Source organism: Salvia hispanica, chromosome 5 (genome assembly GCF_023119035.1).
Source record: "Salvia hispanica cultivar TCC Black 2014 chromosome 5, UniMelb_Shisp_WGS_1.0, whole genome shotgun sequence".
Taxonomy (NCBI): Eukaryota; Viridiplantae; Streptophyta; class Magnoliopsida; order Lamiales; family Lamiaceae; genus Salvia; species Salvia hispanica.
Genome location: NC_062969.1, coordinates 12,137,878 through 12,208,638, shown reverse-complemented (window position 1 = coordinate 12,208,638; position 70,761 = coordinate 12,137,878). Strand labels below are relative to the sequence as shown.

Below are 70,761 nucleotides of genomic sequence, written 5' to 3'. Positions count from 1 at the left end.
CAAAATTCGAAGAATTGCGATCAACTAAAAAAAAAACAAAGGCAGCATAACAAGAAGAAACTTAACAATAATGACTTCCAATCACCAAAAAAACAAAAAAATTTAAATTCGAACTTTCTGCATTGATCAAAACCCCAAATACATGCTTCTTGAATCAGAACTCCAATTTTTTTTTACATAACTCTTAAACCGGAAAGGCAACATAACAAGATGGAACCCTAAGGTTATGGCTTCCAATTTACAAAAAAAAAAAAAACTGAGTTTCTAAATTTTAAGGTTCTCACTATAATTGCACACAATAGAACAAGACAAATAGCTCAAAAAACCCAAAATGAGTACTAAATTTGGGACGATACACACAATTTAATATTGGATCCATTTCCTTTCCAAATTCTAGCCAATTCAAATTCAAATAGCATAAAACAAACAAACAAACTAAAACAAGACAATCTCAAAGAGCTCCCATCAAAGAAAACAGAAAGAGTACAGAAAATACTCAAATTTTCCAAAAAAAAAAGATCAAATTTTTACCTGAAACAGTACAAGAAAATCAAAGCCCTCGATCTCAATCACAATCAAGAAACGAATCCCAGCACAATTCCCTTTCCCTTTAGAAATGCGTGGCGAGACCTTCTCTATCTCATTCTTTCTTGAATGTTAAAGCCAAATTGGTGTCGATGTTGTTTATGTGTGTGCAGTAGGATTCAGGACAATCATTCTTAGGCGGATTTTGCCACAATGCCAAATTTGGAATCTGAAGCATAGGTATATAAATAAGGAGAGAGGCGACAAACATTCTTGGATCAAAAAATAGTCCGTCACTCCTAATTTTATGTCTTTTTTGTTTAATGAGAAAAAATAGTAGTCTTTCTTTTTTTCATATATTTACTCTTTTATTTCCAAATATTGGCACATTAATTTTGTAGTCGAGTTTGAAACATTTTAGTCTTATCTATATTTATTATATTTAATAGAGAGCAGTTATAGGTATGGATTTAGGGTTTTCAAAAATCAAAACAGTGACCAAGAGAGTATCTATACAGTTATATAGATTTAGGGTCTTCGAAAATCTAAATAGTGATAAGAGAGTACTTATATACAGAGAATTGCTAGAAGGAGATGGCGAGAAGATATCTTGAGCTGCATCAAGGAAAATGCAGCTCATATAGCTGAGACGTGCGTACGACTAACAAACTCAAGCAACAATCTAACTAACTCTCAATTCCATGCTTCGCGCTCACAAATCCTCTTTTATCCACGTGTACATCCATGCACGCTTATTTAGCTTGCCTCTTTCACGTGCTTATTGAATACTATTTCACGTGCCAATAGTCTTCAAGATCAAATTTAGGTAATATTTTCGATGTGTTTATAATCTTTATGGTCAAATTTGGGTAATATTTTGGATGATTTCTCACATTATTGATAGTTATAACTTAATTTAATGATTTCTCACATTATTGATAGTTATAACTTAATTTCTTCATGCGGATTAAATGTGAAATAAGAAACTTTACCCTATGTAATCCAGCACAAGGATATCACAATATAAATAGTACTCCTACTACAAAATAAGAGTGAACTACAATACAAATTTATTATAGTAGGAGTACCAATTTGATGATAAAGTGCAACTTAGTTGATAAGACACTTCTTGTCTACCTCCAATAAGTTGGAGGTTCGAATCTTCTTTAAGGGCATTTGGTTTCTTGAAAAATTTCAAGAATGCCTTTCTTCTACTTCTACTTTTTCTTTTTACGTTGTTTTCGTGGTGGTTTGTACATCTCCTGCATCTGCGTGTATGTGCTGCTTATAAAAACTCTGAATATAGTTGGGTGCAGGAAATGTACAGCCCTACAAGTTCATCCTGCCACCAACATGGAAGCAGATGAGGATAGCAAACATACTGTCTGGGAACTATTGCCAGCCCAAGTGTGCAGAGCCGTGGATCGAGGTCAAATTCGAAGATGAGAAGCAGGGGAAAATCCAGGTGGTGGCATCTCCCCTCATAAGGCTCACAAACAAGCCTAATGCAACAATTGAAGATATTGGGACCCCAGATAAGGTCATTGCCTCTCTTGGCCCTTTTGTCACCGGGAACACTCTAGACCCAGATGAGCTCGTCGAAACCTCCATTGAGAAACGAGGCGATCAGACGGTACCTTCATCTTCTTCTTCTCCAAATGCTTATTTTGCTTAGTGGAGAGTGTAGTATGATGATGAAGCTTTGATGATCAGTTTTTTTCTCCTGTGAAGTTGAAAGATTTCAAGTGTTTTTGCTTCTTGTTTTGTTGCAGTACTACAAGTATGTTCTTGATACTCCATATGCTCTCACGGGATCGCACAATCTTGCCAAGGCGACGGCAAAGGGGAACACCGTCATCCTCTTTGTTGCCAGTGCCAACGACAAGCAGTGGCCGTCATCAGAGAAAACCCTGCAAGCAATTCTTGATTCCTTTGAAGTGTAAAGCCTTTTGATGTTGGAGAAAAGAATATTTGAAACCTTTCTTCTTTTGAGGTGTTTTGTTAAACTGTCACTCAAATATATATTTTGAGACAATATACATGACAAATTTTCATCAAAATACTCCAATAGATAATGATTTGTGAGATAGTACATGGGAAATAAGTTATTTGTACAATCTAAGAACTAACTCACTGGAAGCAAATTATTTGTAAAACACTGGCCCTATTTTCACTATCAAGTAGCTACTAGATATGGAGCAGAACTCTTAAACGGAAGGATGCATGAATAAGTGACATACTTGACGCTGTCAATCAAGACAACGACAGAAATTCTCTGGTGGGACTTCTTCCCCATCACACCATCCATGTCCGCCTCACCCGCCTCTCTAGGATCAACGAGCACAGAAACCACCATCGAAGATGAAGAACTGATACCTTTCAAGTTCTCTTTCTGTGAATTTCTTCCTTTGTGTGGTCTGGAAATGTTACGAGAGGATTCAGGAAGAGGTACTGGAAGACTACGAAGGATTCTACGACTCGTTGCCTTGTTGATGTGTGTGAGGTTGTGGTTTCGCTGTTCAGATATGTTTCTGGCAGTGGTGGCAGAAACTATGGCTCCTGATGTAGCAGCCGGTGATACATCAAACTGGAAAACTTCAGTACACATACCTGAGCTTAACATTGGCCCTGAAAATGGAGAATAAGAGAGCTTGTATTAATCGAGGAATAAGGTAACCAAACAAGTTTTCCAAGCATAAGAAGAAAAACCCCAAAGGAATAAAGAAATATGGTTCAAGATTCATTCTGACATAGTGAAAATGACTGAGGTATCACAGGTTGAGGAAAGACGATAGTTACCAGAAAGGCCTTCACGAAACCATTGCTGAATCTTGACATCTGGTTTCCTGATATCCTTGTCAGCTGAGCCAGAAGCAAGAGCTGGTAGTTGGGGAAGCCTAGCACCATTTGTTCGGACACTGGGAACCGCGCTAGAAGGAACTAGAGCTCCGGGAACTGCACTACCAGTCTCATCACCACCAATCTTATGAGAGGACAAGGCTTTCTCACTCGCCAAAACTGAATGTATAATCAAGTTACCATCTATCTTAACAAGCTTATCATTTCTGGGAACATATAACGACGCAACAAGAGGCTCACTCTCATTACAGAATTGAATACAACCATCGACAACAGGTTTATCATGATCACATCGCAGGCTTCTACTGTATCTTCCATCAGCCTCACTCGCATTCACCATCAAAACCCTCCCATGATGTTTCTCATAGAACCCACCTCCAGCATAGCTTTCCCCACCTTTTAATGTCTCCCTGACTCCTCCATACCTCACGTTGACCATTGGTGCCAATACTCCAAATAACATGATGAAAAACAACAAACCAAGAAAACTGATGCCAGCAACCTTTTTCGTCTTTAGCCCCGATTGTTTCTTGCCCTCGGCCTTCTTATTTGACTTGGGAATTTGTGATGCTGGCTTAGGTTTCAACTTAGGGATAGGCACCAAAGGCACTTGAGAACCTTGTGGTTTCACCATATAAGGTGGAGTATACATCATCCATGGATACATCATCGCTGGATACATCCCAGGAGGAGGAGGCGCCATTGGCGAAGGCGGGACTGCACCTCCACTCATTTGCTGCCGGAGAGTCGTATTTTCCGCCATAAAATACGAAATCTTCGAGTTTAAGTCTAGAATCGTCGAATTCATCATCTTCACCTTCTCCTCTAACTCCTCAACATAATTCTTCTTCCTCTGTCTGGATAATTGGGCACTCTCTCTATTTCTTATCAACCTCAACTTCCTTTTCTCGTCGTCATCGCTCGCCTCGACATTTGGGTTAATTTCTGAGTTACAGTTAGATTTTCTAAGCTTATTCCCGGAATCCACATTATTATTAGGCAACTCTTCACAACCCTTTTTCCTTTTCAACAAAGAGCTACTAACATTGATTTTAGGCGGCTCTATTTTCTGATCAACAACACCAATTCTAGTCGACCTCTTATTCATATGTGGAGAAGAACTCACCGAATTTGCAGCACGATCATTGGAGTCCTCAGAGACATTAGAGCCGCAATTCCCCGAAGCACTAGTTTCCGGCGAAGGACAATCCGACACGTTCACTCCACTGCCGCAATTTTCAGAAGTTCCTCCATTCGATCCGTCCGATTCTGATGGAATATTGAGATAGCCGGAAATCTGATGAGACTCCAATTGCGACGACCCGGAATCTAGAACCCCGGAGCCATCGGAGCTGTGATCGCCGGAACCGCGACGCACTTCTGGACAATTTGTTTTGAAAACAGCGTCCAATTGGTTGGAATTCGGTTGAAATTGCCGGAGATTAGCTCCGTCTCCGAACTCCTGAAACTGGAAAGGGAGGAGGTCGTCGAGCTCTTCGGCGGATGGAATGTAGAGATCTTCGAATGAGAAATCCAAATCCAAATCGTCGACAACATGATTTTCACCCCCAATGGCGCCACCATCATCGATCAACTGCTGGGAAAAGAAGGCGGAGTCAAACGGCGGAACTGAAAGGCCGTAATCCAAATCAGTGGTATGTTCGGGCGGAAGATCGTCGGAAATCAGTGTGGCGTCGGCCATGATTTTGAGAATTTGGAGAAAGATTGGATTTTTAGGGTTGAATTGGGGATTTTAAGTGATTTGGAAGGATTATCTTGTTGACTCGGTTTTTACGTGTCTCACGCTCTTAAAAAATTAGTAAAATACGGAGTTTGTTTTGAACCTAAGTGTGCGGTGATTACTTGTATATGTATTTGAGTATCCATAATTAAATAATGGGATATTTAGAAATTTGTTTATTTACAGATTCTCGATAATATCACAAATATAAATAATTCTTGAATTTTTCTACCAGCAACAAAATTCGATTGCTTTTCGTTTGTTACTATACACATAAAGAGCATTAACAATAGCAATACTCTTCCCACTACTCAGCTACAAATTCCTCAATCTGTTCTCTACGCCTTTCCAAGAGCCCTACCAACAGCCTTCCTAAAAGCCCTCTAATTTGATTCATTTTAATTATTAATGTTTATCAATAGTATTAAAAAATTGAAATGTAATGATTTGTATATATAAATTAGATATAAAAAAATAAATTAAAATTATGGTTGGACAGTCACTCGGCGTGCAATAGGCGCCAAGCCGGCGTCTGATTTCCATTTTAATTATGGTTGGCATTCAACCTAAAGGTGTGCGCTGATTTGTTTGTACATGGAGTATTAGAGTATCCATAATTAAATAATGGGATATTGGTCTTTAGATTTAATATATTTCCTCCGTCCATACATATCATTATGGGAGATGATATGAGATTTTAAAAGATGTTATTTTGTATGTTAAGTGGTGAGATAAAATATAATTTCATAAATAATGTGAGAGATAACTTTTTCTAAAAATGGAAATGTGATATCTTATGTGGGACAAACTAAAAAGGAAAATGTGTCAATTTATTATGGGATGGATGGAAAAAAATTGTTTATTTACATATTCTAAATTTGACAATAATATCATAAATTTAAATAGTTATTAAATTTTTTCTATCAGAAACAAAATTTGATTGCATTTCGTTTGTTATTATACACATAAGAGCATTAGCGATAGCAATGCCCTTCTCACAACTCAGCTACAAATTTCTCATGCCATAGCATCAAAGTCATTCCCATAGTCCAGCTGTTCTCTACGTCATCACACGGCCCTCTCAACAACCTTCCTAAAGTCCTCCAATTTAATTCATTATAATTGTTGGTGTTTATCAAATAGTATTAAAAATTTGAAGTGTAATGAGTTGCATATATAGATTAGAAATAAAAAAAACAAAAAAAAAATTATGGCTCGGCGGCCGCTCGGCGCGCAATAGGCACTGAGCTAGCGCCCAACGACCGGCAAGCTCCTCTTGGTCGCCCCTCCCCATTGGCTCGGCTGTTGCAATAGGGCCCTTCTCGATTGCCATCATGCTAGGTGGTGGCTAGGGTCCTATTGCTAATGCTTTTAAGATCCGGTCAAAAAAATTCAATGAATATTTAAGTTCGTGATATTATATGTCAAATTCAAAGTTTGTGAGAAAACATAATTAAAAAAAAAAATTATATTGGCGTAATATCCCTTAAAATAATCGAATATTTGGATATCCTAATTGTTTTTTAAAAAAAAAACGGTGCGAATCAGTAAATTATTAAAAAATCTAAAATATGATGTCATTTGATAATTCTTATCAATGGCTTCATTACATCTACAAGTCAAAAATTAGAATCAATTATTCTGCATAGTATAAATTCACAGGATCCCAATATCATTGTCCTCTTATTCTTATCATTGTCAATCAGTGCTCATATCATATAAATTTACACCTTATATTACTATATCATTCTTGCAATTAAGCAATACTTCCCCTCTCAACTTTTATAATATAATTCTCTAATCATTTTTTTTTCTGTATTACCAATTATATATTAAAACTTACATAGTTTAAAAAATTATCTATTTTTAAGGAATAAGAAAATATCATAATTCCTAGTATTATTTTATGGCTTTCAAACCTAATTATTATTATGTACACAAATATTGTTATCAATACATACCAATATCAGTGTTCTTGTTACCATAACCGTTTTCTATTAAAAAATATCTGTCATCAGTACTAAATATTTAGTTACTAATATGATCACATGTATCGCACAATTGATTGCCTGCAAAACTGGAAAAAGAAGAAATCATTTGTAATATCATCAATCATTTACTCTTTCTCTTTTGACATTTTGGTTTATCCTAAATTATTTGAGTCATTTTTCTTTTTGACTAAAAATAAAGTATTTAATTATATTTATTTTATTTTTTATTTTATTTTATTTAATTCATTAAAAGAAACGCTGCAAGTAAGTGGAACGGAGGGAGTATAGTAAATTTAGATCTTAAATTAAGAATATTAGCTTCGTCGTGAGATACCCAAATTCACTGTATTTTTCAGCATTCAAAATATTCCAATTAAACAAAATCTCCAAAATCCAGTTATTATAAAAGTAAGCGCTGCCCACAAAGGCAAAGCCCAACGCTACAAGTCAAAAATTGTGGATTTATAAATAAAACCTAAAAGCGAAATCCAAACCCCAAAACACGCAGCTGAAAAATTCCATATAAATCCGCCCCATTATTCTCCATTTCCACTCTCTTCCATTGGTGGGAAGGAAATTACCCAAAGGGAAAATTCGAGAAAAGGGTTTCCCTTTTCTCAATTTTTTCTTCCTTCTCTCTCTCCCATCGCTGCGCGCCGGAGGAGTCACCGTATGTTCTTTTATTACTAAATTCTCGTCTATCGCTACCGTAATCTAGGTAGTTTTCAACAATTTTTCTGTAGATTTTTGGGATTATGGATTTGACTTCGCAATCGGCGGCTGAATTGGAGCGGAAGGCGGTTGATGACGACCACCAGGCGCCGCCGCCGCCCTACGTTTCGATGGTGGATCCGTTCCTCGTCGAGGCTCTCCAGAACCCTCGTCATCGGCTAACTAGTTAGGGCCTGCCTCCCTTTTTCTCTCAATTGAATCAATTATGCGTTTGTTTTTGTTTTAATTATTCAGTTTTTGGTTGTGCTTTAGGGATGTTTGCATATTTGTATATGTAGTTGCGACTAAGATCTGTTTATGATAGATGAGCTATGTATATTAGGTAACTTTGTTGAATCCTTTGTAATAGGAGAATTTAGTGCTAAATTGATGCAGATCTGTGTTTAGAAATCTGAGTTTTGAGTTAAATTGAGCTGAAATAGTAAATTAGGGATTATCCCATTCTGAATCTTGTATGGTATAAGTGTGGAATCTGAACGAATTGCTAGAACTAATTAGCTTTTCTGTTTGCCGTGAAATTTCTTTCTTAGTTGGATTTGTGAAGAAACTTGAACTTATTGACAGCTAAAACATACTACTTACATATCATTTTTTAAAGAGCTTGATACAAAATTTATGAATTTGAGGATCTTCTGAAACAATTCAATTTTGAAACTTAAAAAGATAGATATAGGGCTTAAATTGATGAATTGAATTTCTGTGGTTGATGTCTGATGCCAATGGCCTCAGGTTCAAGTCCATCGTGGTGCGGAACTGCGGCCTTTAAATTTCTAAAGACAAATTAAAAGTGAATAAAAGCATTAAGAAAAGAGATATTAAAACTGAATAAAATAAAAGTTAAACAAAATAAAGGAAAAAGGATATTAAAAGGGAAAACTCACGCTGATAGTGGCGTATAGAGAATCTTGAACCTTGGTTTTGTAACAGTAGGTATATGTTTATGTGGAGGTATGATACAAGCCAATTTGTTTTCCAAATTCAGAGCGAGAAGTTCTGTTCTAGGATCTCCATGGATACACTTGAACAGTTGAACTAAATGGCCAAGACTTGAAGCTATTTTACATTCTTAGAAGACTTTTTAATAATTATGTCACAAAAGAGGAACTATAGGAATAAAATTGCTAAATTGTCATCAATATAAGGTCCCGTTTCTACTAGATAGAAGTGGATGGAAATCATGTAGCAGGTAATCTGGGCGACTGCAGGCCCATTGTAGGCTTGTAGCAGATAAACTCTTTGTATTGGCTTATTTTCAATCGCATGTAGCTTTTCTATTCTATACCCTCCATTGATAGATAATCTCCTTCCTTCTACTGCAACAGAAAGTGTATATATGCAGTCGTTACTATGATATTATGGCTTTTCCTTTTGCTTGAACTTTTGATCAATACCAGTATACGATGATAATTTTGTGAACATGAATTTCAGTTCTACGAATGGAGCTTGATATACAGAAGTTCCTGCAGAGTCCTGATATTCAGCAGTTTGAGTTTCCGCACTTCCCAACTTCATACCTTCGTCTTGCTGCTCACCGGGTTGCCCAACACTATGGTTTGCAGACTATGGTTCTGGATAGTTCTGTGGATGGCCAAGGAATCCGGATTCTGGTTATAAAGAAAGCAGAGAGTAAGTCTCCGGCTGTTTGCTTATCTGATGTACCAGCTAAAAAGTCAGAAAATGACAAGCTTGATCAACTTAAGATTGTCATACGACCAAGACCTAAAGGCTCCTCAAATAACTCCAATGAACTGGGGCTTAAACGCAGTCCGGTGAGATCCGTGGAAGAGAGGAAGGAGGAGTACGACAGAGCAAGGGCTCGTATATTTAGCAGTCCAAGTAGTTCCGAGTCAGAAGATACATCTTTCCAGGTTGCTTCTGATGGAAGGAATTCGATTATAAATGAGAATGAAGTTTCTAGAAACCTTGCTATTGATATGGATAGAAGCCCCTTCTTCAGGGAAGTAGGTAATTCTTCTAGAGTAGCCATTCTTAGGGACAGGGAAAAGGACCGAACAGACCCTGATTATGATCGCAGTTATGACAGGTAATTTGTTATTGGTAGTTATTGACCAAAAGATATTATGGTTGATTTTCTCTCTAGAAGTTTCCTGTTTCACTGCACAGATTGTCAATGCAAACCTTGACTGTTACGTTTTAACTTTGTCATACATGATACAGATATGTTAGGAGCCTCCCGAATAACCAGAGCTTCAACCCAACACCTTTCAATATGCAGAAATTCCAGCCTCCGTTCGTCCATTATGAGTCTGTATTTCCCCATCATGGTCAGATGGCAGCAGCACCTCAAGGTTCTATAAACTATGGAAACCATGTGATGGGCCCTTACTGTGCCATGGGGTTAAATCCCGCTTCTACTGACGCCTTGTATGTGCAATGGCCAACTCAGTCCATGATGCATGCACAGTCATATGATCAACTAAGACATGGCTTTTTTCAGGTAGGCTTCCGCTCCTCTTGTCTATTATTTTTGAAACATATATGACTAATTCGTTGTATATACCAGGCTCCCTTCTGCCAGCAGCCTCTGAGTTTCGATTACTCACAGAACCATCGATGACAGTTGGAATTTGGCTGGGAACCATAGGGAGAAAGGTCATTTAGGTTATAGTGTTGAACCACAATTGAACTTTGTCCTGTGATTTAGTTTCCTTGTGTTGATTCTTCTCCATTTGTTGTAAGGTTGTAGCAGAAAACTTAAGTATTGTACCAAGTTAATTTGCTTATCGGGAGAGACCAAATCTCTATTCATGTTGCAGATATTTCTTATTTGGATAAATTCATCAGTATTGTATTGTGCTTTGTAGAGACGTCGAGTATCTTCATCAAAGTCTTTTGCGTTCCAACTTCCTTCCTTTACAATGAGACTGCTTCTAGTATGAATAGTTAGTAATTGTACCTTGGTAAATACAATTATAGTACCTCCTCCACTAGTTATGTTTCAACGAAAGTAGCATACCTCTGCATGAATAATATATCAGAGTTACTTTTAAATTATAGTCCAAATGTTGATATTATGGACCTTTTATCATGAATTTTGAATATTATGGAGTAAATACATAATTAGCCACCTGCATTGACTGGTGTGTTTTGAAAAAGATAAGCTTCCAATCTAAGGATATGCAGCCGAGAAATAGGCTGCAAAAAATCTAAAATGTTTCTTTAAATGGTGAGAAATCAACAAAAACTCTTCTAATCTGTCTAAAAATTGCAACTCAAGACTGTAAGAAACAATAAAACTGCATACTAATTAAATTTGTACTAATAATTTTCACGTGAACAAATGAACATGGGATTATATTTCAGGCTATAATTTAGGTAGTACTACTAGTTTATTATATATACATGCATGAAGCACAAGTTACGAAACCAGATCCTTATGTTCATTGTCAGAAACGAAGTGTGACAATATGTTAATTAGAAAATGCGACTGAAATCCAGATTTTCAACACATAGGTGGTTGTAAAATTGTGTAATTATTTGCATACAATTAAAAAGATTTGCAAAACGTGTGGTCGGAGTGGCGAACCAGGTTTGAAATTGCAATTTTAATTGGTGGATTAAATAAAATAAAAATAAGTGCGCAGCAGATGGGATGTGTTTGGTGAAGTAACTTGAGCCAATAATCATGCCGGTCGTATAAGCCGGCGCCACGCCTTTATAGTTTTTATTTAAACAAACATCTACTTACCTTTTCCACTGGATTTTACTTTGATATATCTGGATATTCAATCAATAAATTACTCACATTCCACGCTTTGTTACTTTATTTATTTACATTGGTAATTTTATAAGCAACGAGTCTCAATTTCATCACAATCTATGTGCTGCTTCATTAACTCAATCAACACATTCTCGTGCAACGTAAGTAGCCAACAAATCGGGATTTTGGATCTTGTACAATGTAGTACTTATTTCCTTATCACCAATACACATTATACCATACAATATGGCAATTTGAAGCTGGTGCTAGTTTATGCTAATACCACTACTCCAAATACTAGTACTTGAAAAGAGACGACGTAGCGTTGGAGACATTCCACGCTCGCCCTCCCTGTAGAAGAGCAGAGTTTACTCAAAGGAATGGATCGATTAGATCCATTGTATAGTTATCTATTTATCAAAACTATCACACATCTCATATTTCATTATCACCAAAGCGCTTATGTGATGGATCCCACATACCATCCACTTTATAAGAGGCAACATAGCATTGGAGACATTCCATGCTCGTCTCGTCGAGTTTACTCAAAGGCATGGATCGATTGGATCCATCACTGTCCTTGATAAAGTTATAGTTTTCGAAATACTATCATCTCTGTCAAAACTCCACATATTGTATTTCATTATCACCAATGCACTTATAGGTGAATGGATACCCAGATACACGAGCAGAGTTTGTTCAGAAGCATAGTGAAGAGAGTAATTAATATATGAAGTCTATCTTGAAGCAACTTACAAGCTGGATAATGAACAAAATAGTCATATCACATAATTCATCTTTTCTTTTAAATAGAAGAGGATTCATCTAAGAATCTTGCACAACAGCAAGCAAAATTTTACAGTCAAATAAGTTAGGGGATGCATTCTAACAAAAGCAGACTTATAAGCAAACTCATCATAAGCTAGAAGCGAAGCAACAAAGATTGGAGCAGAGGATTATCAACAATCAATGGCAGGATACATGTGGATGATGCAGTCCATGCTTTTCTACTACACATTATACGTGTTCAAAATCAGATACGAACCGTGATAAGACGAGAAAGATGAAGGCGAATCAGCACACAGATGAAGTGAAATAAACTAGCATGCCCTGTAAGAGTTATTGAGTTATACTGATTAATTAATCAAACTACACTAAACTAGTGTCTAATCAAGCATCACTAATCTTGCAAGATTTCATCAGAAAAAATCTTCCAACACCAAATGTAAGCAAGAAGCACCTTTTTATGATTTAGGGATTCAACTTTAGTAGTTCATCAAACTGAATTATTGACAAAATGGAACCTACATTATGCAATAAGTAATTAAGCAGACTAAATCAAGTGGGAAATCATTTTAAACAAAGCATGAAAGGCCTAAAAATGAACACCAAATAAATTAAAAATCAAAAGAGTGTAATTTAAAGCATTCAATCATCACAAGATTTTCACAAAGGGGAAAAAGAGAAGAAGAAGAATCCCAATCTCCTCAATCATCTCCAGTGGGAAACAAGGTGAGCACTTTCCGGGCGCTGGCCGGAGTAGACGACTCCAAATCCTCCACATAGGGCGGCGCCCCCACCCTCTGCATCTGCCTCATGTAAGGATCGAATTGGGCATTGGGAGGAGAGTTCCCAAAATGCCTAAACTGCTGGGGGTGCGGCGCCACGACGGCCATCTGGTGGTGGAAGGGGAGGTAGTGGTCTGCGGCGCGGGCGACGGGGTGGAGGAAGTGAGGGGGGACGGGGGAGCTGGCGAAGAGGTGGTCGGTGGCGGGGTCGCCGGCGCCGGCGGCGGAGGCGGAGCCGCCGGCGGAGATGGTCTGCATCCGCTTGAGGTAGAGGCGGTACTTCTGGAGGTGGCTGGCGACATTCTCGCGGGTGAGGCCGTCGACGCTCATGAGCTGCATAATCGTCTTGGGGACGGCGTTCTTGATGCCGAGGTGGGCGACGGCGTCCACGAAGCGCTTGTGGAGCTGAGGGGTCCAGACGAGGCGGGGGCGCTTGAGGGTGCGCGCGGGCTCGTCGGAGGCGGCGGGGGCGGCGGCGCTGACCTCCGGGGAGTCGAATTCGGCGGAGGAGTTGCGAGGGGGCGGAGGGGAGGGGGCGTGGTGGTGGTGGCGGGTCGGGATGTTGAAGGCCAGGGCGAGATCGGGGGTGATTAGGGATTGGGAGAGGGGCATCAGATCCTCCGGGGATGGGAGCTCCTCCTCCCATTTTGAGAACCAGTTTGAATCTTCTTCCCTCATTGCTTTTAATTACTATTCAATTGAAGCTAAAGCTTGAATCTTGGAGCTGGGAAATCTGCAGAATTGGGGGAAGAAGATCTTGGAAGTAGATAGAGAGAGAAAGAGAGAAATGTGTTCGTGGGTGAGGGAGGGGGGTGGGGAGGGGAGGGGTGATCGAGGTGGATCTTGTTTTCTTCTTTTCAGCTTTTATTAAGGTTACTGTTGTTGATGCTTTTTCTCTTCTGATTTTTTGTGCGTGTGTATGTATTTTTATTTTCCTACACTTGATTGCTTTTACTTAATCCATGTATTTTCGCTTTCTTTCTTTCTTTTTTATTTACTGGATTTATTCTACAACGAGTTACGAGTGACACATTTTTTGCGTATTGTAAGAAAATAATGTTAATAATTAAAATAAGAACTTTTCTCTTGAACTTATTTTATATTAATAGAAACTAGATAGTAAAGTTAAACAGATAATAATGTACATGAAGCATTTCTCAATATTATTTTATCTAAAAGTATTTCATTATTATCTTTCTATTTTAATTATTTATTACTCTATTTGTTTATAATAAGAATTTTATTTATCATTTCCGTCCGTACAATAAGAATTTTATTTCATTTTTACCGTTAAGTAAATTTCATAAGAGCATCTCCAATAGCGGCTAGCCCACCGGCTAGCCGAACCATTGGAATCGGCCAGCGCAATTTCCTGATTGCCGCCGTGCACTTTTGAATAGAGGTGTGGTCGGGTCTGCCAGCCGCATCGTGCCTGAAGCGGAAATACAGATATCGACGCTCCAAAGCGTCAACGATACGCATAAACAACTCCATGCGCATTCTAAAACGCCACCTGAACATGTTTGCGGGAAACCGCGGGTTCGGAGCGAAGTAGTCGTCATATAGCCGCTGATGTGTAGCTACGTGATCCCGATCAATCATTGCTCGGCGGTGGACAACGGGTGGAGGGCGAGGTACCGCCTGCTGTTCGACCCTTCGCATGTACCGCTCTATCTCGCGGTTCATGTAGGCCTCCGTAGCCTCGTTCATCCTGCCGTTTGTACTCCTCAAGCATCCCCACCACTACCACCACTACCACCACAACCACCACTGCTACCACCCGCGTTACTCATCGCTCGATGTTGCTCTTGTACAGAAATTTAGAGAGAGAGAAAACTCGTTAAAACAAGTGATGCAAATGAAAATGAAACTAAAATCGCGTATATATAGTTTTTCAAATTTTTTTAAAAAAATAAAAATAAAAATAGCGTTGCCTGATTGCTCGCCGATCGGCACGCCACAATGGCGGCCAACGTTCGTAAATCGGCGTGCGCTCGCCTATTCTCTCGCCGAAATTGCGCTGGCCGATTCCAATGGTTCGGCTGGCGACGCGAATCGACTAGCCGGTGGACTAGCCGCTATTGGAGATGCTCTAAATATCAACTTATTCCACTTATATTTTTTAAAATTTGTGCTCAATACGGGGAAAGATGGGGGAGTATCTATTTTTTTAAGAGTGAATTACATATTTAGGACCTATACTTATCACGACGAACGTTTGCGGTCCCTATACTTACAAAATATCATTTGCGGTCCTTATACTTGTACTTATGCACGTTTTAAGGTTCTTTTCACTTTCTAATATTTTTTTGGACAAAAATACCCCCAAAGAAAAAATTTATACACTATTTTCTCTCTTTCATCCTCCTTCTTTCTTTTTCCTTTGTCTATAATAAAATTAGAACTAAAATTATGGGTTTGTTAATCTTATTTCCTTGTATTCTGTTAAATTTTTTGAGAAATTTAATCATATGATGATAAATTTTATATTTCCACGTCATTTTTCTTCATCACACTAGAGTATTTGTGATTATGCTTCAAATGTGGAGTATTATAGTTAATGATCCCGTAAATAAAAGATTAAAAATTTGAACGACGAATTTCAACAAGTGAATATTTGAATCTAATCAATCGTAAAGTGAGGAATAATAAGCGATAAATGGAATGTATGAAATTATGGTAATTTTGGTTGTGTGTATTTAGCAAGTGCGCAGCGCCCGCGACTTATGTGGGTTCTCACATCAGAAATTTATCTTCGCAATTCTAACAAAATAATGTAAAATAAACTTCTTAGCTGAACATTTGATTTGTCTAATTTCCTTCTTCAAATATGTCTCATCTCAATTTTTGTACTAATTATACAAGTCATTTACAAAAAGAAGAAAGAGAAAATATGAAGAAGAAAGAAAAAGGAGAGAAAATAGTAATATATAAATTTGCCCTTCATCTATTTGGGGGTATTTGTGTCCTAAAAAATGTCAAAAAAAGAAAAGAACCTTAAAACGTGCATAAATATAAGTATAGAGACCGCAAATGATATTTTGTAAGTATAGAGACCGCAAACGTGCGTCGTAATAAGTATAAGTCCTAAATATGTAATTCACTCTTTTTTTAAAAGCTGAAAGGGGGTACTTGGTAGTACTTCTACTTAAATCAATTATAACCAATTTCATTTTTAGTTTTGTATATCAAAATTAATCACTTTATATTTATGATAAATTTCTCAATTCAATGAAATGAAACTCTCATAGTGCGTGCATACTCAGTACACACACATAATACATACATTCACAATATCAATTCATTATGTAGTAGCAAAATAATATAGAGATATAAACAAAAAATAAAATAAATATACAATTAAAAGTCAATGTCAAAAGTTAATTTTTGATTCACAGAACAAAGATTTTGAAATTGAATTAGTATAATATTATACTAATTTATAATTTAATTTAATTTAATTTAATAAATTTCAACTATTACGATACAAATTCAGTTTCACTGTGTACCATAACCCCCCTTCCCTAACATTTTTGTATTTGGTGAGGGTATCATTTATTTTCCCAACCAAAATCACTAACAACGGATCTATCTCAAGGTAAATATAATTACTGAAAAATATCTATTTTCAAAAAATTATGTCTATATCCCACAAAATATATATGCGCACAAATGACGCGGTGAGCTAAAATTCACACGAAATATGTCCTTGATATATGACAAAATCACCAACGAATGTATCTCAACATAAGTATAATCATTAACAACGAATATATCTCAGTGTAAATATATACTATAACTTTTTTACATCATGTTATAATAAATTGAAATGAATAAATAGATTATGTTTTTTCGAGCCCAATCTCTTTTTCAAGTCTTTACTATCGTTACATACATCATAAATCCCTACATCGCAAGTTCTCCCAATGATCTACACAACTCAATTTCTATGAAATAAAATTGCAATTCAAATGTAAAATAGTGTGAAAGCAATCAAAATTAGAAGCAAAAAAGGGAGTTTTGGGTGCAGACATAGTGATGAAATATACGAAATCAATAGATGAGGTGAGAAAAAGCAAAGAGTTGTGAAACAACGTTATTGGAAAATAAAGAAAGTGTTTGTGTAGAGCAGTTACAACTCTTTTTTCCATGTGCGAGAAAGCGAAAAATTGTTACGATCAATTGCTAACTTTCTTAAGTTGTTAATTCCTCAGCGCAGTGTATTAAAAATGTCAACGCGATGACATTAAAATGTCAACACATAATTTTGTTGAATTTCAATATAATGTATTGATATTATGTGTTGACATTTTGATGTCACCGTGTTGACATTTTTAATACACTGTATTGATGAATTAGCAGAGTTATCAACTTAAATAGTTAGCAATATAACGCACCCCTATATTTTAATTTGTAAGAGCAACTCCAAGGGAAGAAGGTAAATGAAAATGGTATATCATGTTTATACTTTCTCAAAAAGTGCAATATACCTTTCTAAAAATCAATCAACTCCAAGGATACAAGGTATATCATTTTAAAAAAAATAAAATAATAGTACAAAAGTATTAAAAAAACATAAAGTGTAATACCTTCTCAAATACCTTCTCCCTTGGAGAATGATTTTTTATGAAAAGAAGTAAATATGGTGGTTATATGATTTTACCTCTTCATTGATGGAGAGGTAAAGATACCTCTTCAAAATGGGAAAAGATATAATACCTTCTCAAATACCTCTCCCATTGGATAAGGATTTTTCATGAAGAAAAGGTAAATATGATAGTTATATTAGTTTACCTCTTCATTTACCTCTCCCCTTGGAGATGCTCTAAGTAAATGTAAAATTACTAAAATACCGAGTTGAAACATCATTCTTTTCTCCGATTGTAATTTATGTACTAGTAGTATATATTTTTCATAGAAAGTTACACATTATCGACACATAAGCATGACACGACATGGTCCGGTCACTTTGAATTCTTTTAGAATACTAGTAGTAATATTATTGTTCGTAATATTTTTTGTAATTACGGTTAAGTTAGAACAGAATCGATGGCATAGGTTGAAACACTATTTAAAGCTCCAAGTCTCTAACTATTTAATGCTCATAAGTTTTTTTACCTATTTTCAATTCAAAGAGATATTGACTTAGAGTAGTTGTAAATACCCATCAATTCGTGTGTACTTCAAAATTGTATCACACTGATTCAATGAACAAGATTTAAAAAGGAGTACTAAAGTTACTAAAGTGTCGTCTTCGTATGAGGTGTACTAAGAAATATTTCTTCCTAGAGTATAATTCAGCATATGTATATTTTGTTTCATGTAACTTGCATCAATTACATGTGATGGAATATGCGACATTACTGGGCGGAAAAAAGATTAATGTCTCTACTATGATAATTTCAAAAATGGAAGGTTCTCTACTTGCTTTTGTTACACTAGCAAACTGCATTGTGGAAAACTTGGAGTATAGTAGCTGAGTTACTTATATTATTATGGTTTACTATGTTCAACTAAAAACCTAAAGAGAGACGCAACCAGTGATGTTAGTATAATTTTGGTATGACTTAAATATAACGTACATAAGGTTATCGACATTCACAGCTCTTAAATCATTCATTTTCTTCCTTATTTATGGATCCACAATTTTTTACCGCTTTCTTTATTTAAAAAATTAACACCCAAAACCACTATTCATTTCCTTAACGATTTATAGCTTCCACCTTTTTATTTTTCATTATTTCTTTTATGTTGTACTCTCCGTTCCATTTTAGGAGGTCTAATTGAATCTGGTAGGAATTTTAAAAAATATAAGTAAAAGTTTGTTAAAAAGATAGTGAAAATTTGAGTTACATTTATTAGTTTTATAGTAATAAAATATGAGCGGAGTGAAGTTAGTGGAACGTGTGACCTATTACTATTTATCAAATATTCCAACTGAGACCCCTAGGGGAGTGATCAATTGCTAACTCATCATTTAATTGCTAACTACAACTAATTTAAGGCCACATGATTTTAAAAAACGTGTGGTCTACAATTTGACACGTGTAATTTTCGTTTTTATTAATTAAATCGAAAAAAATTAAAAAAAAACGCCAAATTAGGGTTTTGGATGAAAATGTCAATATAGTGTTTCGAAAATATCAACACAATGCTTTGAGAATGTCAACACAAATTTAGGATTGACATTATATATGCTTTATATTGACATATTATCTTAGCTGTATTGACATTAGCCTGCATGTACGAAAAATACGAAAATTCTAGATTTTTTTTTAAAATTTTGACGTCAATAACATATGCATGTAGTATATCGTTGGAATCTTTATAAAATTATCTTTAATTTGATATATGTTATATGAATTTAAAGTTTTGGGATTTCTTTTAAAAGTTAGTTATAACTAACTTGACATTAAAACCCCTATTGATTGTTATTGGAATTAATCCATATAGCCTTATTGACGTTTTTTGTTGATCGTATTGACATTTTGTGGTTAATGATCTAGGCCTTTAATTTGAATATCTAATGGCTATTATTGAGTTGTAGTTAGCAATTAAGCATTGAGTTAGCAATATAACACTCCCCGAGACCCCTAATATGAGACGGACTAAACAGAACTCCTAAAGTGGAACAGATAAGGTAATTTAGTCATCTCAATTTATTTAAAATAGTATTATACTACTTCAGTCTTTGAAAAAGAAGTATAAACTTATGAAACGACACGATATTTAATGACAATTGGTAAAATAAGATAAAAGAAATGGTAAAGTAAGAGAGAGAAAGAAAAATTGAGTAAAGTAAGAGAGAGAAGTCTTTGTAAAATAGAAACTTTTGAAACGACACAAGTTTTATTAATGCACAATTGGTAAAATAAGATAGAAGGATTGGTAAAGTAAGAGATAGAAAGGAAGGAGGGGGGAAACGAGTAAAGTAAGAGAGAGGAAGAGAAAAAGTAATGGAGATAGAGTTAGTGAATTGTGTAGTTCACTCCCTAAAATAGAAAGTTTCTCTCTGAGCATCACAAGGGGCAATTGCCCAAGCTAAAAAAATTTATTTATATTATTTTGATCATTAATTTTTAAATTTTTTTAAATTTTCTCTATATATGCCCCTTCTCCAATTCTTAAAATATCTTTATATGTATTTTTGTCCTACCTATATAGAATTTCTGGATCCATCCCTGCTTCTATTCATTTCAATTTTCCAAAATTTAGTTTCTGCGTTTTAAATTCGATGCGTGGACTTCAGACTCGTTGAATGATTTTGATAGTAGTAGGAGTATATAATTGTAACAAAAATAAGGCCGTAAATTGTACTTGCAGGATAAAGTGATCAAGATAAGATGACCTAATAAAAATATAATTATATGGGCAAAAGATACATAATATATTAGTCATTGGTGCGTGGGGTCGCCTTAGAGTAGGTTGAATATCTTCTATTTCAACAGATCTAAATATATAAAATTATGGTTTTTAACTGATTCAAAATAATTACTAGTATTCTGTATATATATGAAGAGGGTTGTTTATTAGGTTAGATTATTGTCACAAATAAAGGTAGAATTTACATACAGTAGTGTTATAAATAAAACGAGAAAGTAATAAATATTTTATTAAAAATGGATTAAATTTGGTTGAATTCAATGCAAGTTGAAGTTGACAAATGTAAATATGAGTAACTCAAATTCAAGGAAAAATGGCAAGTATCGGAATCCAATTATTGATCCTTCGATTTTAATTTATTTACAAGGAGAGTAATTTAATTTTTATCTATATATATTGGTCCTTATTATTCTACCACTATGGGAATTTTCACTTATATTTTTGTCTAATAGCTATGAAATTGAAAAAAATCACTTTAATAAAGGAGCTTAGACAATGTGCGAGGAGTGAGGTCGTGTTGTCTATTCAACACACGATTCTACTCTAAATAGATAATAATATATACACAAAAATGAAATAGAGCTAAAAATAAGTGTGATTTTGTTACACTAGCTAAGCTATGAAGATTGTACAATGATAAATAGAGGGAGACTGCGACATCGATAAATTTTTCTACAAAAATCTTGTTGGTCACATGGTGTGACACAAGACTTATCTAACCCATATGCAATAACATAGGTGTGATGTTGTTATTATTCGGTTGTGTTTTGATATAAAAAAAATGGTATGGTGGGGTTGGAGAGAGAAATTGGTAGCTTTGTGGGGAATCATTTTCATTTGTAAGTTTGTTTTGGATGTGGGAATCATATGTGGTTTAGATGCGATTATTGCTTAGATGTTGACACTCTCACAAAGTGAAGTTGTCATTTTCTTCTAAAAACGTGATTCTTGTGAACTCTAGCTAGTATTCATCGTTACGCTAAAATCCCCCTTTTTCTTCTTTTGTTTTCGATCTTATCTGTATTTCGAATATCTTAAAAAAATTGTCTTGGTATTTTGAGTATCTAAAAAAAGGAAATTTTGTCTTAGTATTTTGAGTATATGAAAAAAAGAAAAAAATTGTCTGGGTTATGATTTTCATTTCTATTTGTATCTTGATAATCTTAGAATAAGATATTTTTACTAATTTTTTTAAAAAGTGTGATAAAATCAAATATAAAGTCAAAGGAAAAATATTACGCGAATGCAAGTATAGGGTTAAAAAGCTATAACAAATATAGAAACAAATTTACACTTTGAGGAATGGTCCCAAATTCCCAATTAATTTTATAAAATGCAAGTATAGGGTGAGAAAACTTACAAATATAGAAACAAACTTACATTTTGAGAAATGGACCCAATTAATATTATAAAACTTAAAATAATATTAGTATAGGGATGTGATCAAATGAAAACTCTAAATATTGTACAAACTAAAAACTAAAAACTATGATCTGGACCATTGAAAAATGTCAACAGATCACAAAAAGCATCAACATGAAAATATCAACAGAATTTCAACGGTAGTCAATGATTGATGCAATGTTGATATTGTGTTGACATTAAAATCTTAAAATTTTATACTGTGTTGATATTGTATTGAAACTGTGTTGAAGCTATATTTGAAAAGTTTTGAGTTTATACAATATATAAATTTTCATTTTATCACTACACAGTATAAAGGTAAAATCAATGACACGACGCAGTAAAACCATCAAAACATTAATACTTTTGAGAATTGAGAAACAATTTGAGTTAACTGCACACACTATTAGATTAATGCATTTGCTGTGCTAGACACATGCATGTTCTACCTAATTTTAGGGGTTTAACAATGCCAAAAAAATGTACTGCAAAAAAAGACAAAATTAGAAGCAAGTTGTCGACTGAATGAATTAAGATAAGAATACGCAAAATTTGGAATGCATTTGAAACACTGCTTCATAAAGCAGATCAACATTCAATACGACACTCGAAATTCGCTACTAAATCCTAGTATATGATAGTGTAATTGAATAATTCAATTCTCAATTTCTGGTTAGATTTCACACTCGTGATTACAATTTACAATCTATACTACAACAAATATTATCCTTTTTCTCAAGCATGATTTTACGTTACAATGTTGTCGATTTCCCGTCTCCGACCGGATCATACTCCATATGAGGTAAATTATCCCTCCATCCACCGTTTGAAGAGTTATTTTGACTCGATACGGATTTTAAGAAATTATTTAACTTTATGAAGAAAAGTAAAGGGAGAAAGTAAGTGCATGTGAGAACAATTTTTTATATTAGTTTTATATTGGATTGTGAGTGTAAGAAGTTAATTGAATGTGAGGTCTGTACACCAAAAGTGAAAAAAAGTAAATGGTTCTTTAAATCTTAGACAATCCAAAATGACAAAATGATTGTTTAAATGGTGGACAGATGAAGTACTATTTTGTCTAGTCCAATTTAAGGACGGTATTATGTTTTACGGCTTGTATTGAATTATGGTGACGAGGTAGATGCAATGCTGCACCAGAATGGTGGTAAATCCTTAGCCAATTGGAATAAGAGTTTGCAAGAGCTCATACATATTATTCTCTTCGTCTCTCACTCAAAACGTGACATTTACATTTTCTAGGATGTTTCATTATTCTTATAGACACATTTTTTAAAATCAAATCATTATTATCTCTATTTTATTATTCTTCAGTTCTCTCTCTACACAACTTACAAAATATAATTGCATACACATTTTTTTGAAATAAAATCATTATTATCTCTATTTTATTATTCTTCAGTTCTCTCCCTACATAACTTACGAAATATAATTGCATACAAATTTGTGACGAACAGGAAAATCCATAGAACTACATAGTCTAAAATAGTATAGAATTCATGTGATATTTAATCCAAGTTAACATTTACTAAATACATGTATATATATACAAATTTCAATTAATAAGCTCGATGCATTTCAATGAATACGTTGTAGGATTGGGATATGGTCGTGGAGCAATTAATAATAACATCAATTTATATAAATTTATAACGTACTTTTTGTGGTAGTAGTTAGATGATCTTATCCTGTCTTAGAAGGGAATTATTTTGGGTGCATTGATGTGATGTGTGGTAGTTTAGATGTAATGATATGTATGCCCTATAATTGACTTTTGTGGTTCCCTAAATCAATGAAATAATGAAAATAAAATGCACAATCAATACCATCCTTTTTCTAGCATGATTTTACATTAAATTCAACCAAGTACAAACTTTATAGATTGTTAGGCACACCAATTAATAGATCCTTATTACATTTCTAATCGTGTTCAACTACAATAAATACGCTAAAATGAATCAGTTTGGCTTATAGTAGTAACAAGTAAAAACACATTTGTAGCAAAAAATATTGAGAATTCGTTTATCTACAATAACCAAGTTTTGATAATCTTGAAGATAGAAGACATGAAAAGATTGATTATCTCTGCAACTACAAGAATGTAGTTTTGATAACAAGATTGCTTATCTCTTCAACAACACAAAAAAAAATCCAAAATGAAGCATCCATCTTAATCAATTAGCCAAGAGAAATTTGGCTGGTTGAAAGAGTGCAACTCCCCCTCTCTCTGAGCTGCTGTATTTCTTGTATATCCCCTTCAGTTTCTGAAGTCCAGCCAACGCATGCAGCGCCACGAGCTTCTTAACACAATCCCTACAAGCAGTCATCATCACCACAACATCAACACAAAAAAACATCAAATTCATTAAGTTAAGGTTGCTTAATGTCAATGACGTGGTTGGTAGTTTCAAGATTCTCACATGAGCTGTTGTTCTGAGAAACCAGTGTGCATTTTGAGTGTCTCATTCCACGCTGGAGACTTCTGCAATGTGCATCTTGCTGCGTAGACTGCTGAGGCAGCAACCATAGAGGGAGAGTACGCAAGAATCTCGTAGTCCATCATCCCTAGCTCAGCGAGAAAATAGACCATATTCTCCACCTACAAACATGATCTAATCATCATTCATCACACTAGGTGATTAAGATACTTGGAAATGTGTCGTGGAGGGGATGCGTTTTCTTACATCAGAACCGGTCATTGATGCTTTGATGAAGCGAGCAAGGAACACATATGGCGTTGGGACAGTCAAGTTCCACTCGAGCTCCCCCAGGATCCTCTTCTCCATCACCAAGACTTGCTCGTTGGTGTAGCTTCTATCCGAGATGCACACCAAGTCATTCACCTACAAAAGATCACATGAGACCTAGATAACCAAGCTGTGTAACTTTTGTTAGATCAAAATGAACTCTTCTGGCAACCTGAGGCGCCCATATCTCTTCGTATTTGGAGGCTATGAGCATTGCCCCCATTCCCACCAACTGCAGCTCCCTTCTTAAAATAGTCTTGGATGCTAGAAACCTATCAATGATGTTGATAGTGAGGTATAGTGTCTCAAGAGAGAGCTCGAATTTGTAGTGGACTTGAATCAGCCAATCAATTAGAATTGCTCTCATTCTCTCATTTATCTCAGGCTGTGAATCCATATAGTCTTTAGCCCTTCCCTCATTCTGCAAAATGTATAAAAACATCACCAACAGCAACATATATAGTACAATCTAATTAATCTCTCTTTACCCCTGAAACATTGATGTATTATCATGTATATATACCTCAACTGACTTGTAGAACTTATAAATCTCCTCAACATACTCAACAACAGCCAAATCATTGCCCAAATCCTGAGCATCGATATCAACAATCGTTGCAGCCTGCAAAATAGCCGGGGAAACCACACATGAGAATTGGGGGAAACTGCAATAGCCCTCCAATTGAAAAAACTAGGGAGCAACATATGTGACCTTGCTTCTTGCTGTGAGGGCTGAGGTGAGAGTTGGAAGCTTCTTTTTCGGCTCAATTTCCTTGCTAAGAAGCTTCCTCTCCCTCACTGGAACTTCATTTGAATCCGGGCTAATCTCAATGATCTCCTCCGGCTTAGGTTTTGTGCTCACAGCTTTCTTCTGCACCGGCCTACGCGCCACCGCCCTCTTCTCTGGCAGAGCTGCATTAGCCTCCAGTGAATTCTGCAAGATTCAGACAACACAGATAAGATAAACCAATTGAATTAAATGAATAGCAGAGAAGAAATAAATAGGGTTCAAGAAGAACCTTGTTGGTTTGAGCTTGTGCATTAGCGAGTGCTCTAGCACCAAAACTCCTAAAAAAACACACACTCAACACGATCAAGGGGTATCCAAAGTTTTCATCTTTTCTTTTCCAATATTCGTGAGAGCATGAAAAATGGTATTATTTGAGAATTGATGATACCTCGTAACAGGTCGAGAAATCCGAGGAATCGGTTTGCCTTCAACAGCCCCATCAGCAGGGATGAGATTCCCAATGTCTCCCAGTGCGCGGCGGCTCTTCCTCTCCGCCGCCACTTTGTTCTGTTTATTCGCTGTAAAATTCACAGAAGCAAGGTTAGATTTCATTTGAAGGAAAAGGAAATAATCCAAGAAAATGAGAGAAGGAGAATAAGTCATCTTGATTATCAATACATTGGTCACCTCTCCCAACGGAAAATTAGGATCAAAAGGGTGAAATTAAGAGATTATGAATCCATCTTCAATCAATCAAAAACAGTGATCACGCCCCAAAACAAATGATTTCTTTTTTAAGATCAAAAGGGGTTAAATCGAGAGAATCCATTTCCCTTTAAACGAATGAATAAAAGCATGTCATCTTCAACAAGAAACAGTGAAAGATGGTACGAAAAAACAAAAAAGGAAAAAATTTAAAAAGAAATGCAGAAGATCACTTACGTTGTTGAACCATCTGCCTTGAGGCCATTCTCAGAATCTTGGAGAAAATAAAACTCTAAAACCGTCTTCTTCTTTCTCTCTCTCGCTGGAAAAGTAAGGGAAGTTGATGAAGAGAGGGAGAGCAAATGGGGTTTTAAGGCAACACAGTGCGGCGATTAATTTCATAATGTTCAACGGTCTCATTGATTTGAATTTTCCAACCGTTGGATCAAATGGATCGATCGGTCTAGATCTGTTTTACCATATTAAGCCAATTTAACTTGTTTGCGTCATCAAAATTACTATTGCTTTGAATCTTCGATTCACCTTTTATATGTTATACACTTATTGGTGATAAATCTTTTTTTTATTAAAATGGGATGAATAATATTTTTAAAAAAATCGAGCATAGCAACATAATGAAAGTTTTGTAATGCTATGGACCCAAATTAACTATGGAGTACATTTTTAGGCGTTTAAATTTATAATTTTGTAAATAAATTTGCATTATAAATAGATCATTCTTTGGAGCACTTACAATGTGTGCATATTGCATAGACACAAAGATGTTTCTTTTAAGAAAAGAAAAACGGTGATGAAGGATGGAATCTCATAGCTTGGGAAACCATTCAAAAACCGATCAATCACGGAAACTTAGGTAAGGGTGATATCTCTACCAGAAATTACTCCCCCCGTCCACGAAAAATAGACCACATTTGCTATTTTTGGTTGTCCACAAAAAATAGACCATGTTTAAAAAATGAAAGTTTTAATAACTTCTCTCTTACTTTTTTCCATTCTCTCTTACTAATAATATGGACCCCACATTCCACTAACACCACCTCTCTCTTACTTTACCAATTTCACATTAAAACCCGTGCCATTCACAATGTGTCCTATTTTTCGTGGACTGAGGGAGTATAATTTATTGTTCAAATGGTGGTGGAGGTTCGTTGAAGAGCAAACTCTGTTGTTGAAGGAAAGTGTCTAACAAGTATAGGGCCAGATCATTGGCTTTAACAATTTTAACGAGGCAGTGGACCATGCAGCTAAGAAAAGCATTCTTGTGAAAGTTGGTGACGAGACGTATACAAGCTTATGGCTCGACTATTAGACAAAGACCGGAAGTCTAAAAAAGTAAAAATCGTTTACCTAGACTGGTTATGATACCGATGCAGAATGAAAATCTTATTGAGAACATGGGGGATTGGGAAGAAGAAGGCTGGAGATGGAATTTCAGATGGAGAAGGAAAATATTTGCACATGAAGAAGACTTAGTTGGTGACCTCCTAGCAGCCATGAACCAATCAAACATTAGGGATGTGAGGGTGTGGTTAGGTGATAAGTCAAATCCTTTTCCAGTATCTAATTTTGTCTAGTAGGTTTTCCAGCGAATGGAGAAGGAGAGCTCACCCCCGTACCTTACCTAGGTCGAATACATTGGAGGAACCGCGCCCCACCCCGAGCTCAACTTCATCTATGGCTCATTCTCCAAGGAAGACTCAATACCAAATAGAGTTTGCACAAGTTAAATGTCGTCGGCATTGAGGATATCAATATGTTCTATGCATGGAGGAAACGGAAACCATCGATCACCTCTTTTTCAGCTGCAAGATCTCCAGCAACCTTTGGTATTATTGTTGGCAATGGAACATATCTCTCTATCACCCCAAACAGTGAAAATGTCCTTCCACTCTTGGTTCGACACTTCTTTCAAAAAACTTGACTAGCAGTTATGGATCGCTATGTTCTAAGTCATCACATGGTCCATTTGAGATATTCAGAATAAGATTACTTATCAAGTTTCAAGCATATTTGGAAGTTCGAGGAGAGAAGATTATTTTGGTGGATGAGTGCTTAGGCAATAAGTACGTTGTTGCAACGCACTATGCACACGACACCAAAACATATATGCTTGCTTGAGCATACAAAGTTGTTTTGGCCAATAGATGGACGATACGTGATAATCAAATTTTTTTCATCTGTATATACGAACACATTCCCAACACTTCCAACGTTTATTTTTTTTTTCTCACTTATCATATGGATTCATTACATATTTTTTACATACCACAAAAAATGCAAACAATTTCCCTAATGAGGGTATGTTTAAAATGCATCCTAATTTTATACCAAAACTAAGCCCAAATATATATGAACCCTTAGGTCAAAAATTGGATGATTAGATCTATGATTTCGCCGACATTAGTTATATGTGACTTGGACATTATGGGTAAAATGGTTCGATTGATAATTGCATTATGTATACATATAATTTGAAAAATATACAATACTTTATTGGCAACATACACCATACTTAGGGCATTAGAGCATTCCCAACAGTTTCCCTAAAACCTCCCTGATTTCTTCTAACTCCTGCCACATCAGCGCCACATCAGCACCATAATTTATCCCCAGTTTGTAGCCAACTTTTAGCCAACTGCTCCAATGGTTTCTCCCTTATTTCTCCCTAACTCAACATTTCATTTTTACATCATCACTAATTTAATTGTTTTATTTTTGTATATAATAAAGCTAGCTAATTTAATTTATAAGACAAAACAAATAATAATAATAAAGTTCGTTGTATTAAACACGGGAGAGAATGAAGAGAAGGTGTGTATTTATAGGGGGAAAATTAAAAAAAAAAACAAAAAATATATTTATCGCCGAATTATCGCCCACAGTGGTCGGCGATAGTCCGGCGATTTTTCGCCGGTTGGCGATAAAACGGGAGGAAAAATCGCCGAATTATCGCCGACCTCTCCCATTGGTCGACGATAACTCGGCGATAGACGGCGAAAAAACGCCGACTTTTAGCCGGCACCATTGGGAGTGCTCTTACATATACTACACTTATAGCATTAGATACACTACTTGTGAATTTGAAAACATATTTAAACAACATTACAATTTATTCAGCATCACGAACATTAAGTTTAGGGCATTACATATACTGCACTGAGGACATTACGTACAACTGCTTCCAAATTTAAAAACACACTTTAACAATATTACATTTTTCGACATTATATACATTGAACTTAGAGCATCGTAGCAATGCAAAGAAGATCAAGTCTTTATAGAATTATTCAAATTATAATTTTATGTGTTTTTTTCGTCGGAACGTATGCAATTGAAATTTCGTTAGAATCCTTGTAAATTATATGAAAAAATAATTTAAATTAAGAAAGTTATATAAAATAATTAAACTTTTAGGATTTTTTTAAAAAAAAAATTCAAGGATTGACTTAGATTAAATAAATTATATAAATCTATCATATATTGCAATCTAAGCAATTAATTATTCTAATTTATTAGTTCTAATTTAGTTTAGCATAAGAATAAGTTTTGACATACTATATATGGATGATTTATGGGTCTGAACCCTTATCATTAAGAATACAAAAATCAAAATGTAACGCTCCTCTAATAATCATTTGATGTTCCAAAATAAACAAGTTAACCTCTACGATTATTTCGTATGATAACGACGAACATTCCTGATTAGAGATCCATTTAAATATTGTTGGTCACAGGGCATTGTTGTCGAGTGACAAAAGGGCAAATCTGTATGAGTGTCATCTATTACTAATTTTGAGATTAATTTATAATTTTATTTGGATATGGAAAGCCAAATCAAATTCAATCACTTTTCAATATATTTTGCTACTTCAGTTTTAAGCTTGTTTGATCACATAAAATACGTCCAAATTTTATTTATAAAAGTTAACGCTTATTTTTATAAATGGAAATTAATTAATGATTTATTTGGATATAGAGAATATTTACAGATATTTAAAAAAAATAAAAAACATACACGTACCTATCAAAATCTCTAATTCAACTATGCTAAACGTCTTAATAATTGGGTTGTGTTTCATCCTAATTTAAGTAACAAATTAATTAATTACATTAATGATATTTTGTTTTTTCTTAGATCTTCAATTAAAAAAAATGAATCACTAACGTGCTTTGGATGTGAAGTTTTACCAATTTGAATAAAAATGAATTTTTTTTCACATAATAAAACAAAAAAGTTTGAATTAAATGAAACATCACTCTCTTAATAGGCCGATTCCATCTCAACCGTCCATAACTTAGATCATAAGCTCATCAGAAAGAGAGGGAACGAATGAGAGCCGTCGATGCTTCTGTCCACATATATAAAATCACTCTTAGGTCTGACATCTCACTCACACACTCTCTCTCACTAATTCACTCTCATCGATCGAGTAGAGATACTTCTTACTCGATCACCTGTTCATTTTCCTCTTCAGCTCGCAAATTTACAGGTTAATTTTCTTTCGATTTTGTATTACTGCAGCTCAGATCTGTGCTTCATTTGCTTGTATTTTATTTTTAATCATTTTTTGGTGCGCTGTTTTGGCTTACATTTATAGATTTTTGTGTCAAGCTTTGTGGAAATGAGGTCTCGATTATTGAATGTTTGTAGATCGTGTTCGTTGAATGAGCTAATGTCATTCCAGATTGAGCAAACTGTTATGTTTTCTACACTATTTTCTTAATTTGAGAACCGTCGATGAATTTTAGAATGATGTAGCGGCGGATCGCCTTCGCTTGATGCAGGTCTTTGTAAGTTCTAAGTTTTTCTATCGTAAATATGCAGATCTGATTGAGATCTGTGAGATTTCTTGTTGTGAATGTAGTTGCTGGCTTTTTCGACCTGGTGCGAGATCTGCTAGGAAAATGGAGATTTAGTTCAGGCATTTAGTTAGATGATGTGCGAAATATATCAGAAGTAAAAATATTTGAATTTGATTTCGTCGACTGTGTTAATTACTATTATTGTTCCTAAATGCATTTGGCTGCCAAAGATGATTCTGCCGATAAATTATTAGTGATTTAGCTGTCTTATTTTCTAATGGATGTTTATGATAAATGTCAATGCCTCTACTTCTTACCAATTCTTTTGAAATTATAGGAAAATGAGAGAAATCCTTCATGTTCAGGGAGGCCAATGCGGGAACCAGATTGGTTCCAAGTTTTGGGAGGTTGTTTGCGAAGAACACGGCATAGATCCAACTGGACGATATGCTGGTACTTCCGATTTGCAACTGGAGCGTGTCAATGTGTACTACAATGAGGCATCATGCGGCAGGTTTGTTCCTAGAGCTGTGCTTATGGATCTCGAGCCAGGAACCATGGACAGTGTCCGCACTGGACCATATGGTCAGATCTTCAGGCCGGATAACTTTGTTTTCGGCCAGTCTGGTGCTGGGAACAATTGGGCGAAAGGCCATTACACAGAGGGAGCTGAGCTGATCGACTCCGTTCTAGACGTAGTAAGAAAGGAGGCTGAGAATTGTGACTGCCTTCAAGGTGATCGGCGACAGACAAATCTACACTTTATAAGAAGTTTTTTTTGCTTTCTTGATGGACATCTTGGCGTGTTCTGACTATTTCTATTATCTCCGTGATTCATTTCAATAGGTTTCCAGGTGTGCCACTCACTTGGTGGAGGAACTGGTTCCGGTATGGGCACCCTGCTGATCTCTAAGATCAGGGAAGAATACCCTGATAGGATGATGTTGACATTTTCGGTGTTCCCTTCCCCCAAGGTCTCGGACACAGTGGTTGAGCCTTACAATGCCACCCTCTCAGTGCACCAACTTGTTGAGAATGCTGATGAATGCATGGTCCTCGACAATGAAGCTTTATATGATATTTGCTTTAGGACCCTCAAACTCACCACTCCTAGCTGTGAGTATATTTCACTAATACTTCATGCCTTTGCTTTATCTAGTGTTTCATAAAATACCTTTACCCCTGCTGCCTGCAATGATTTTATCTTTCACCTATTTTTTGCTTTTGGAATTGCATTTATATCATAAAAGAATCTTGAAAATGTTATGGCAGTACCTATCTACTTTCTTTGTTATAGGAAATATGTGGTTGTAATTTATGCTGATAATGAATAATCGTGGTGTTTTGTTGCTGAGTTGACTATAATAAAATGCTACACAAACCTAAATATGAAATGTTGTGCATGAACGCTGCTTCTTGTTGTCTTTCAACATGCATTCCGTGTTTCTATATGCTGCTATAAATTGATGAAAGTTTGCTAATGTGCTGTTTTATCTTTGGATAACTACCAAGCTCTTTTGCCTCTCAAGTTATATGCACTCTATTGATCAATGAAGTTTTTAGGTGTTTATGTATATCTACTTCATGACCTGGCTCATCGTTATTTGCACAAAACTGCTGCTATTAATATTTTCTTCCCAAAAGTTTGTATTTTTTTTGCTAACTTGCTTACATTCCTTTAACTTTTTATGCAGTTGGTGATCTGAACCACTTGATTTCTGCAACAATGAGTGGAGTTACTTGCTGCCTTCGATTCCCTGGTCAACTCAACTCTGATCTGCGGAAGCTTGCTGTTAACCTCATTCCATTCCCCCGTCTGCACTTTTTCATGGTGGGGTTCGCTCCTCTGACATCTCGTGGTTCTCAGCAATACCGTGCTCTGACTGTTCCAGAGCTTACCCAACAAATGTGGGATTCCAAGAACATGATGTGTGCTGCTGACCCACGCCATGGGCGTTACCTCACTGCCTCAGCCATGTTCCGGGGAAAAATGAGCACCAAGGAAGTCGATGAGCAGATGATCAACGTCCAGAACAAGAACTCTTCCTACTTTGTGGAGTGGATCCCCAACAACGTGAAATCCAGTGTCTGTGACATCCCGCCAAGGGGTCTCTCAATGGCATCAACCTTCATTGGGAACTCAACCTCCATTCAAGAGATGTTCAGAAGAGTGAGCGAGCAGTTCACAGCCATGTTCAGGAGGAAGGCTTTCTTGCATTGGTACACTGGTGAAGGAATGGATGAGATGGAGTTCACCGAGGCTGAGAGCAACATGAACGACCTTGTCTCCGAGTACCAGCAGTACCAGGATGCTACAGCGGACGATGAAGATGAGTACGATCAGGACGAAGAGGCCGAGGAGGATGACATGTGAAGAAGAAAATAGAGCCGCCCACTCGACTGTCCCCTACCTTGTTTGCTTCGTTACATGTGTTTGGAAATACTTAATATGCCGTTATTTCTGCCGTGAGTGCCTGAAAACTATCTGTTTTTCTTCGCCCCAATGGTTAGTATTGGCTACATGAAAAAGTGTGGGGAGAGTTTGTGGAGTTAATATGAGTGTATTGTGGAGTTAATATCAGTGTGTTGTATGTTTGATTCGTAGCGTATTATTCTCTCTTCTGTGCGATTTCTGCCTATCCTTAAAAACGCGTTTTACAAATATATTGGGTTTCATCGAGAAGTGGCCATGTGCTTTTATACTTGAATTTGCATGTGGTTTCTTCTAAAGAATACACCATCTATCTGTGTCTCGAGAATCTCTCCGTCATATACTCCTATTAGTTAATTTAGTTGGATCAAATTTCACGCATGATTGGATGTAGAGTTTATTTTATTGGTATTTACTATTAAGTGGAGTATTGTTTACATCTGTGTATTTAGACTTTATTACTTCTATAAACATAGCCCAAACTTGGCTGAATGTATTGTTGGGCTTTAGCCCATTCACTTATCTTAAGTGTTGTTAAGAATGAAAATGATAGATTTGACGATTTAAAGTGGTAGTTATGAGTGTTTGCAATTACAAAAAAGTCGAAAATAAAAGTGATGGAAAAATGACAGTCGTTTTGAATAAAGTGATGGCTCTTTATCTTTGTATTTTTTGTCATTTACTAAGAAGACAGTACTCCATAAACATTTAAGTGATTTAGATAGTTTGATAAAGAGGATAAATAAATAAAATATAATAAACATATATATTGTAGATTTTTTTTAATAATAGAATTTCAAGATAGATGAGATATCTATCTTATTTTTTAAACTATGAAATTTGCACGTTTATTATCTTAAAAAAATTATGATGGAAAATTTCAGACTTTGATATATTTATATGAGTGAACTACAAAAATAGTCCCTGGACTATGCATTTATCTCGCCAGACAACCCTGGACTTTAAAAATATCCCCAGACAACCCTGGACTAAGCGTTTATCTCAAAATTGGTCCTTTTTCACTGTTTCGTACCGAAACTACCCTTTTAGGGGTTTGGGCATTTTCGGAAGTTCAAAAAATTCACGTTTTCAGTTGTCAGCACATTTAATGATTGTGCAGGTTGTCTCATTATATTAATAATTCTCTCATTCTCTCTCTCACCTTGTATCCTCCATCTCTCTTCTCTTCCCTTCTTCTTCTTCCCCTTCCTTCCTTCCTTCTGCAGAAGTCGAGAAAACATCTCGACTCAAGAAAGAAATCAAAATGTCTTCGCTGTTTGTACAAAATCCAGTGATAGAGGAGGTGGGACTGGTTGTAGGTGGCTCCGATTTGAGTACAAAAATTGTTTGTGCCGGCAAAGAGCGATTCTCAAAATCTAATGGAATGTTGTATTTCGTTTGCGAGAAAAAGGGCATCCCAAGTGTGTGGATTTTGAAGGTTGCAATTACTTGGTTGAGCATGGTGGGCGTGAAGACGAAGTTGGAAGACAAGATGAAGTTGATTTTGAATTATCTCCAAATCGTGTTGAAGGTGGAAGTAAAGTTAAAGATTGTATTTTGGTGTTATTTGTTGGGTTTTGGTTGATTGTTTCGTTTGTAGCCATTATGGTGAGTTTGATGAAGTAGGTTTTCACCTGTAGATTGCAGTTTGTGGGAAAAAAAATTGGTGAAGTAGTGCGTGAAACTTGGGAAGAATTGTAGTGTTCCAAATCAATGTAATTTGATTTTGATGTATGTGTTCTAATTAATGAGTATTAATTTTTGAAGTTTCATGTTTGTTTCAGATATTGTGATTGCAGTTTGTGGGAAAAAAATTTGGTGATGAAGTTCGTGAAAGTTGGGGAAGAATTGTAGTGTTCAAATCAATGTAATTTGATTTTGATTTATGTGCTCTAAGTACCGAGTCTTAATTTTTGAAGTTTCAAGTTTGTTTCATATATTTCTAAATTGAGTAATGAAATTAACCATGTCATGAGTGAATGGGTTTTTCTTCGATGGGTATGAAATGGATACGACATATACGCATCGAAAAAAAAACTGTTCACTAGTTAGAGAATGGAGTGAGCTGGAGATGTTACTGAAATGAATCTTGTTGAAATAATATCGGATGTAGTACTCGACTTAATCAACGCAAATAATATCAAATTTGATACCTGGTAGTTATATCCGGTGTAGTCCCAAATTTTAATATCATATTGAGTTTGAAGAAATATCAATTGCAGTCCCAAGTAGAGTACTGTACATTTTAGACTATTTTAGACTGTTGAAAATTTTAACTTTTTCAATCTGTCAGCCTCACCCGAATTTGCATGTACTATCAAATATACACATATACCAAATATGATATTAATTAATAAAGATGATATTATTTTCCAAACCAAATATGACATATTAGTTTCGAACTGATATGTCTAATTCGATCAGTACCCAATGATCAGCCAAATACGCGTTCAAATCATCCAACTTCCAACGAACTCATTCAACTCATTGAACCCTACATTATCAACCAATATAAACACCTACACAACCCGATACATACGCCTAAACACAATAAAATGGAGAAAAACAGAAATCCAAACACACACATTAGTGGAAAATAGTCTGAAGAAAAGCTGATAAGTATTTTTGCAAGGTTAAAGCGCCCTCAAAATGCAAACGAAACTAGATTTCCAGCATTGATTAATTACCAGACGTTGGACATTTTGAGTGAAAATGCTTATTTCATACTTCTACTTCGGAGAGAGTGATTTTCATATTCTTTTTTTTTATTCAGAGAAAGAATCGAAATCTTTTTTTTTCAATCAAAATACAACATCACAACCTTCAAACCTTCAAAATTAATAAAATTCCTAACTTACACCTTACAAACACATAATCAAATAAAATTCACGCCAATAAAAGATTCCCCAAAACTCACTAACTGCAGTCTATCTAACAAATCAACTTCGTCCGACCTTTCCCTCAACCCCACCTTCGCGCCGAATCTGCCAAACCAAGTTAAAATCTACACAATTCGGATAACACCACCGAAATTAAACCTTTGCCCTTTTTCTCGCAATAATCCATTTCAGTCGAGATGTTGCGTCGACTTTTGCAGAATAAGAGAGATGGAGGAGAGAAGGTGAGAGAGAGATGGAGGAGCTAGATACTTCAGAATCAACATCGTCTTCTATTCCAACTTCGTCTTCACGCCCACCTTGCTCAATCAAGTAATTGCAGCCTTCAAAATCCACACACTTGGGATGACACCACCGAAAATACTTGCAGCCTCCAACCAACCTTAACCTTTTGCTTGCAAAAGGGATACAACATTCCATTTGATTCCTTTCTTGAGTCGAGATGTTTTCTCGACTTTTGCAGAAGGAAGGAAGGGGAGGAAGAAGAAGGGAAGAGAAGAGAGATGGAGGAGAGAAGGTGAGAGAGAGAATGAGAGAGTTATTAATATATTGAGACAACCTGCACAATCATTAAATGTGCTGACAACTGAAAACATGAATTTTTTGAACTTCCGAAAATGCCCAAACCCCTAAAAGGGTAGTTTCGGTACGAAACAGTGAAAAAGGATCAATTTTGAGATAAACGCTTAGTCCAGGGTTGTCTGGGGATATTTTTAAAGTCCAGGATTGTCTGGCGAGATAAATGCATAGTCCAGGGACTATTTTTGTAGTTCACTCTTGCATTTAAGGTCATTCTCCATTTATTCTTTCCCAAATTTCCCTTCAACTCATTAACATCATATTTAATCTAAGTTAATTGATATTTTCAAATCGAACAAAACATTACAATTTTTCTTAAAATTTTCAATTTTCAATGTGTATAAAAATATAATATACATATACATATAATATAATTATAAAAATACACATTAATTTTTTAAAATTAATACTGTGCACATCACATTTACTAAAAATAGTAATAATAATGATATAATTATAACTAGTTTAATCACCCGATGCACAGACCAAATAGCTTTCATGCACATTCACAATAAATCAATAAAAACAGTAAGAAAAAAATATTATTACATGGAATTTAGAAATTACAAATGTGTATATAATAGTAAAACTTTATTAGACAGCTAAAAATATAAAATTAAGAGTGAACTACAAAAATAGTCCCTGGACTATGCATTTATCTCGCCAGACAACCCTGGACTTTAAAAATATCCCCAGACAACCCTGGACTAAGCGTTTATCTCAAAATTGGTCCTTTTTCACTGTTTCGTACCGAAAATACCCTTTTAGGGCTTTGGGCATTTTCGGAAGTTCAAAAAAATCACTTTTTCAGATGTCAGCACATTTAATGATTTGTTGCAGGTTGTGTCATTATATTAATCCAGATGTCTTTCTCTCTCTCATTCTTTCTCTCACCTTCTCTCCTCCATCTCTAACTCACCATAATGGCTACAAACGAAACAATCACAACGAAAACCCAACAAATAACACCAAAATATAATCTTTAACTTTACTTCCACCTTCAACACGATTTGTAGATAATTCAGAATCAACTTCATCTTGTCTTCCAACTTCGTCTTCACGCCCACCATGCTCAACCAAGTAATTGCAGCCTTCAAAATCCACACACTTGGGATGACACCACCGAAAATACTTGCAGCCTCCAATCTTGCCCTTTTTCTCGCAAACGAAATACAACATTCCATTTGATTCCTTTATTGGATCAACAACGATTTTGAGAATCGCTCTTTGCCGGCACAGACAATTTTCGTACTCAAATCGGAGCCAACTACAACCAGTCCTGCCTCCTCCATCAATCGATTTTGTAACAGAAAGCGAAGACATTTTGATTTCTTTCTTGAGTCGAGATGTTTTCTCGACTTTTGCAGAAGAAAGAAAGGGGAGGAAGAAGAAGGGAAGAGAAGAGAGATGGAGGAGAGAAGGTGAGAGAAAGAATGAGAGAGAGAAAGACATCTGGATTAATATAATGACACAACCTGCAACAAATCATTAAATGTGCTGACATCTGAAAAAGTGATTTTTTTGAACTTCCGAAAATGCCCAAAGCCCTAAAAGGGTATTTTCGGTACGAAACAGTGAAAAAGGACCAATTTTGAGATAAACGCTTAGTCCAGGGTTGTCTGGGGATATTTTTAAAGTCCAGGGTTGTCTGGCGAGATAAATGCATAGTCCAGGGACTATTTTTGTAGTTCACTCTATTTATATTTGACGAATTGAGACTGTTTACTTTCTTATTTACCCTTAAAATTCCATAGAGGGTATATTAGGCACTGTAATTACTCTCTCTCTTCTACAATTCGTTATTTTATTACTCCTCTTTCTACAATGTTATTTAGTGATTAAAAAACAATAGTAGGAAAGTAAATAAAATAAAATAAAATAATTATTCTTTTTAAGTATGTTTCAGATAAAATAAACGCCCCAAAATGAAAAATCTAAAGTAGAGAAAGGCACACGTGTCATCGGATAGTTCAGAGCATATCTCACATATTGAATAAAATTTTGTTTACAATGCGTTAAGAAAACGTTTCTCTAAAAAAAAAATGGCAAAAGCCATACACAAATCAAGATAAGAGAGTGAATTAGAATTAACAAGATAAGTCATCCAACAATAAGTTATTATGGCTTATATTTTATTTTATTTTAATTATATACATTATCTAAGTACTTCCTCGTTCGATAGTAATAGAGTCATTTGGTCATTTTAGTACGTTCTATAGTAATAGAGTCATTTTAAAAGTCAACAAATTTTTTCACATTTACTTTACCCTCTCTTACTTTTTTTCTCTCCTCATCTCTCTACCTTTTTCATTTTCCACTTTATTCTCCCTTTACGTAACTCACCTAACGTGTCAAAAAGAAACGCCTCCATTACTATGGAATTGAGGGAGTAGAAGTAGCTAAATCCAAGACCAAATGTTTGGATGATTTATTTTATTCTGAGTAACGGCCACTACGATTAGGGGTGGAAGTAGTAGTACATTTATTTGGACAAGCTGAAATAAACTTTTTTACGACAATGAAAAGTGAAAAAAAAAGGTGCTAAAACTTACATAAAGAATAAGGCTCTGTTCGATATCACAGAATTAGACATGCGGATTGAAATTGGAGCTTCCAATTCCAAATCCAATGTTCGGTACCACAAAATATTTGGATTTTGAATTGAATTACAATTTCAATTCCTCTCAATTCCACAATTTGAATTTCCAAATGAGAAGTAGATAATTAGAATTTTGAGTAATAATAAAATTGCACTTTCACACACAACACACACATGCACACTCCTACACACACACCTGCACAAACACACACACACACACACCTGCACATACAAACACACACACCTGCACATACAAACACACACACACACACACCTGCTTACACACCCCTGCACATACACACACACACACCCCTGCACCTGCGCGCGCGCGCGCACACACCTGCACACAGTCACACACACCACACACACCACACACACACCCTTGCACATACACACACACGACACACACCTACACACCCCTGCACATACACACACGACACACACCTGCACATTACTGCACACACACACACACACACGACACACACCTACACATTCATGCGCACATAAACACAAACCCATGCACATACACACATCAGCCCCCACACATACACGCACTAGCCCACACACACACCTGCCCACACACATAACACATACCGGCAAGACACACACTACATAATTTTTTTGAATTCTATTTCTCATCAATTATCATTTAACCGAACAAAGGATTTGGAATTTAATTATAATTCAATTCTTTCAAATTCAATTCCGTAGAATTCTAGTTCCAATTCAATTCCAATTCCGTGTACCGAACGAACCTTAATTATTTTGGATTGGGATGTTTCACCCCCTGTATGAGATCCGCCCATAACTGCAACAAAACTTGTGGCTCAACAATAAATCTTGGAGTATCATATTGATACAGGATTGCCGGCCATTTTTGTCAATTGATGCAATGCTTAATAATGGTTAAAAAATGAAGTGGTATATGTTGATGTAGGTTAAAGACATTCATGAACGCTGCTCCTACTATTTATGTGTCTTAAGTACAATTTATTTTTTCCTTGATCACTAATCACCACAATCTTGCAACACGATGCACTATGTATTACTCCATCTTTCCACAAATAGGAGTCTCAATTCTTTTCGGTATGAATTTAAAAAATAATAATTAAGAAAATTCGGTGGAAGAAACTTAATAGAATATGAATCTTACTTGTATATAACATTAGTTTTAAACGCTATATGAGTGCATTAAGTTAGTGGAATGTGAGATTCTTAACAATTTATAATCGTTATGAACTGAAACTCCTATTTATGGACGGATAAAAATAGAAAAACAAGACTCCTATTCGCGGACGGAGGGAGTACTTCACATTCGGGCCGGGTGGAGTAACATATGCATTTAGGGCATCAACAATAGCGCTAGAATTCCGGCCGGCCGCATGCGGCGGAATTTCCGACACTATTGAAAGGGGGAAAAGGGGAGAGTTGGCCGGCCGTGTTTCACCCGGCGGGTGGCGGGATTTCCGGCCCTATTGTAGCCGGTTCCCATCGCGGAATCCAATGTGGACTTCAAACTTATTTTTTTTATTATTATTTTTTTTTGAAAAATGAGGGAAGATTGTGACCTAAAGTCGACTATAGTCTATTTGTAGGACCACCCACAATATGAGCATAGGATAAGCTGTAAATTGTAATAGTAGTAGTTTTGGATTGATCTCATTCATTTCTGCCGTCAGAAAAGGTGGGACTACCTTAGTCAAATGCGTGTCTCGCCCATATAGGCACGTTATATTATTGAACAAATGTTAAATTGTGTTTTGAAATTTACTATATAAGGAAATTATATATAGTAGTACAAGTTTATTTTAATTCATTAAATTGGGAGCAAGATTTGAATCGTAAACTTTAATTTTTACTGTAACGATCACAATACATGAACCAGTCGCTTTCCCACCATTACCAACATAAAAAGAAAGCCAATGATTCCACTACGAATTTATGATGGAAGACAGCATACTACAAGCATTATCAACATCAAATGCTAAATTATTAGCTGCCCATTATCAACACCCAAGTACTTCTTTGATTGGACGATTTTCTTGTATATATTATACTAGTAATAATAGTATGCTATTTCCATTTTTTGTATGAAGAATTCAATGAAAATACAAACTGTAATAATAGTAGGAATTCAATTAATGAGGAATTAATAAATTTGTCCTACTTTTATTTGTGGTCAATCTATTAGTATTATGTTGTTTTGCTTCAAAATATGTATAGATATTCATATTAGTGTCGAGGGCTCAACATATTCTTGATTTAATTCTTTTTTGCCTCTGTTATTAGAGTTATCCCCACTTATTTTCACCAAATCCAAACTCATTTTAATATAAATGTCGTACTATTAAATAGTAGCAATAGCAATTTTATTTTAACTATTTATATCAAACTGAATTTAAAAGAATATTCTATATATCTACTTGCTTTTTATACTCATAAAATAAAAATAAGTTATTTAGGTTTATTATAATGTTAACCCAAGAATGAATATATCTTATTTAAAAACCAAAATGGATGAGTATTGTAGTAATACTATTAAAGCCATTTTCCTATTCTATTTGGGGTTTTATAGTATTTTATTAGAGAGAATTTTAGGTTGAACAAGACAATGCACCTTATCCTTTACAAAAATTTTTTGCTGAAAGTTAGGGTATATTTTTCCAAGATACCACTATAAATTTAAATTTTCTATACTTACTTATTCTATACTTACTTTTTGACCTTTTCATTTCCTTGACCTTGAGATACATGAGAAAAAGTAATATAGCATGTTTAAAATTTTCTCTCTGGTCAGGTCATTATTGGATATGCTCTTCTCTTCTGATTCTACAGAATGGCTAAAAATGGAATATATTTCAATTGGATCATTTATCTGTCAGGAATAATTGTGAAGCCCAATTTAGTTAGTAAAATGATTTCATTTCAATTTATAAATGCTGCAATTAAATGATATTCCATTTCAATCAGTATCATTAATTATCCCCTGACAGATAAATGCTGAACATCAGTTTCCTTTCCCCCTGAATAACAATATAGTAGTAAGCTTCACTTCCATAAAATGATTTGATTTCAATTAATAAATTGAAAATTCGAATTACTGTACATGATGACGAGTTAGAATTTAAGCTTCACTTTCATAATAATAACGAAGCCCAAATTATTTAATAAATATGATCCCATTTCAATTAATAAATTGAATTTTCAAATTACTGTGATCATGAGGTGAATATGAAAATTATTGCGGTCTCTTAAGAAAAATGAAATATAGAGAGAACAGTGGAAGGATTACGCAGCAAAAAAGGTTGGAGATCCAAGATCGGTAAAACGTTGAATAAAATATTGAAAATTGAAAAACCTAATTAAAAAATATTGCAACATGATGTACCCAAAATTGTGATTTTGGTCAAAATTGTAGGCAGCTAGAGAAATTGGGACCACTATAACATGTTGCAATCTTCATCGGTCAAAAATCTCATTTTATTTCATTCATTGTCTATTATATACCTATATGCATTTGTAGCAAATAACCACGTGAAATACAAAATTCAATAAAATAATCCAACCATAGGCTAATAGCAATTTTCCTTATTCTGGATAGATCTTGATAATTTTGTTGGGGTTGTTATATTTAATTGATTAATTTTTATATACGTTGAATATGGGAATGGGGGTGTAGTTGAGTCAATAATAATAATTCATAAACTATAATATCATAGAAAGCAAGAATTGGTCAATTTCATAGGCGTGGACCCTAAACTAGGGCACCCCATGTTGGAATTGGACCTTTTCTTACAAAATCAAGATTTGTGTTTTCATAAAAAGGGGAAAGAAAAGAGATCAGTCATGCATATTGTTCAACCAATCCAACACAAACAACCAACTCCTATGTTTTAAAAACCATGATTCAAACTCAATAAGCAAAAACAAAAAGTCAAATGGATGACATGACTCAAAAAAAATGGATGACATGACTCAATGTAATAGTCCAATGTACTTCATTTATGCGCTAAAAAATCCCTCCCAATTCTTTACAAACAAAAAATTGTAGTATCTAAAAGGAGGCCATAGTTTAATGTTGCATAGCAATCACATTGCTTTATGCATTTGTAAAAATGATCAACTGCAATATTTCTATCCTACATAGATCTATATCGCTCGGGGAGTCTCGTTTCCCCTAGAGTAACCGGGAGGTTAGCGACTCCACTCCACTCCACTCCGCTCACCATGGTTTAGGTGGGAAGGGAACTCGAGATTATTAGAACTATGGTTAGGGGATTATGACAGTTACCACCGGCCCAGTGCCCATTGCCTGTTTTGGTTGCCCTGCCTTGTATTCTGGTTCCCTCGGCCAAGACTCTGCTTCGGGAGGTCACGCAGCTCGACTACTTGTATCGTTCTCTGCTTCTTGGCTGTCGAGAATTCACAAACACGCGAATTTAAAAAATTGTACATCACATTGATAGGGAAAGTACATTGTGCTATCTAACTAACTAACCTTTTTCGGCTTCTTGATAGCGCTCGTGAAGCTTCCTCTTAGCATCCTCCAGTTTCATCTGATGTGAAGCCCCGTTGACACGATTCAACTTCTGGTACAAGAAATACAACGAACATTGAGGTTAGGGTTTCAAATTTGTTAGAACGAGCAGACTACCTACGAAGGGAGTGCATACCTCTTGTTGTTGAGTAGGTGGTTTCTTTGGAATTGTGCCGTGTTGCTGGGCCTTGAAGACATAGTTTCCATTTGGTTGCGCGACTGGATTAGGTCTCCTGGTGCCCATCTCATTGCTGGGAGGCTTCGGCCTGGCTGGTGTGTTCGGTTTCAAGGGAGGAGATTGTTTTTTCGTCATAGATTCTTGATTCCTCCGGTTTCCAGCCTTCAAGTCCTTGGGAGGAACTCTCGAATCGTTTGGACTCTCAGATTTCCTTGTGGGAATGTCAGTTCGTGTTCTGCCATTTTTCTGGTTCTTGTTGAATTCCCCACAGTTTTGAAGATCTGAAACAAGTCGAGCAACAACCCGAATTAAATCATGAATCTCGCTTGGGGAATTCCGACAAAGAACCATATAGCATAAGGCGGAAACAGAAAGAATTCGAGCAATAAGAAAAGATTACTCACTTCCATCATCATCCATGCCATCAAAGAACTTCACGAATCGAATTGGCACAAGATATAAAATGAAGGTCATGTCAGTCAACGTGCAAATTATTTCATTCGAGAACTTTCTAAACATAAACAAGAGGGAAACTATTTAATACCTGCGACCACTCCATTGATGTTGGAGCCGCAAAGAAAGCTCCTTCGTCTAGAGGAGGAGACGGAAGCCCTTCTTCTTCCTCTTCCTCTTCTTCAACGCCAGATGTTTTTCCAGTCTCAGTAGTATTCGCACCTACAGAGAAGGAATAACGCATAAATTCGTAAGCCAGACTAACGACCAAGATTCTTGATTCCCGACTTTTTAAAAGCCGTTTTAGGTCAAGTACCTGCAATGGCTGTCATAGCACTAACCCACTCGTCAACCATGAGTTTCCAGTCCCTGAATTTAGGGGTACGGATCAGAACACTTATCAACGAAATTAAATATCTTGCATTGCCTAAACGGGGCTGACCAAAGTAATTACAACGCAACGTGTCAACCGAATCCGTTCATTTAATGTCAAAATAGTACGAACCGGGCAATGAGACCACCACGTGTAACGTAACAATTAAAATCACCGCTATCTAATAATCAATGCAGCACCAATCAAGAATAGTAAATCAACACCAACGAACTAAAGCCAGCACGACAATGCAGCTGAGAGACGAGATCACTTACTCAACTAGTCGCCTAACAAGATTCCGAATCTCCTTTGATCCATGCTTACGCAGAGCATTAACAGATTTCCCAATCTCTGTTGTCTGAAGTAGAAACAAAATCAGTTAGAATCTGTATCACAACAATGCAGAATCACTTTTCCGCTCGAAAACACAAACCTTTAGGATCTCCACAGACAACGGCATCAACTGCAGCCGCCTCAGTGATTCAAACAGCACCTCTTCAGACTGCCAACAAACAACATGCTCTAATAAATAAACCAAATCTAGCAAGCAATTTAGTCCAAACCCTACACCAAACAAATCACTCCCACAAATATATCATAACCATAAATGGACAAACACTACACTACCAACTATCTCTCAAGTTCATTCAAGAAAACAACCTACTGCTAGATCATAGCTGTTCACACAATAAGAATGACTACAATTCAAGAAATTATGAAAAAGGGGAAACTGTATCATCAATCAAACAATGAACAACAACATAGTAAGAGCAAGCAAACAACCTTTCCTTCCCTCTCATCAATAACCTCTTTGATCCTAGCAACCTCTTCAAGAAACTGAGTTTCCTCCTCAATCTCAGCAGTGAGTGCTTCAACATCAGCATATTCTTGATCACGAGCCTGATTATCGGCATTCACCTCCATCACCCCTGTGTGATCATCATCACCAACTTCTACTCCACTTCTACTGTTGCTGCTCACTTTGCTCCCCTTTGAATCTTTACCATCAACAACAATTTCCTTCACACAATCATCAAACGCAACACAGAGCTCAGCGTTGTTGCAGCCTATGCACTTTGCCGTCAGTGTACATGTGAAGAGCATCTCAGCAATCCGATCCCTCTTCAACTTGAAATCAAAAGGGAAATCAGAAGCGGCAACCATGATTGCATGCTCAATTACGCTGAATATATCGGAATTCGCGGTGGTGAAATAATCTCTCCATTTATCCAGAGACATCAGATTCCTGGTCATGGTGGAGAACTGGAAAAAAGATTCAATTTTCCCACAAAACCCTTCTCCCAAATTAGAGAGATTACTCCTTTTCTTAGTCAAAGGTTCGATTTTGATGGCTCCCACAAACCTAATACTGGATTGTTCTTCAAGGGAAGGGTAAAGTTTGGTGCCTTTTTCTTTCCTTTTCCCCCCTCTTTCCAATCAGTTCTGACTCAACAAAGAAAAATCAAGGAAAAATTCAATTCAGATAATCAACTCCAATTTCTTCCCAGGAAACCTAAACAACAATCTATTGAAATCAGCAATCCACTTCAAGAAATGCTCTAATCTGAGAATCAGTAGTTAATCTAGAAAAGGAATGAAGCAAAAACTAATGTGTTTGAATGGAGAAATGGAGAGTTTGCCGGTTTAGGGAATTCGGAGAGGAATATATGTCATGGTGGATTTAACTCTCTCTCTCTCTCAAGACAAGAGAATACAGGATGCTGCTCAGAAACAGGGGGGAGAGAGAGAGGAGAGAGAATGATTAAATTAATACTACTCCTACTATTGTTGCCCTTTACATTTGCAAAGTGCAATTATATCTCTTTTCCATTTCTATTTTCAGTTAATGAGCGAATAAAAGCGGATAATCACGGTGAAAATAGAAAAGGATTGCGTTTATTCATTCAAATGTCCGATTTTCTTACAGGAACCGTTTGGCAGTAAAAAACCCATTTTTTTTGTTTTTTCAAATTTTACATACGCGGAAAAATACATCATATGGTAGACTTTAATATTACCAATCCTTTAATTCTTCCATTATTGCAATTTAGTCCCCAAAAAATATTCGTTCAAGATTAATGAAATTATATTTTATGGTAGTAGTCATTCGATTTACCCAATTCTGGAGTGGAAATGGAGGTGATGACAAAATTTGATTTTGAGGTATTCTAACGTGAGTGAGCAGTGATAAATCTATACTCCTATAGTACTACATGATTGTATTTTGTAGGTATTTGCATTTAAAATGAATTCATGAATATTAATTAATTTAAAGTGAATTAATGTAGAAAAATATTAACCTTTTCAAATTAAGTATATTTAATTTAATAAGATTAACTTTTTTTTATTGGATATCTATGTAATTATCTCCGGACCAAATTGGAAATAATATGTAAATTTGACCTAAAATTTTCAAATCAAACTCTTAATGATATCTTTTAAAATGGAGTATAACAAATGTAATTCGATAAGAAAATAATATAATATAATATAATTAATTTAAATAAAGATTATTCTGCTTTGATTTAAAAATTAGGAAGATTATGTATATTTATCTTTTTTTTATTTGTAATATATTGTGAATGAGGGGATAATCTTACATCAGTTCACTTGAGGCAGATTCTTTTCACATGATATAATTATTTATGGTTAATTGCTAAAAATCATTAAATTTTGACTGTTTTTTTTTTATTTCGATTGCGATATAAATGATTGCAATAGCGGTCTCATTTTTCAGTTTGCAACAAAATTGACACGCTCAATATATTTCTTATGCCACATCATTTGGTAGGTGAATATGGTGACAGTATAAATCCTACTAGTACTATTTTCTTCTAGTGTGACTTTTTTTTCAATAATCGCAAAAATTTAGGTATAGGATGAGTGACTCTTTTTGATATAAAATCAATGTTTGTGATAATTGAAACAATTAACCCTATTAATTTTATGATTATATTATAAAACGTGTTAATCATATGTATGCCGTGCTGAGGAAGTTTGTGGAGAGGTTGAGGGTTTGTTACTAGAGAAGGATCTGATAATTGCAGCATTTGTGAGTGACAAAAGGATTTAGTGGAAGTATATTCGGAGTAGTATTTTTGTGCAAATTAATGTTTATATAATCAACATGAATTTTCTTGGATACTGTCCTAAAGTAAATTAGATTAACGGATATAAATGTTAAGCATGTTTTTCATAAATTGTGGAATATTTGATATTAGTCAACTCTATTATATTTAACCAATCAATTTACCTTTTAAGAAAAGACTTGCACGGTAAAAATAAAAGGACAAATAAAAGTAGGTATTGGAATTATTAATTAGCTTTGCTGCGTTTTTCATATTCACGATACGTGAAATTCACGTGTCAATCTATTGAGGGGTGTTTTAATCGTGTACAATTGTACGTGTCCGCGTGTTATGTACACGTGCCACCTTGTTACCTGTCAGTTCATATTTTATTATACGGGAATTTTTTTTTTTCTTAAATGAAACTATTTTTCATTAAATAAAATAAAAATATCAATTTTAGTAGATTCTATATGCTATCAAAATATGTATGAAGTGTCGAACTAACGAGAAATGAGATAATCCTTTATATATCACCGCAAGTAGGGGTTTGGCGCCACACTTTTAATCAGAAAAAGGAAAGAAATATAGAATATAAACTAAACTCGCTATTCACTGATAGAAATGTACTATAAAAAATTTCCGTCACTTAACAGGGTTAGTAATAAATTAAGTATTGGCAGATCCGTCGCTTATCAATAAATATTTTAGTGACGGATTTGTCTATTACTAAAGTTACTAGTCCATACAGTGATAGAAAACATAGGTGGCTACCATGATAAGCTCGTATTAGTGACGGTCTAATATGTCACTAATTAGTGACAGACGCTTTTCAATCATTTATCCTTCACTAATCACTGAATTATCGGTTGTTCTCACTACTTAGCATTTTTTTGTAGTGAACAACAAAGAAGTATGAAAAATAAAAGTTCAAGTACTAAAGTAAATGAGAACCACCAAATTCCTAAGTACTTGGACACAGTGTAAAACTCGACTAGTTAACTAGTGGATCACTAAGTTTTGTTGATTGATTTTTGATATAAAAGACATAAAGTAGTAGTCTAAAACTTAAACCAGACATAGAACTAAAATTACTAAGGCTAAAAAGGAAAGTAGGTCATTTTCGTTGGGACAAAGGGAGTAACCGTGAGAGTTGTGTGTAGCGGTTGACAAAAATTTGACAATTTTAAACCTCTTTTTTTATAAGCAGTAAATGCAACAAAACATTCAAACTACTAGCAAGAGGTATGGAGTGAATTATAAAACAAGTATTAAAACAAAGTAGAATAAAACAAAAGACCATAAAAATGCTAGGAACATTGAAAGCAAACAAATTACCCCTTGTTGGCTAACCTTACACCAACCCAAACAACAAAATCCCAAGAAGTAGACAAAGAGAAAGAAACATAATACTCAGAGTGGTATAACAAAAATCTTGCAAAAACAAGATTGGGAAGTAACCTAAGGGCATCCACAATGGGACGCCCTAAGCGACGCCCTATGCACCGCCACGTCAGCATTTTATCCTCCTCCTATTCCACCTGCAGTGGGGCGGACTATAGCCCGCCCTAAGCGACGCCCTAAGCATTTTTCTATTATTTGAATATTTAAATACTTCAAAATTTGGAAAACTAACTTCATTTCATTAAAATTCAAACATTACAATACGAAAAAAAAACTACAATTTCTCAACGGCGGTTGCGGTTCCAAACTTCTTCAATCACGTCGATCATGAGCTGAGTATGGTCTTGTTGGTTGCGCATTGAGGCCTGTCGCTCTAGAACCGCACCGAAGCCGGTCGGTAATCCTCGAGTGACCGGCGAGGTCGCCGTGCTTTTGGAGCTAGATCCGGCTCCATCATCCACCCAATTGGTGACATGGCCACGTTCTTGTTCGACTATCATGTTATGCATGATGATGCACGCATACATGACGTCGGCGATGACTTCCTTGTACCAGAAACGCGCCGGACCTTTCACGATTGCCCACCGCGATTGGAACACCCCAAAAGCCCGCTCCACATCCTTCCGCGCGGACTCCTGCTTTGCCGCAAACAAGACTCTCCTCTCACCAATTGGGCAGCTGACCGTCTTCAAAAAAATAGGCCACCTAGGGTATATGCCATCGGCCAAGTAGTACCCCATATGATGTGTGCGGCCGTTGGCAGTGAACTGAATGGCCGGACCGCGACCCCTGCACTGATCGGCGAATAGGGTGGACGAGTTGATAACGTTGATGTCATTGTTCGACCCGGCTACACCAAAGTAGGCATGCCAGATCCAGAGGCGGTGGTCAGCGACGGCTTCTTGGATCATCGTCGGGTGGCTGCCCTTGTAGCCACTAGTAAATTGACCTCTCCAGGCCGTCGGGCAGTTCTTCCACTGCCGGTGCATACGGTCGATGCTCCCCAGCATCCCGGGGAAGCCGTGCACCGTCTCGTGCATCCGCATCAGGCTCTGGCAATCATCAGCGGTCGGGCGTCGCAAATATGTGTCGCCAAAAGCCTCCACAACTAACTTACAAAATTTCTTCGGACATTCGCGGCCAGGTGTATCCCGACATGAAGGTACTCGTCGAACATATCCGCTTGTTGTGCCGTATGCCAAGCGGCGGATCGCAACCATGCACTTACGCAGCGGCGTAAGTCCGGGTCTGCCGATCCTGTCTTCCCGATACTGGAAGTACTCATCACGTCCCTCCAACGTGTGCACAATGCGGAGAAAAAGATCTTGGCTCATTCTAAAACGTCGGTGAAAAACATTCGGGCCCCACCTTGGATTCTCGGCAAAATAATCTGCGAACAGACGTTCGTGCGCTACGTCTTGCTCGCGGGGGACAAACGTCCGACGTCGTATCGGGCGAGGGACCCGCGCCTCCGCCGCCGCCTGCTCCCGCTGCATTTGTGTCAAGCATTCCGCCTTGGCTTCATTAACGGCATCAAACAAGGCTCAAGTCAAGGCCCGTCTGCAGCCATCCGATGTACTCAAATCGTAGTCGTCGAGATTCATTTTTGAGACGATGGGAGAGAATAATTGAACAGAAATTGAAGAGATAAGTGTGTGAAATGGTAGTGAATAGTAGTGTTTAAATAAGAAAAATATTTTGAAAAAATTCAAAAAAAAAAAGGAAACGCGTGCCCATCGTCCGTTACCCATCGTCCGCGTCGTCCACAGTGGCAGACGATGCGACGGGCGATGGGTATCCTCCGCGCATCGTCCGCGGACGATGTATCGGGCGCGGACGACGGGTTACCCATCGTCCGTCGCATCGTCCGCCCCATTGCGGATGCCCTAACCCCATGTGGTCATCATGGTGTAGCGCTCTATGTGCGCTCCATTCCATGTCACTTTCTCTGTGATTGAGAGGGGTTCCTTTTCCGTGCACTCTTGGGATCCGAAACCCCTTTTTAAGGTCATACATCACTTATTCTTGTGAGAATTTAAAGTTTGCCCATCACCGCCCACGTATCTAAGAACCGGGATGTCATGGAGCCTCTTCTTCTTGAATTCCCAATTAGGTTTGAAATCATGAAACGCGACCATGTTTCTTATATGCCAAAAAGACCACAACAACAATTAATGCTCGAAAGACGGTTTGGATATTGATGGTCAGTCGATCAACTTCTTACGCTGCCCAACGCAATGTAACTTAGGCATGGTAGACTTAGGATGCTCCTTTCTTGGATATGTTCATCCTTTTTTGAATACGTTCCATCTTTCATTAATTTCTTGTAGTACTCTCTCCGTCCCACTTAAGATGACACGTTTTCTTTTTTAGTTTGTTCCAACTAAGATGACACATTTCCTTTTTTGGTAACTTTCTCTCTCCAATTAATACACTCAACCACTTTTTCTCACTCCTATTAAAATATTCATCTATCTTCATCTCTCTACTTTAATACCTACACTCACCTTCTCTCTCTCCAATTAAACATTTTAACCAATAACTACTAAAATCCCGTGCCGGCTAAGCAATGTGTCATCTTAGCCGGGATAGAGGGAGTATCAATTTAATTGCCTTTAGCATCCCATTAAGAATGTTTCATTTCTACAATAAACATCCTCAAAGCATGGATATTAGCTACTTGATCATTAAAAAGATTTCAAAACCGAAGCAACAAAATAGAGCGTTCAATCAATTATAGTCATAACAATCTTATTCTATTTATATTTCATTTGACCTATTAGATAATTCTCTTTTTATGCTTTTTCACTTTGCTATAAAAATCAAAATTCAAAAATGATTAGAACTGTCGATTTAACGGTTTAGCTAAGAATCGACATGTTGTCCTGTTCAATTTAAAAGAAAATGATTAGATCAGTCGATTGAACGAGTTTAGCTAAGATTCAATTTAGACTAAAAATATAGTTGAATACTTGAACCTTCATAAATAAAAATAAAAATAAAAATAATTTGTTTCAACTGTGAATTGACCGACAGTTAAACTGATTTTTAATTACTATTAGTACTATTTTAGATATTTTTAATAAAAACTTTTATAATTTTTACAGTGAATCTAGCTAATTGTACCAACGGTGACTTTAATAACTTAATTAATCATATTAACATTCAAATCAAAAAATGAGAGTGAAAGTAATGATTATTGAATATCATCTTTGGGGTTTATAACTTTCAATCTCTTGATATGTTTACGAAATTTTTCGATAAAATTTTTGTTTATTATTTGATATTTGAACATATAATTCTTAAACTTGTAGATTTGTTAGCTTTTATTATTATTAAGATTAAGATTATGATTAAGATTTAAGATTCAAGACTGATATACAATCTCTTTCTTTGGTCATCATTCACTAATTTATCTGATAAATCTTACTCCTTGTTAGTATTTTTTTTATTTACAAATAGAATTTTTTTTTTGAAAAATGCATGTGTTATGATGATCAATTCGAATCTAATGTCTTTGACCTCAAATATTAACTATTTTATTTTTAGGACACCATATGCACAGCATTTATTGTTATTAAGAATCAATACTTATGTTCTGTAATATATTTCTTTGTTTATTTTACGCCATGTTTGGTTGCCAGGATTCTATCTGGGAAAGTAATCTGATTCCTTAAATTTTAAATTCCTGTGTTTGTTTCAGTTTTTTAATCAAACTGGGAAAGTAATCAGAATCCGAGAACAAGGAAAGTTAATACAACTTTCCAGGATTCTGAATCCTAACTATTCTTAGGTATTCTTTTTCCCAGTTTTAGGATTCTTACATATTTAAGCAATATAGTATAGTTTTATAGTTATTATTATTATTATTATTATTATTATTATTATTATTATTATTATTTACAATGTTTTAAAAATAATTTAAAATTATAAATCATACTTAATTTCACTATAATAAATAACTATAATTAAAATTATCATAATTATAACTATATTTTATAATAATTCATAATAGTAATTAATAATTTATTAATAATTAAAATATAATTATATAATATAAATTATATAATAAATAATAATTATTATATTTCATAAGTTAATAATTAATCAATAATGTCATAGTGCTATTTTAATTTATAAAATTTATTCATTATTATATTTGTAAATATTATAATTATAGTATAATAATGATTATATTTATTATTATAATAAATGAGTATAAATACTCCATGTAAGTATAATTATAATTATATTAGCATATATTATGATGGAAAATCCATATTTAAACTATCCATCGTAATAATAAATATAATAATATAATTATTATTATTTATAATTAAAAATTTATTAAAAGTTTTATAATATCATTCTTTTTTTATAAATCAAAATAATAAGTATATTTTTAGTTTGGTGTTTAAATTAAATATAAATTTAAAATCTTGATATTGTCCAAACACAGGAAAGTAAAGTTACTAGGAATCATATTCCCGGGATTCATTTTAGATTTAAGAAAATAATATTTAAAGAGTTAAATTAAAAAATATTCTCTCCGTCCTACAAAGATTGTTCCACTTTGACCGGACACCGGTTTTAAAAAATGTAATAGAAAATGAGTTGAAAAAGTTAGTGGAATGTGGGTCCTACCTTTATATACTCCATCCGTCCCATGCTACTAGCACTTTTCATTTTAGGCCGTAAATTTAAGATTGATTTTTTTGTGTAATTAAGTTAGAATTTTAAGTGTAATGAGACGTCACTTAATAAAGGACCTCTTAACTTAAACTAACATATTAATTAAATGCATTAATTCTAACTTAAACTATAAAAAATTTAAGGAGTTTGTGACGTGCCGAAAAGTAAAAGTGCAAGTAACATGGGACGGAGGGAGTATTAGTTTTATAATAAAATGTGAGTAGAAATGTGTTAGTGGAATATGAGGTCCACTACCAACAATGGTAAAAAGTGAAATGAGACAATCTTTGTGGGACGGACCGAAATGGAAAAATGAGACAATCTTTATGGACGAAAGGAGTAATATAGTAGAAGAGAAAATAAAATAAAAAAGTAAAATGAGAATAAAATGAAAAATAGAATAGAATATAAGAGAATAATTAGATAATATTTTATTAAAGAATATGACCCGCTTTAGACAGGACGTTCAAAAGAAAATTCAAATTACTTATAACAAAATAGAGTTGAAAGAGTATTTCTTTAGCAACATTTTGGCATTAGGAAAATCTTAATAATATGAGAGATCCTATATGAGTATATCTTAGCAACATTTCTATAGGAGTAATTCATTCAAATAAATATAGTATTTATTTTATTCAATAAGAATATGTACTATTGATTGGACATGAGTATTATTGAATAATTGATAAAGTAAAAGAGATGTAGAGAATAAAAAAATAATTAAAGTATTATTAGTAGAGAATCAGAGAAAATAGTTTCTCATGAGACGAACTAAAAAGAAAATAGTGCATATTCTTACGAGATGGATGAAGTATACTCCATTCGTCTACGAATAGGAGTCACGTTTTTCCATTTTAGTCCTTCGTGAATAGGAGTCCCGATTCACTTTTACAATAAAAGGTAATAGGGTCCCAACTTTTTTCACTCATATTTAATTTAAAACTGATATATACAAATGAGACTCATGTTACACTAATTTTTTTTTACATAATTTTCTTGATATTTCTTAAAATTCATGCCACTAAAAAATAAGACATTTAATGACAAAGGGAGGGCGTATATCTATTGTGACAGAGAAGATAGACTGAGGTCTGAGGATAAGGGTGAGTCATCCAACAGATTTGCATCGCTAGATTGACACGTGGATATCACTTCCACTAAGTAGTTGGCAGCTCTTTTATAACAAATCTTTAAAATTGCACGCCTTTTTTATTTTAAATTATAACAACATGTAGAAAACAAATTCACTACATGCCCATGGCGGCACCTTATTATTTAAATTCAAATTTTTATCTTATTTTTTATTATCCAAGTGGGTTTGAGTTGGGGTTGGGTCGAAAATCATCTCAACTTAATTTAATTGATAGATCTTGTCCATGAATATCTACGAATAATTTTCACGTGGTACAATAACAATTCTTTTCATAATAATACCTATTCATATAATACAAAATACTTTATAGTAGTATTTTTATGTATAATAATGTTTATTGAAATAATTAAGAATTTTATATGTTCCACCAATCCCCTTTCTATCTATGTTATGCACGCTCAAAATGTTACTCATTATCCAAAATATTATTTTCTCCATCGGCCTTTAAAATTTATACTAGAATATCTCATCACTATTTTGAGAATTAAGTGTTCAATGTGATCTTCACTTTGGTTTGATCATTTTTAGCAAAGGAAATTGCATACTCAATTAATTCATTTATTTTATATTTATTATAAAATTAATATAAAACGATGTAATTTGCATTCTACCTACTTGTTCTATATATATTTTTTTACATTTATTAACATTTATGTTAAATTAAAATAAAATATTTAGTAACCCAAAGCATGTGGCCGAGTGGTATGAGACTCGTCCATCCTTAACCAAATGATCAAGGGATTGATCCATGCCCTTTGATTATGAAACAACTTTAAATCCTTGGGTCAGCTGTACTTCCATCCATTAAGGAGCCTACAAAGCAACGCAAAGATTAGTAACTGAACCCACCGGTGAACACCCTTGATAATTACTAAAAAGTAAAAAATAAAATATTTAGTCATGGACTCAGAATAGGATATTTATTCATAATTGGTGGACTATAGAGTAGAATTTAACTAAATACATTGATATTTTTTATATAGATGTCTAAAGACTAAAATCATTATGTAGTAAATGGAAGTGTTTGTTTGTGTAAGGAAGAGGTTGGTTGACAAAATAGAATCCGCAAATTTGACGATGGTATTTTAACTTGTAAGCGCAGAACATGTATTAATTGCAATTGGCCCAATAGTCATAACAATTCCCTGGTTAAAAAAGTCAACTCTTAAAAATGATTGTAGTATGTCTTCACCTAACACACTATGCTATTTATAAACAATTTCATTATTTAGCTATTGATTAATACCAGCAATATTTATTAACTTTGGAAATATGACAGAATATCATACATAACTTCTTTTGTAGTTGAATTTTACTAATGTTGACCAGTTAAGTCTAGAATAATAGTATAATACAGTAGTAATAATGAAAGAAAAAAATATTTCCATTTAAACTTAATTTTATAAAGAAATTTGAATATTAGTAGTAACATTTTAAAAGTTACAAATATTAAGTAATAAACAAATTCCTACTCTAAATAATATTTATTGTTTTTTTTTAAAGATGGATTATGTGACTACTCAAATCCCACTTTTATCCTCCCGAAATCTTGAAATATTAAAATGAGGTCATACCTAAACTATCGATAATTTGATTGGAGAACACTAATTAACTATTTATATAATTTTAGTCAGCAAATAGCAGAAAATAGGATCATAGAAATGAAGACAGCACACAATTAGTTAATCTGCCACTGTACCACATAAGATAACATTCTTCCTTCTCGTTACTTAACTACCTCATACACAAATGAATAATAGTAGAACTAGTAAGTAGGAACTATGTCCGTATGTGAATAGGAGTCTCATTTCATTCCAATTCAAATTTTAAGAAATACTACTATTAATAAAAATGGATAGAAAAAAGTTAGTGATATATAAATATCACTTGTATTTATTAATTTTAAATGAAATGTGAGTGTAATGAGTTAGTGGAATGTGTAGTCTATTACTTTGGCTAATCTTAATCTCATAGTCCACTTCTATATTACATATATTTAAGAAAATAGAAATAAACATACTTATACGCATCAGCAAAATGAATATATGTTGATTTTAGGAGACGAGTTAGTAATTATTTTTTGCATAGTTTGCATTCAAATATTAAATGTTTAGCTTATGTACCTCAATTTTTTCAAACATTTCTTCTTAAATAATTGAAAATCTTTTCTCAAATAGCAGTCCAAGATAAATGCGACCATAGTTTTTGGAGTGAGTCGCAGTCAAAAGTACTACTCCATGACCATAACTATATTTTTAATCTTTCATTTTTATTTTTGTAACCTGTAAGTTTGAATATGAAGTTTGACTCAAGATATAGTCAGTTTCAATTATTTCTTATGATTTGCCATTTCTCTTTCCCCTTTATATACAATTTTGAATATTAATCATCCATCCATATTATTAGTGATGAGCACATTAAATAATTATGTGTAGTCAAATTTCAAAAAGCCCTTTAGACATTTAATTAAATACGTCGCATATTTACAATCTCTCAATTCAGTTTTTTTCCTCAATTTTCATTCATTCTTATTTTACCCTCTCTAGTCACATCTCTTATCCCACACTAATTTTTAATTAAACTATACTGGTTGATGATTAAATATCTGACATATAGCAAGTCAGCAATGTGATAAAAACTCGAAACTATTTTTACAACGAATCACAATACAAATTTACTTAATTCGCGAAAATGAAAGACCACCAATTACTAGTCTGATTACTTTAATACTCCTTAAACTCCTCTCCAACTAAGAAGGTTGAAATTGAATATGTACTTTTTTCCATAATATTTTGTTATATTATGCATATATTTTTTTTGAATTATAATCATATTGATTGACCGAATCTTCAATCTATTGCTTACGGAAGAACTGTTTTAATAATTATAATTGTGCTTTGTGGTCGTATTTTAAAAATATACCCAATAGTATTATAACAAAACTCTAAGCTCCTTTGATAAGAAAGATGAGATATAACAAGATTTGTTAAATAAGATAAGAAATGCGGGCTCTGTGTCAAGATAAGCTCGGATGAAGGTTTTTTCGTTTGTTGTTTGGTAAACAAGAAATTATCTAGATTTTGTATTAATAAATCACAATAAATGAGGTAGAAATGTTATCCGACCAAATTTGTGAGATACATATTATTTATTTTAAGGAAAAATTTACAGGCTCGGATGGGCTATAGAGAAAACCACGGGCTGACATAATAGATTAACTATGATATCAAACACTTAGAAATAATCATATAAGTATCTATATCTAGGCATTACTAACTTATCAAACGGATTTATTATTCCAAAATCAAAGTTACATATAATTAGTTTTATCAAATTTTACCTAATCACACACAAAAAAAAGAAATCAAGAAAAATAATTGCGGAGCAATTTAAGAAATATTACATGTGTATATATATATTTTAAAAATTTTTGTTGAACGATTCAAGATTCTTAGTTGTATGAGATGAAATTTAATAATTCAGTAGTAAACAATAGCTTCCCACTATATCTTTCGATTTTATTTCATGTTATAATTAATACTCCTAAATATTTTGTTAGCTGGAGATTTTAGTCAAATTCGATAATTACATAATTGAGATCCATATTTTTATTTAATTAATAACAATATACGCCACATTAAATTTGTGTCGTACAAAACACCCAAAAATAATAAGGGAACATGATTTCGGTCAACTTTCTACTGTGCCTGCCTCTTAGTAAAAAGTGAATTAGTACTATGAGTAGAATAATAATGTTCCTCTCTTGAGATTATATATACGGTATTTAATACTCCCTCCGTCCTATAAATATCATCTCATTTTTTTATTTTCGTATGTCCCACAAAATTTGTCCAATTTCACTTTTTACCATTTTTGGTAGTGGACTCCATATTTCACCAACTCATTCTTCTTCACATTTTCAACTTATTTTTTATTATATTTTTTAAAATTCGTATCTGGTCAAAGTGAGACAATATTTGTGGGACCGAGTAAATAATTTCTCAAGCAAGTAAAACAACAAAATTAGTTTCGCAGCAACTGCAGATGCATTGAATAGGAAGCTGTTCTTGAAAGTCAAATAAAACATAAATTAAAAATTTTAATATGCTTTCGGAAAACCAGACTAAGATTTAAAATAGACATAAATGCATACAGACTTTATTTTGACAATTTTGAGCAGATATTTCAGTCGCGTCGGCGCATCCAAAAGACTTTGGTCGGTGTTATTTTAATGTGATCCTTTCTAACAATTTATATTAAACTTAAACTTATTTTAATGTATATATTATAATAAATAGTGATTTTATTTTAATTATTTATATTAAATCTAAAATTTAAAAAATATTTTATATATTATACTCATTTACTTGTAAAATTGAAAAATATGTTTTAAATTTTTAGCATAAACCCAAAGATAAGTACTAAAAATATTTCAAAACCAATTCCATTTTGATTTCAAAATGAAATTGGTTTTGAAAATTTGGAAGGTGTTTTAGATTTTTACTTAAAAATCAAAATTGGAATTGATTTTGAAATAACATTGAATTTTCCATTTTAGATTTTAGTTTATTATTGGAGATAGTCTTACAATAAATATTTTTTAATATTAAATTAAAAATATCATGGATATTAGATTTCTATATATATTTATATTCATAAATTGATTATTAAGTTATGGAAATAGTAGTATCACCTTCAGATATTGTAAGTTGTTTTTTCCGATTTTATTTGTAAAATAGGATTAAAAAGATACTCTATTCTCTTCGTCCTTAGAAGTAGACAAATTTATAAATATCAATAATTTACTTGCAAGAGAGAGGTCGGAAAAAGTAAGAGATGTGTATGATTATTATTGGTTGACAATTTTCTATATTTAGACTTAGCTTAATTTTGGGTGATCGGAAATATTTCTTTGGGTGTATGTGTTTCATTCTTAAATCCGATTCACTACGTAACGTGATAATTTTGACAATTTATAAGTCAATCATGTATATTATCGAAGTAGTCAAGTCAAGTATGTATAGTTAAATTCAAATCTAATTTGTCACAAATGAAGCTCAAATTGAGTATTGAAAAAAACTCTGGATAGGACCAAACTTTTCATGAAAGATGGAGTTTAGATACATGAGCCAGTTTGCAAAGTCATGGGCCCCATTTTTAAAAAGCTTCATGTATGTCTATATATACACTTTCTTATCTTAAAACAAAAAAACAGAGGGTAGCGAGTCAGACCACTTTAATACTTAAGTTTGGGCCCATTAATGCCTATTGGATTGGGCCGCTTTTTGTGTTCGGTGATAATGCGAGGTTTAATCTATAATTTGATTTGGCTAAAATTTAATTTATAATTCGATTTAGCAGATGCAAAATGTAATGAATGTAAGATATATGATGAAGAGATCCTATTTCAATTTGTCCCTTTTAGAACAAATTCTTTGAAAATTTATTGTTACCGCTAAATACATAGAGAGAATGCTGATTTTAATGAAAAACACAAGTCTATACTCTCACTCCAACTTGACCATTTCAATTTATTGACATTTAAACACATGATTCTAATTGCAAGCTCAATTAAAACACACACACAATTGGAATATGATCTACTACTGAACAATTTATTGACCTTTTCTTGAATTGGAAAGAAGCCCATGAGCCTTATTCAAATGACTGAAATGAGAGAGAGAGTCAGAGGGAAGAAAAAATGGGAAAAGATGGGAGAGTGTAGCCAGCGTCAACGATGAAGACATTCCCAGAAACATAAGCAGAGGAGTCATGAATCAAATAACGAACAAGTGAAGTAAGTGCTGGATCCGAACTTCCAAATGTTCGAAGCGGAATCGTTCTCTCCGCAACATTTTGCAGCCATTTATGCACCATTAGTTGCTCCGTTATCTCCGATTTGAACAATCCCGGTGCGATCGCATTCACCCTTATATTATACTCTCCCAATTCTAGCGCCATTGTCTGAAAAATAATTCTTAATGAATACTATCATTCTAAACTTTTACTTAAAATATACAAGAATGTTTTTGTTTTCAATTAATTAATGTTACTTTGGTGATGTTGTTGAGGGCAACTTTGGAGGAACTATAGGCCACGCCACCGCTGTGATAGACTCGGTTTAGGCCGGCATTGGATGATATGTTGATTATGGAGCCACCGCGGCCGGCTGCGCGCATTCTTGAGCCGACGTGCTTGGAAACGATCCATGAGCCAGTTAAGTTTGTTTTCACCACATTGCTCCAATCCTCATCTGAAAGCTCCAGTGATGATCTCTTGGGCCCTACCAAGTGATGAATTTGTTGACTTTTTATTGTGAAAAAGAAAATAGTAGTTCTACTTATTAGAAATGGACCACTCACGGTCTCACCCTTAAAAGGTCTTATAAGGGGGAGAGTTATCCATCCTTATATAGATGAGATAGTATCATCACCAAGTCTATTTTAAAAAGAAAAATTAATTACGTCCGGAAAAAAGTAATCACGAACTCATATATTGCATGCACTTATAGAATATCAATTTTATGATCAAATTAGCTGAATATGGTTTTTCATTTTCGTTTTAAATATTTGTACTTATTCAAACCTATCCCTGTAAAAGAAAGAATTTGAAACCAAAATTGCTTTTTAACGAGGAGACAGAGAAGAGAGACTTGGTTTGCTTTTATTTTATAAATTTTCTATGGAAATGAAGTTAAAAGTAACAAATAAATTATATATGTCACAAAAATAATTATTACCAAAGAAATAAAAATGCAACACATGCATTTTCTTGGTGGAAGACTCAAATTTCAGATTGGATTTGGAAGTATGCCACTAATAGAATGTGAATAATTTACTTATTTAGCTCGAACTTTGCTTTCATAAAAATTCTTTAGCTTGAGTTAAAAAACTAATTACCCCCTTTGTCAAAAAAAAGTACCGAGCATTACACTAGGTTGATTGACTAGGAAATCTGAAACTTAATTAAGTTAATTAAACTGAAACCCGAAAGCTTAACTCAAGAATATTATAAACTGAATGATCTGTAACCGAATAGACCGATCATTCGATAGGATTGGGCCGATTAACATTCCTACCTCTCACACCAGCGTTGTTGATCAACACATCGACTTGCCCGAATGCGCTCCAAGCTTTTTCGACAGCAGCCTCGATAATCGGACCGTCCGCTGTGACATCGAGTTCCACAACTTTAGCTCGACCAATTAAACCGTCCACTTTGTTGATTTGATGGCATAGGGACTCGAGCCGGTCAATTCTTCGAGCAGCTGCAACGATCCGGCAGCCGGCTGCAGCGAGATCGAGGCAGAATTCGAGACCGAGGCCGGAGGATGCGCCAGTGACCAGGACGATTTTGTTTGGGAGTTGAGCCCATGGCCCCAATTGATGTTGGAATTTTGCAGGCATTGTTCTAGTATTAAAGTATATAATTAATTGTTTCAATTGAGGTTGGTTGTTGGCTTACAAAGAAATTTATAGGCTATGAAATGAAATGATTCTACATTGGTCACATATTAATGTTGGCTGCTAGTGATTTTTCACGTGGGAGTACCAATTTCTTGTACTATGCTATAGTATAATAAAGCATTACATAAAACTATACACAAATGCTATACCTAACCACCCATAACTGATAATTAGTACACAAAACATAAAATCTACAGCTACAAAAAAAAAAAAAAAAAAAAAAAATCATTGATCAGGTACTACTTAAATTCACAAATAATGCTTATACGTATGAAGCAGAACATTTGTCTCTCTATATAATGCATAATACTTCGTGGAAGAGTCAATTTTTGTGACATAACAAATGAAAAAGAGTTTAACTATACATAATTATATACTACTACAAGATATATATGATTGGTTTAAATAAAAATATTATTATTATTATTATTATAAAAACGTGAGAACAGCTGCATTGAATACATGAAATAAATAATTTTTTTCCCTTCATAATTCAAAAATACCACTTACATATTCCATGAAAATGTATATGTACCGAGGCATAACATTATCATTGTACTCCTTAATCCCGTAATAAAAAGTCACATTTTGTCATTTCGGTCCGTTTCACGATAAGATTCATATTTCACTTTTACTGTAAATGGTAAGGAGATCACACATTCTACTAACTCACTTTCTCTCACGTTCTATTACAAAATCAATATAAAAAGTGGACCTCATATTCCACTAATTTTTTCAATCCACTATTATTTACATTTCTTAAAATCGGTGTCAATTCTAAATGTATCTTCTATTATGGGATTCTATTATGGGATGGAAGGAGTAAATACCAATTCTACTATGGTACTATAATGGTGGTAACCAATATCCGTCTTCTCTTAATCTGTGTATGCATTAATAAAATTTTATGTACATTACAATCATGTATTTAGTCAATAATGAAGATAAATCATCAGTAATTGTATATGCCTATCAATATACCATGTGAGGCAAGCTCTATATATTTGATTCTCTCTTTGATTTGCTATGGTAAATAAGTAGGCCACGTCAGTTTGTTCTTGAGAGATTAGAATAAAAATAAAGAATCGCGTAAATTAAAATCACTCTCAACCCTAGTCTAGCTAGCCCCTTCAAAAATTTATTTTATTTCACCGAGGGAACATTTATTACCAGCTAAAAAATAGCTAAGAAAATAATGAGTGTAGACGTTGTGCTAGCCAAGTTTATCTAAAATCGATTATGCTAGATGTGTAAATTCGGTATGTTAACTACTTAGATTTGCAAGGCAAAGTTCTTAAATATACAAATATTAATTATAAAAATATTTAACTTAGAATTTTAAATTTTTTTGAAAGGGTCGCAAAATGATTAATATAAAATTTATTTTAAATCCATTAATGTTTATAAATCGATTTTTAATATAAAATGTTAGAAGAAGTTCGATTATGTACTCACAATTATGTACGATTATCACTGCCATAACATATATTCACATACTAATACTCCCTCCGTCCCAAGTTACTTGAGTCATATTCCCTTTTAGGTTGTTCCAAGTTACTTGAGTCATTTCTCTTTTTGGCTAAAAACAAAACATCTAATTTCACCTACTTTATTCTTTCTTTTACTTTACTCTATCCTCGTTTTCTTAATTTATTCTCTTCTCTACTTTATTTAATTCATTAAACACACTTTTTTAAATCTCGTGCCAAAAAAAAACATCTCAAGTAACATGGAACGGAAGGAATACTATTTAAAAGCAACCGCTACACATGCATGCAGCTGTTTTTTCCACCTGCTGCCAAAAAAGTGTGATGCATATGGCTTCAAAATGCGCTGACCCATTTTTGGGGCTTTACTGTGAATACCTTACTAAATACTCCATTCATCTACAAAAAATAATTCAATTTGTGGACGACACATTTTTCTAAGGAGAAATTGGTAAAGTAAGAATTAAGAAGAAAATGTAGGTAAAATAATTAAAAGAAAGAGGGAGAAAAGTAGGTAAAGTATGAGAAAAACGATAAAAAAATGGATAAAATATAAGAGATAAACTTTTCATTTTTAGAAATGTACCTATTTTTTGTGGACATTTCAAAATGATAGAATGAGACTATTTTTTGTGGATGAGGAATTAGGCCATCCGCATCCCTGTCTCTTATCTGTCTTTTAACCGTCTCATATCTTCACTATTCATGGTCACATTGTACTTTTCACCCCATCTCTTAACTAAAAGACATTACATGCATCCCTCCATCTCTTAACCATCTCATGTCTTAACTATTCATTCAATTTTTTTTTAATTTCCAACAAATTCAATTAATAAAAACACACTTCATTAAATAAAATAAAATTACAATTTAAAATCCGAAAAAATAAAAAAAAATGATTAAAATTTTAAAAAAATAAAAAATAGATAATTTAAAATACTCTAAATTAAATTATAAAAACTACTCCGCCGACGAATCATCCCCCGAAGGCGGTGGCGGTGGCGGTGCCCTCAAGCTAGCGGGAGGCAGAAAACAAATTTGGCTTGCCAAATACTCAATTCCGGCAGATGAGCTTCATATTGGGGAGGCGTCATGTGGAAAGTGTCAGCCATCGTGGCGAGCAGGTACATGGACATTAGGGTGTTCGAGCTCGAGCCCGCCTGGCTTGATTCGCCGTGGCCCCTCCCCCTCCCTCTAGCCGCCTTCGCCGCCTTGGTCCCTTGCGGCTGACGTCGTGAACCGGAGGAGCCCCCTGCATCGGTGGCCGTGCCCTCAACCTCTTGTGAGGTGTTGCCTGACCCCCCCCTCACTAGACGAGTATTGGCCACCCGCCGTGTGCTTCGTGCGTTTCGAGTTTGACCCCGTGCAAGATGGGACACCGCCGGCCCATATTTCAAGATGGTTGACCGACGACCAAACATCGACATGTTTGAAATCTTTTTTGGTGTCGTCTTTAAAGACGCGCAAAGCCACTCTCAGAATGTGGCTCCACTGACTTTGCTTTGGTAATTCGCCGCTTCAGTCCTGTAGATCGTGCAAAATTTTTTGACATCTCTGTCGCATCGGTCAAAATGACTATGGAGCATCTTCAAGTTGCGGTGGCTAGCCGCCTTCGGCTTTGTCTCGTTGTAAGCTTCGGTGACCTTTTTCCAAAAACACAAGCGGGTTTGTTGATTCCCGACGATGGGATCGTACGAGACGCTGACCCAAGCGTTGTACAGAGCCAACGTCTCCTTGCGGCTGTATGGATGACGACCTAGATCCTCGTCCTTGCCCTCTTCCTTCTCGGCATCGACGTCGCGACTGGCGAAGCCTCCACCGCCTCGTCCTCCTCCTATCGGAAGGTTTTCCGGAGTGTGTTTGTCACGACCGCACTTTGCTAAGGATAGCAAAGCCGGGAAACCGTGAATAGGGGTGGGGAGTCAGAGGAGGGGAATAGAAAAAGGGATAATAATGACTGAATATTCACTTAGAAATAAAAGGAAACAATTTCAATTTAACTCTTAATCACTAGAATTTGAATGAAATATCTTACTTTTCAAAATTCAAAACCTTATTCATCAATAGATATTTATCAGAGTATGGAAGGACAGTTGATGCTATATATAACCTTAGTATGCAGCGGAATGAAAACGGTCACATGTATGGAGACATGCACCGCCGAGAGCCTCTACTTAAAATAAAATGAAAATCATAACTCTGCTCAGCATTCTCCACCGTCACTGCTCAACCTGCACATTTAGAAATATATGCAGCGTTGAGCATAAAAATACTCAATGAACATATTGCCGAAATATACATACATAAAATGAAAATATTGTCATGCTGATACGCTCACATTTTGCACTATTTTAAGGCCATTTTGTGGTCCGTCTTTAATGTCAAAGTTGCATTACATATCCATTATTTGCATATTTCATCTATTTTGGTATTTTGACATGTTTTGTGAGAAATGTGCATATTTGAGCCTAAAAAGGGAGTTAAAACACGAAGTAGGAAATCTGGAGAGTTTCAGGTGGCGTCCGGCAACCGCCGCAACACTTCCGGCGACCGCCGGGAAGTGCGTGGCGATTGCCACAAGGAGTCAGAAGCTTCTGGACTGCACGCGGCGACCGCCGGCCAAGGTGCGGCGGCCCGCCACGAAAACGGGGCGCGTGACAGCTGTCTTCAAACTCAATTTGCCGGCGATCCTGAAGTCCGATCAGGGCGTTCTACACATCATTCTCTTCGTCTTGAAAAGATCTTCAAGATGTTAAAGAATCACCTCAATCGGAGTTCTGTGAAGAGAGTTATGGCCGTTCTACCAAAGTCGCGCAAAGCTGCCAGCTGCAGTCTAGGCGGAAATTTGAAGAAGGAAAGAAGATATTACCTTGAGAAGCCAAATCTTTTCCTTCTATTATGGGGAACGAAAATTACATCTTTCCTAATGCTTGGAGGAAACTTATTACCAAATTTAAATCCTTCTCAAGCTTATATATATCCCATAACCTCATTCATAGAATTCAACCATTCCATAGTCCCAAAAAGGGGACTCTTCCTCCAACCCTAATTCTTCATCATCTTTTTGCCAATTATTTCCATAGCATAAATTTGAGAGTTCTTCATTGTGCAAGGGATTGGAGAAGGATTTCAAGAACATCAAGAACGACAAGGATTCAACCTTCGGGTTTTATTTGCTTTAGTTTTATCTTCAAATTGTCTTCCATTCAATCTATGTGTTTAGCTTATTCCATTATGTGTAACTAAACTCATAGGATTCTAGGGATGTGTTAGTAACGACTTTGGTTATACAATTCTTTTTTCTATTTAATATCCGTTTTGTTTTTACTTTGACTCTTCCCTAAGTAGTTCTGATGTTGCATGATTAAGTGACACAATCTTGCATGATTTAATATAACTTGCTTCATAACTGTGAGAGAGTTCTAGCGAGTTAGATCCACTTAGTAGACGCTACAGTTAGTTTCCCTTAAAACGGCACTGTTAATTGAGAGTGATGACTTTTCAAGGGTCTTAGGAGCTTTATGGAGTTACGTGTTAGGATTGACAACCCTAATCTTGTAATCAACGTTTGCATCACATGAGCATAAGCTAGGTGACTCGTCCTTTCAAAGTATAAACTGTGCTAGGGTATTGTAGTTGGAATTTGTATAACCGTAACTATGAACGCACATCCATGGAATTCTCTTATCTCTCATATTTTATCTTTGTGATTTAATTGCATTTAGTTATTTGATTGCTTTTAATTGTTTTTACTTTCAAAAACCAAAACTTCTCTTATTTCTCTATATAGTATTTGACGCTTACATAATAGCCAGTTGCAATTACATTCCCCGTGTTCGATATCCGGTACTGACCTTTAGCTATACTAGATCTACTCTGTATACTTGCAGGTATTTATAGTGCTAATAAAAAGTGCATCACATGCCATCACAGTAACACTCGAGGTTTTCTCTTAAAAGGCCCGAGCTTACTAAATTCTTTTGTGAGCTAAAGTTTGACTGGTCAGTCTAAGTTCTTTCTGTACTTCTGCCATATCTGAACACCAAGTGCCGTGGAGATGGTGCTCTCCCACGGTCACCTACATCTTTCTCCAGCCGGGGAGGTGGCCACCTCCCAACGGCCTCCACTATATCATCTTTGTGCCGTGGAAGGCAGTGGCGGACACAGTAAGGGCCATGGAAGGGCTTAAGCCCTTCCCAAAACTTGTTTTTACCTTTTATCCTACTGCTATAATCTTCTGAAATTTTCAAATAACAGTCTCCAGCCCTTCCTAAATCAATAGCGTTGAACACTAAATCGTTTGATATTAATGATTACAAGGGGCTGAAGCTACTAAACTGGATCTGAAGTTCAAAATCTGCAGATGCTAATTGAGATACAAATGACTGTTTTAGGGAAGAAGATGGCCCAAATCCCCAAAAATAAGTAGTGATAATTTTAATTCTTAGAGCATCTCCGGTGGCGCCCTTCCCACTAGGACTTCCACTAGGACTTCCCACACAAAATTCATGGCACGTCATCACTAGGACTTCCCGCAATAAAATCAATAAATTCACAATTAAAATTAAAATTTACAGAATTAAAATTTCGACACGAGCCGTTTTTATAGAGTTTTTTTTTAAAAAAAAATTAATTTTCGGTCGGACGTCCGACCTCGACGTCCTACCCACGCCACAGTGGCGGACGTCAGGTAGGACGTGGAGCGGACGGTCGAGCCCATCCGACGGGCGCACGGGACGGGCGTGTCCTACCTTTTTCTTCACAGCGGCGGACGTCGGGTAGGACTTCCGCGACGTCCTACCACGACGTCCGCCGTAGGAGATGCTTTTAGTGCGACTCTGACTGAATAAAATAGCGCGGACTTTATACTATGGCGAATTGGCGATTACATCTTAAAATTGAATTTATTATTTAATTTAATAGGTGGATAGAAAGTTTCTACGCGTTTAATATTATAAATTCAAATTTTCACTATTTTTAATTCCTTTTCTTTTCTATTTTTTCTTTGCAATTCAGTTATGCAAATATTCAAATTTTCATTATTTTTAATTCCTTTTCTTTTCTATTTTTTCTTTGCAATTCAGTTATGCAAATATTTGTTTTTGAGTAATTTTTAATATTTACTTTATTCTGAATATTAAGATTGAAATATGAAAAACATGTCTGGACGTGTTGTAACAGCCCGACATTCTAGGGTATAATAAATACGTCGATCGCTACCTAGGCGGACTTAAAAGCAACAAGAACATAGGCTAGGGTTTCATTTAAAGGGATGTGACCAAGGTATTTAATAAACTATTAAAGCAATAAGTCAACGACTTAATCAAGAAAAATCAATGATGATTAGATATCGTAAATTATGCTCAAAAGACAAGGGTTTAATATAATTCCAAAAATGCATTGTGTCTCAATATTCTAAACCGAAAGGAATAAGTTCAAAAGCAAACGATACTAAGTTTCATGTTCAGCGGAAGCAACCAAGAGAAAAGTGAAGTCATGTATGAAGACACAACCCCACTCAATGCTTCAAGACGATCATATAATCATTCAATTTATTTGCTCAACATCGCCAACCGCTCGTCGTCGGTCAACCTGCACATAGGGAAATCACATGCAGGGCTGAGTACTTTAACATACTCAGTGAACTCATGCCAAAACATTTTAATAGATATTCCATCCTTACCATAGTGAACTCGAGTTTGCATTTATAAAAGAATATCATCGAGTATCACAAAATAATTTCATAGACTGGCCAGTCAAACAATTCCTCCCATTTTCTCAACAACCAACAATTCCATAGTGCGACGAAAGTGTGGCCACACTATTCGCCCACGAGACCGGCCGACTAGCAAGGACGACTCCCGATCCCAACTGTGTACACTTGCCTGATAGGGTTTGCGGCCCTACTCAGACCCGAATTCGTTTATATAGCACTATAGTCTAATGGAGCGGACTCATAAACTAGGCATCAGACACACAACATAATCAAAACAATCACAGGCATGACATAACGTTTTAAACCACCCTTATAACACCATAATAATTATTTTGGTAGTAAAAGAGTTTAGTGAATTTAGATCTCAAGTACGTTCTTCCTCTTGCTATCTCACTGAGAGTGCGAGTTATCACCTTTAATTTATGTGTATCACAAGTAAGTTTCAATCATCTACTCAAAATCATACATGTTCCCAACGTTTCCCTTTTTCCCATCGATTCATTTTATATTATCACTCAAAAAAATCAAGGCAAGATTATTATAAAAATACCTTTTCTCGATAGAACGAACGGTAGAAACAAAGTAAAAGCCTTGATTCTTCAAAAACTCTTGAGTTTCAACTTCAATTCTTCTCAAAAGATGAAGAAATATTGGAGAAAAGTAGAAGAAAATTTGAGAGAGAGTGGGAGAGAGGGGAGACGTGTATTTGTGATCTAGGGTTAGGGTTTTGTCTCTTATTTATAGAGTGCAAGATATAATCCCATAATTAAATAAATA

The 70,761-nt window shown here is 35.0% G+C and overlaps 10 protein-coding genes across 11 annotated transcripts in view; 3 read left to right on the top strand and 7 right to left on the bottom strand.

The window, feature by feature from the left end:
* Positions 1-782, bottom strand: part of LOC125190698 (exocyst complex component SEC15A) — a 3,446-nt gene extending 2,664 nt beyond the window's left edge. Inside the window, exon 1 of the mRNA XM_048088067.1 lies at positions 532-782. The gene's annotated coding sequence lies outside the window, so the exon portion shown is untranslated. The remainder of the gene's footprint in view (positions 1-531) is intronic.
* A 1,029-nt stretch (positions 783-1,811) lies between these two features.
* LOC125190700 (psbP domain-containing protein 6, chloroplastic) lies at positions 1,812-2,585 on the top strand. Its single transcript, XM_048088070.1, has 2 exons — positions 1,812-2,158; positions 2,298-2,585. Exons 1-2 carry the CDS (start codon positions 1,889-1,891, stop codon positions 2,466-2,468), a joined length of 441 nt encoding a protein of 146 aa, XP_047944027.1. The 5' UTR covers positions 1,812-1,888; the 3' UTR covers positions 2,469-2,585.
* LOC125190699 (bZIP transcription factor 17-like) lies at positions 2,567-5,153 on the bottom strand. 2 transcript variants are annotated; one of them, XM_048088069.1, is made up of 3 exons: positions 3,625-5,153; positions 3,325-3,543; positions 2,567-3,153 (listed from the first exon to the last, which is right to left on the bottom strand). In XM_048088069.1, the coding sequence occupies exons 1-3, from the start codon at positions 5,084-5,086 to the stop codon at positions 2,702-2,704; spliced, it is 2,133 nt and encodes a 710-aa protein (XP_047944026.1). In that variant the 5' UTR covers positions 5,087-5,153; the 3' UTR covers positions 2,567-2,701. The 2 variants fall into 2 exon arrangements, with proteins under 2 accessions (XP_047944026.1, XP_047944025.1); XM_048088068.1 differs by having other exon boundaries at positions 3,325-5,152.
* A 2,478-nt stretch (positions 5,154-7,631) lies between these two features.
* LOC125188355 (R3H domain-containing protein 2) lies at positions 7,632-10,672 on the top strand. Its single transcript, XM_048085145.1, has 5 exons — positions 7,632-7,786; positions 7,860-8,013; positions 9,277-9,892; positions 10,027-10,306; positions 10,373-10,672. Exons 2-5 carry the CDS (start codon positions 7,872-7,874, stop codon positions 10,424-10,426), a joined length of 1,092 nt encoding a protein of 363 aa, XP_047941102.1. The 5' UTR covers positions 7,632-7,786; positions 7,860-7,871; the 3' UTR covers positions 10,427-10,672.
* Positions 10,673-12,941: 2,269 nt separating this feature from the next.
* On the bottom strand, positions 12,942-13,972 carry LOC125186659 (transcription factor MYBC1-like). The gene has a single exon (XM_048083074.1). The coding sequence runs from the start codon at positions 13,813-13,815 to the stop codon at positions 13,057-13,059; it is 759 nt and encodes a 252-aa protein (XP_047939031.1). The 5' UTR covers positions 13,816-13,972; the 3' UTR covers positions 12,942-13,056.
* A 9,953-nt stretch (positions 13,973-23,925) lies between these two features.
* LOC125190337 (G2/mitotic-specific cyclin S13-7-like) lies at positions 23,926-26,407 on the bottom strand. Its single transcript, XM_048087614.1, has 9 exons — positions 26,365-26,407; positions 25,871-26,000; positions 25,712-25,760; positions 25,405-25,626; positions 25,216-25,314; positions 24,865-25,113; positions 24,630-24,788; positions 24,366-24,544; positions 23,926-24,258 (listed from the first exon to the last, which is right to left on the bottom strand). Exons 1-9 carry the CDS (start codon positions 26,390-26,392, stop codon positions 24,120-24,122), a joined length of 1,254 nt encoding a protein of 417 aa, XP_047943571.1. The 5' UTR covers positions 26,393-26,407; the 3' UTR covers positions 23,926-24,119.
* A 4,113-nt stretch (positions 26,408-30,520) lies between these two features.
* Positions 30,521-33,549, top strand: LOC125190924 (tubulin beta-5 chain). Its single transcript, XM_048088346.1, has 4 exons — positions 30,521-30,638; positions 31,289-31,686; positions 31,798-32,067; positions 32,646-33,549. Exons 2-4 carry the CDS (start codon positions 31,293-31,295, stop codon positions 33,323-33,325), a joined length of 1,344 nt encoding a protein of 447 aa, XP_047944303.1. The 5' UTR covers positions 30,521-30,638; positions 31,289-31,292; the 3' UTR covers positions 33,326-33,549.
* Positions 33,550-43,432: 9,883 nt separating this feature from the next.
* Positions 43,433-46,772, bottom strand: LOC125190373 (probable mediator of RNA polymerase II transcription subunit 26b). The gene is made up of 9 exons (XM_048087659.1): positions 45,782-46,772; positions 45,432-45,500; positions 45,274-45,356; positions 44,942-44,994; positions 44,717-44,847; positions 44,577-44,604; positions 44,131-44,453; positions 43,956-44,046; positions 43,433-43,869 (listed from the first exon to the last, which is right to left on the bottom strand). The coding sequence occupies exons 1-9, from the start codon at positions 46,250-46,252 to the stop codon at positions 43,745-43,747; spliced, it is 1,374 nt and encodes a 457-aa protein (XP_047943616.1). The 5' UTR covers positions 46,253-46,772; the 3' UTR covers positions 43,433-43,744.
* Positions 46,773-49,127: 2,355 nt separating this feature from the next.
* LOC125189438 lies at positions 49,128-50,966 on the bottom strand. The gene is made up of 2 exons (XM_048086717.1): positions 49,779-50,966; positions 49,128-49,133 (listed from the first exon to the last, which is right to left on the bottom strand). The coding sequence occupies exons 1-2, from the start codon at positions 50,964-50,966 to the stop codon at positions 49,128-49,130; spliced, it is 1,194 nt and encodes a 397-aa protein (XP_047942674.1).
* Positions 50,967-60,795: 9,829 nt separating this feature from the next.
* On the bottom strand, positions 60,796-62,729 carry LOC125191177 (3-oxoacyl-[acyl-carrier-protein] reductase FabG-like). Its single transcript, XM_048088672.1, has 3 exons — positions 62,394-62,729; positions 61,369-61,598; positions 60,796-61,279 (listed from the first exon to the last, which is right to left on the bottom strand). The coding sequence occupies exons 1-3, from the start codon at positions 62,719-62,721 to the stop codon at positions 61,001-61,003; spliced, it is 837 nt and encodes a 278-aa protein (XP_047944629.1). The 5' UTR covers positions 62,722-62,729; the 3' UTR covers positions 60,796-61,000.
* Between the last annotated feature and the right edge of the window lie 8,032 nt (positions 62,730-70,761).

Coding starts and splice junctions, on each gene's coding strand:
- LOC125190699 (XM_048088068.1), bottom strand. CDS start 5,086: ATGGCCGACGCCACACTGATTTCCGACGATCTTCCGCCCGAACATACC. Junction 3,154..3,324: donor GTTTCGTGAAGGCCTTTCTG/GTAACTATCGTC, acceptor CTCCATTTTCAG/GGCCAATGTTAAGCTCAGGT.
- LOC125188355 (XM_048085145.1), top strand. CDS start 7,872: ATGGATTTGACTTCGCAATCGGCGGCTGAATTGGAGCGGAAGGCGGTT. Junction 8,014..9,276: donor CCCTCGTCATCGGCTAACTA/GTTAGGGCCTGC, acceptor CATGAATTTCAG/TTCTACGAATGGAGCTTGAT. Junction 10,307..10,372: donor TAAGACATGGCTTTTTTCAG/GTAGGCTTCCGC, acceptor TGTATATACCAG/GCTCCCTTCTGCCAGCAGCC.
- LOC125190924 (XM_048088346.1), top strand. CDS start 31,293: ATGAGAGAAATCCTTCATGTTCAGGGAGGCCAATGCGGGAACCAGATT. Junction 31,687..31,797: donor GAATTGTGACTGCCTTCAAG/GTGATCGGCGAC, acceptor TCATTTCAATAG/GTTTCCAGGTGTGCCACTCA. Junction 32,068..32,645: donor CAAACTCACCACTCCTAGCT/GTGAGTATATTT, acceptor CTTTTTATGCAG/TTGGTGATCTGAACCACTTG.
- LOC125190337 (XM_048087614.1), bottom strand. CDS start 26,392: ATGGCCTCAAGGCAGATGGTTCAACAAC. Junction 25,627..25,711: donor CACAAGCTCAAACCAACAAG/GTTCTTCTTGAA, acceptor TGAATCTTGCAG/AATTCACTGGAGGCTAATGC. Junction 25,315..25,404: donor CCCTCACAGCAAGAAGCAAG/GTCACATATGTT, acceptor GCTATTTTGCAG/GCTGCAACGATTGTTGATAT.
- LOC125186659 (XM_048083074.1), bottom strand. CDS start 13,815: ATGAGGGAAGAAGATTCAAACTGGTTCTCAAAATGGGAGGAGGAGCTC.
- LOC125190700 (XM_048088070.1), top strand. CDS start 1,889: ATGAGGATAGCAAACATACTGTCTGGGAACTATTGCCAGCCCAAGTGT. Junction 2,159..2,297: donor AGAAACGAGGCGATCAGACG/GTACCTTCATCT, acceptor GTTTTGTTGCAG/TACTACAAGTATGTTCTTGA.
- LOC125190373 (XM_048087659.1), bottom strand. CDS start 46,252: ATGACCAGGAATCTGATGTCTCTGGATAAATGGAGAGATTATTTCACC. Junction 45,357..45,431: donor TGTCTGTGGAGATCCTAAAG/GTTTGTGTTTTC, acceptor TTTCTACTTCAG/ACAACAGAGATTGGGAAATC. Junction 44,995..45,273: donor CTTGTTAGGCGACTAGTTGA/GTAAGTGATCTC, acceptor CCCTAAATTCAG/GGACTGGAAACTCATGGTTG.
- LOC125189438 (XM_048086717.1), bottom strand. CDS start 50,966: ATGCAGCGGGAGCAGGCGGCGGCGGAGGCGCGGGTCCCTCGCCCGATA.
- LOC125191177 (XM_048088672.1), bottom strand. CDS start 62,721: ATGCCTGCAAAATTCCAACATCAATTGGGGCCATGGGCTCAACTCCCA. Junction 61,599..62,393: donor CAACAACGCTGGTGTGAGAG/GTAGGAATGTTA, acceptor ATCACTTGGTAG/GGCCCAAGAGATCATCACTG. Junction 61,280..61,368: donor CCCTCAACAACATCACCAAA/GTAACATTAATT, acceptor ATTATTTTTCAG/ACAATGGCGCTAGAATTGGG.